The sequence below is a fragment of the Columba livia genome, chromosome 1 (genome assembly GCF_036013475.1).
Source record: "Columba livia isolate bColLiv1 breed racing homer chromosome 1, bColLiv1.pat.W.v2, whole genome shotgun sequence".
Taxonomy (NCBI): Eukaryota; Metazoa; Chordata; class Aves; order Columbiformes; family Columbidae; genus Columba; species Columba livia.
Genome location: NC_088602.1, coordinates 105,108,237 through 105,180,325, shown reverse-complemented (window position 1 = coordinate 105,180,325; position 72,089 = coordinate 105,108,237). Strand labels below are relative to the sequence as shown.

General features: G+C 40.3%; 1 long non-coding RNA gene across 1 annotated transcript; it reads right to left on the bottom strand.

Moving 5' to 3' along the window:
• Window positions 1–31,088: 31,088 nt before the first annotated feature.
• Window positions 31,089–47,479, bottom strand: LOC135580017 (uncharacterized). Its single transcript, XR_010474029.1, has 4 exons — window positions 46,979–47,479; window positions 44,692–44,744; window positions 38,060–38,195; window positions 31,089–32,245 (listed from the first exon to the last, which is right to left on the bottom strand). It is a non-coding gene; the product is annotated as an uncharacterized LOC135580017 (long non-coding RNA).
• Between the last annotated feature and the right edge of the window lie 24,610 nt (window positions 47,480–72,089).

Here is a 72,089-nt window from a genome sequence, read left to right as displayed (position 1 = left end):
GAAACTGACCAACCGTGTATAACATCCCATTCACGTGAATACTTCATATAAAGTGGGAGATCACGAGGATCTCGTCCCTTTTCCCTTTTCCATTCTGCTTATGGCCGACATTAGGAGAGGACCTTGCTAGTCGTCCCTGCGAACTGAGGCCTAGTGAGAGACTGAATCCAGCTCCGATTGGCTGCAGAGTCTAATCCAGGACTTTGGTTGCCGGCTCTGCAGTTGCTGAGACTTTCAAGATTGGTTTTGTATATTTTGTATTATTTTCTCTATTCTTATTAGTAGCATTAGTAAAACATCTTTAATTTTTTCCAACTCTCTTCACTCTGTCCTTCTTTTCCTCCCAATTGTCTCTCCTTATTGGAAAGGGGGGAGAGGGAGAGGGAAGTGGGGGGGGGGAGAGGGGGTTAACAATACATCTGCCAGGGTTTTATTGTCACCCCGCAATCTTAACCCTCGACACTAGTCTCTCACTTTTGCAGTGTACAAAGCTGAGTTTACTCGTTTTCTTTGTCTCCTCTTTCTCATATTTTTTTTCCCCCCATGTTTCTGAAATTATAAGTTGATGGCCAGAGATAGTCTTGCTTTGAACTTTTCGCAGTAAGCATTAAGAGTGACTGTAATCAGTAAGTAAGGAAAGGACAAGGGGACCTCTGCAAGCGTGACACTGCCACCTGAAGCAGAGGTTCATACATTATTATTCAGTGATGAACTGCAAAGAAAGTGTTTTTCTTCTGGGAGTCCAAATCAGAGATAACTGTAAAGTGAACATTAATTTTCAGTTAAGCTTGAAGAACTTTTTAAAAAAAAACGCATTTACACACACACAAAATGTGAAGCTCCTTAGTTGTAATTTTGAATTAATCATATGCATCTATATCATAAATTGCCATTCATCTACAAAATGGCATAAAAACCCTTAGGTAATTCTTTTTTGTACCTTTCTTAGGGCAAGAAAACACCACATTAACTTGCACGTTAACTTGTGCCTAGCACAATAACCTACTTTTTGACCAGCTCTGAGCTGTCCACAGTGATATTTAGATCTTCATGCTGAGTGTACCAGTTGCTTCTCCATGCCTGCATTAATCTATGTTATCTATGCTGAATTTAAACTGTTGCAACGATGCTCAGCTACTTTGCTCAGTCTGTACTTCTTCCCATCAGCTTGTCTCGAATAGTATAAACTGATGCTGCTGTTCCTCTTCACCCCTAAACCCCCAAAACCTAAGCTCATTTCACTAAATCCTAAACTAAATACATTCATTTATCTATAAAGGACAATCTAAATTCTGTTTTTTCTTTTTCTCCTGAGAAAGGAGTAAGAAGTATCTGATTAGGGTTAAAGATTTCCTATTATATCTTAGATGCTGCCTTTGAAAATCTATTTGAAACAGAGGGCATAAGCAGCAATTCTAGGAATCGAGACAAAGCAGAAGTCTATCAGCACTGGAAGCCACCATTTTGTTGCTGCTGCTGTTGTTTTTACACTACTTTATTGATATCCAGGACATCAAAACCCAACGGAAAGGTACAATTACTGTATTAGGGATGCTAGCTGATATTTTGATCTACCAGTAGAATTGTCTTTATTGTCACTAGTTATAAAATGGTAGTTAAGTATAGGAATGTGCTGCTGCTTGTAAGATTTTGTTTTTATTTTCGACACTTACTATGCAAACGGTATGACTGAATTGTAATCCCCAAAGCATACATAAATGCTAGAGAAATGCTGAGATTTAGAGTGATAAATTAGCAGCTTTTAAAGTTCTTAGATAAGACTGTGTCTTTCCTTTCATGCCGGCTGGTTCCTTGGCAATGTTTATATGTTTAATGGTATGGCTCTATTACATCTTTGGGTTAAATTAACATAAAATTCAGAAAAACAGAAGGACAAATGATTGAGTCTTTCTGCTTAGGAATCATCAGGCCTTCTGGGACAATACAGATGCATTAGCTAGTCCAGAAATTTGAGCCTGACAAGCCACACATGCTCTGAGAGATGCATGTCCTTAGATCTCTTGAAGGAAGTGAGTGTGTCAGGCAATTGTGTAGGTGCTGACTGAATTTTGCAGGCAGAAAAATGCTCATTTTGCCTTTTATTTTGCCTACTGGCTTTCCTCAGTGGAGCTACAGGGTGTTTTGAAAAGATGGACCCAATTTCAAAGCATTATATTTTGCAATAGCAACGTATTACAATTACACAAAAATTGGCATTTAGCAGTAATCATTTGAAACTCTATGTCCTGCCCTTTCAGGTGGTAAAAGTTTTGTTCCTGGGCAGCTTGTGGTTGCAGAGATAGAGTGATTTCAAATTGGGTCCATCTTTCTGAAACACCCTGTATACTGCTTTGAAATTGGGTCCATCTTTTTGAAACACCCTGTACTACTACCATTACAGATCTAACAGAAAATTCAGAACTCTTGGAAATTAATAGTTTCTGTCTTTATCTGCCCTATTTTCTTCTCCTTCATCTCTCTCTTTCCCTTCTGCTTCTGAACACCTGCACATTCTCTAAAATGTTATTACTATGAAGTACAAGGACAATAATATTTAGCTCTGGTCCGGTACCGTTAATGACATGTAACTGCCGATTCCCAGAGCAAGAGACATGGGAAAGCAGTCTCTGGGGCTGTGTTTTTAAATAGTTCCTTTGGAGATAAGGCTATGAAATTCTTGATAGAGCTGATTTTATTTTTCTGTCAGTCTTACTTACTCTTCAGACTAACTTACTCTTCAGAGAAAAAAAGTGTTACTGAGGTCCCTACAATCACACTATTTGTGGTTCAGGTGTTTAATCTACTTTGAACAAGATATTGATTCCTTAATCCAAACTATCCTACCATGCATACACTTAAAACTGTTGAAAAAAGTCAGTCACTGGATAAGATGCATGTGTGCACTTTTGGGATTTTGACTAGACCTGGTACCCCCAAAACCAGATCACCTCTTTTAATTTCTTGCAGAAAGAAACAGTTTTACATGCACCAGAACCATCTGGTGAATCAAATCACTGTTTAGTAAGTGATCCCAGGGACATCCTTCACCATGGCATTGCTGCCCAGGACCAGCACAGTGATATATAAGCACAGGCTCTCAGTCTCAAAGGGGAGCAGGACAGGAGAAATGGTGTCATGAAAGCTATGCACTTTACCTTCCATGAGGAGGAGAGGTTGTTTTCTATTCACATTTTGACACTGGGGTGTATGTAACTTGAGCAAGGACACAGGACCATAGCAGGAATTAACCTCTTCCTGATAGTCTAGGAAACTTATAGAATCATAGAATCATAGAATGCTAGGGATTGGAAGGGACCTCGAAAGATCATCTAGTCTAATCCCCCTGCCAGAGCAGGAACACCTAGATGAGGCTACACAGGAGTGTGTCCAGGTGGGTTTTGAATGTCTGCAGAGTGGGAGACTCCACAACGTCCCTGGGCAGCCTGTTCCAGTGTTCTGTCACCCCCAATAAGAAGAAGTTTCTTCTCAAGTTTAAGTGGAACCTCTTATGTTCCAGTTTAAACCCATTACACCTTGTCCTATCATTGTCACCGAGAAGAGCCTGGCTCCATCCTCGTAACACTCACCCTTTACATATCTGTAAACATTAATGAGGTCACCCCTCAGTCTCCTCTTCTCCAAACTAAAGAGACCCAGCTCCCTCAGCCTTTCCTCATAAGGGAGATGCTCCACTCCCTTAATTATCTTGGTTGCCCTACGCTGGACTCTCTCCAGCAGTTCCCTGTCCTTCTTGAACTGAGGAGCCCAGAACTGGACACAATATCCCAGGTGTTATGCAGGACCTGTGTTGCTCCCTTTCCTCTTCGTAATTGATGTGAGAAAAAAATGTCATCCAGGTGCTCAGGAGACAGCAGTGACACAGCACCAAACTGACTGTTGGTAATGAGTCCCAGCAGCCACAACACTCTAAGCAGTCCTGAGTGTCACTGCCAGTCTCTGGTTTCAAATTATTTCTTTTTCCTGAGGAAGAATGAAAGCATTGCAATGATCCTAAAAGCATTAGAAGCTGCCTGTGTCCCTACATCCTAATTATCACATAATTTCTATTTAGGCACCTATTTAAATGTAAATTTCAAGATATATTAAAGAAAGGTCATTACTATAGTTATGCTATTACAGTGACATAGATGTCAATAAAAACCAGCAACATAAGTCATGTGCCACTTACAGCTGTGTACCGCTTACAGCTCTATGTCACTTAAGTAGTAGTTTCAATAACCAAAAAAGAAATTGCATAGCAAAGTTTGCTTTATGACAAAATACAGTGTCTCTGTTTTTAATATTACAGTTTTTAGCTTCTCTACACTATAGATGTAATCTTCTTAGATGTACAAATTATTCTCCTTATTAACACTATATATAGTTCTGGAACCGCTCCTCTCTCGGTATATTTTGTTCCTTGCTGAACAATCAGTAGTTGTCTCCTAATTTGAGAGAATTCTCATGAATTGCTATTTTTAAGGAAAGCTTCTTTCTTTAGAAGGAATATATTTTAAACCCCAAATTGTCCCACTCTGTTGTCATTGTAATAATGTCATCAAGCATTCTGAGTCACTTCTTTGTGCCTTCTGCATGGTGCATTATAATTCACACTTCTTTTCTTGCCTGTAAGGGTCTTACTCACATGGCCTCTAAGCATCTCTCTGACCTGGCTATATTCCTTCCCAAATTTGAGATGTATTTCAAGGCAGATTTACAGGCTTGCTAAAAGCCAAAAGGAAAAGGAATGGACCACCGATCAGGATTTGTTGTGAAGCCTGAGGAGATCTGCTTTTTTCTTGCCCTGATTGGTTTATTCTGCTCCCAACACATAACATTTTCATACAAACGTAGAGGATCAGAGAAACAAGAACACTTCAGTAACCATTGACTGTGAGAAACAGTCATTTATTCATACAGGGCAAGGCCTTGCAGCACCATTTGCCCAATTACATATCTATAAAGAAAACTAGGAGATAGAGAGACATGCCTACATATTCGTCTAAGCTTTAAATGTGTGGTAAACATGTTATTGTTGCTAACAGACGTGCTGATAATATCTTGCCTCTGCTAAGTGTGCTGCTCTGGAACTATTTTAGGGTCTTATGTCTAGAATTTGCCCTACCCAAAAATCTGCCTCAAACTTGTCCTAAGTGATCCCAGGCACCATTTTGAAATCAAGCTATTCCTGAGAAGAAAACAAAACTTTTGGGCCTAGCGCAAATCTCACATTTTTTCACCTTCTGTCCTACTGACTTCAGCTGAACTGTTCCAATGAATACAATGTCAAGACAAACATAAAGCTCAAATTTTCCCCAGAATCTTGTCTTTTGGACTTGAGAGGAATTAATCCTCTACAGAAGAAAGTAGAAGGATATTGTGTTTGTTCTACTTTTGTCTTCCACTTTCTAGTCAATGCATTGCTTATGCCAGCTTCTAACTCTAAGAATGTTGATTCAAAGTAGAGCCTGAATCAGTGATAAAAGATTTCAGGCTTTATCATCCTCTACCAGATTAGCTAAAAGGAACCAGTTTCCTTCATATATTCTGCCTTCTAAATCCACCTCCTTCCCTTTGCTAGCCCCTCTTCTTTCTTTTCTCCTAAAACAGTCAGAGGCCCATCTGCCAAAATGGAGGTAGCAGCACCATTTTCACCAGGCTTGCTAACCTAATCAGGTTAGGATATTCAGGGATGGTGACCAAAGCCTGGAGAGAAGTCATCGTGCAAGGAGCAGTGAGGAAGCACGCAGGACATGACAGGGAAGCTCTCACACTTAGCTTGATGACAGCAAACAACAGAGAGCCCATCTGATATTTCTCTACATAAAGGCATGCAGCTCAGGGAACAAGCAGGAAAAATCAGACATCCATATGCAGTACGACTGGAAACTGTTAGGTGGGATCACACGGAAGTTTTCCCTGAGGTAAAGGTGGCCCAATACATCTGGCTGATCAAAGTCAGACTCCTCAGAGCACAGGAATGGTTCACCCTAATGGGCAGGACATCAAAGGTCTGGGGCAGAAGGCTAGCATGGCTGAGCCCAAGCATAAAAAAAAAAAAAGTGCTCAGAAAGTGGAAGAAGTACAGTCTACCTGGCAGGAGTATAGTGACCTTGGCCAGGCATGTAGGGGTGGAGTTAGGAGAGTTAAAACTCAATGGTCATTTAAACCAGCAAAGGATATGAAGGGCAACAAGAACGATTTCTATAAGTACATCAACAGTAAAAGTATGGCTAATGCGGCTTCAACACTCAGTGGGGCTGTGGACCCAAAGATCAAACACACAGAAAAGTCTGTGGCCTTTTCTGACCTGGTGTTTACCGGCATGGTTTGGTCTCTGGCCTCCCAGGTCCTTGTGCGTACTGGTTGAGTTTGGGAAAGTATTATCTATGTACGGCAAAACTGAGTCTTGGATCACTTAGAGCAACTTAATATACCCAGAACTGTGACACCAGACAGTATACATCCAAGGGGGGTTATGGTGGAGATGGAGCCTGAGTCTTCTGGACATGTGCAGGAAAAGAACAAGAAGCAACAGACACAACTTACAGCATTAGAAATTCTGATTAGATACTAGGAAAAAGTCTCTCTCATCCATAGTGAGGGTTGTCAAGCATGGGCTAGGTGCCCAAAGAAATTGTGGGATCTCCATCTTTGGAGATATTCAGAACTTGACTGGACACTGCCTGAGCAACCTGCTCTGAATTGTCTCTTTTGCGAGCTGAAGGTCCTCCCTTTGACCTTCAGCAGGCCTTTCCTGCCAAAATTTTTATATGGTTCTTAGTCTCCATTAGAACTGACTAGGAACTGAGGCTTTGTCTTTTACTCCCATACTGACTTTATCTATTCCCTCTTCTCCTTTTTCCTGAAGTGTTTGCATCTTCCCTGAGCCCAGTGTATTCAGAACAAGTAGTTATTCAGGAAGTCAGTCTGTCACATACAATTAGGAAAGACACATTTCTGTTATTTACATTTAAGGGCAATATGCATCTTCCTTCAAACACTCAAACATGCTTTTCAGGTGTCTTCAAAGCTAGGTAACCATTTTTAGGCTTGAATAATATACAAGAGATAAACAAATGAGTTCCAATTAACAGTGTCGTTAATAAATGTTGAATTCAGATATTACTTCAACATTGCTTCAGAATTCATTTTGTTGGGGATTGATTGCATACCATTTCAGAGATATTTTTGAGCTTGTTCCAAGTCGGTCAAGGGCTGTGTTTTCAGAGCAATATGGTGCTGATGCATGACTGAAATATCTCGCCCTTCATATCAAGAAAGAGTCAGTGGGTAAAAAACAGAAAAACAAACACCCCAAAATCTAATAGAAACTCTGTTCTTGTTGGAGGAAACCATGTCTGGTGCACTTTTGGAACAAATGAAGTTCTCCTTCCCAGCCCTGTAAACCTGACTCTCATCCCTCTCAGAGTCACAGATTTCTTCCATCCCAAACCCATGGACACAGTGGCTTTCCCCTTGATTTTTCAGCCACACCCATATTCATGGATCTTCTAGCTATCAAAACAGATTTTAAGTCCACCTAGTATCTGTGCCTGGATCCCAGGCCTCTCAATCAGTCACTAGCTCTGACCTTGTGTCTTTCAAAGCATTGATATCCTCCTGCTACACTGCAAATTAATCTTCAAATTTGGTACTTGGTACCCCTTGTCTCATATGGTTTCCACCAGTAGCTGCCTTTAGGCATCCAGGCTCTCCTGGATCCCAGACCTCTTGCCCCACTCTTTGGTGAGAATGACTTGAAGTTTACTGGAAGTTCATACTTGTAGTCTTAGAATAGATTATTAACTTCCACAGAAGATAGTTACAAATGAGACTTGATAGGGGATGGACTGTGGTAATCAAGAGCAAGGCTTGGTGTGACAAACATACTGACTAACCACCTACTTAAATGCTACCAGCCCCATTTATCTCTCTTTAGTCCCAAAATTCTCTTCTACTCCTGCACCACATATAATGTATTAAGTGATAATCCCTCTCTGTTTGCATGTTTTGCACAAGGGACAATGCTTCCTAGGACTGGCTGCTTGGTGCAGATGGAGTTTATGAGGAATTACACTGAGTATCCTTTATTTTGTATTTTATATTCTATTTCTATTTTATTTATATATTTACTAGTACTGTATTGGTATTTTGTTATTTTTTTAAATTGTGTTTATCTCAATTCAAGTTTCTCTCTTCCCTTTCAATTCTCTCCCTGATCTGGGGGATGGAGAGGGAGGAGTGAACAAGAAGCTATCATGGTTATATTGCTGGCTTGGGTTGAACCATGACACAAATGCCCCAAAAAGGCAGCAAAATACATGCAGGTAGCAACAAATTATCACTACCATTGAACCACAGAATCACAGAATGGTTTGGGTTGGAAGGGACCTCTGGAGATCATCTAGTCCAACCCACCTGCTAAAGCAGGTTCATCTAGAGTAGATCACACAGGTATATGTTCAGGTGGGTTTTGAATGTCTCCAGAGAAGGAGACTCCACAACCTCTCAGGACAGCCTGTTGCAACATCTACCAACCTCTTGCATTTTGTGTGACTTCAGTCCTCACACAATGATGTAGATTAAAGAAATAGTGTTAGTTTCACTTCTTAAATGAGATCAAGGGAGGTAAATCCTTTGGTAACCATTTGAACAGGTCAAAAGTGAATTAAATGTTTCCAGAAGCCTCAGCAGACTCAAACCAAACAGAGTATTTGTGTATTTATTTAATAAAAATATAATATTTTCTCAGCTATTAAACCTGACACCTGGTTACTCTCTAAACATTATATAGAACTCTTACAAGTTGCCTGTTTGACTTTTACAGTGATCCATAAGATCCATTAGTCTCCACACAGAGAGAAACAGTAGAAAGTGATATAATCTCAGCCGTTAAGCTCACATGAAATACAATTGTCTAGCAACAGTGGAACACTTTGTGAGACTAACTACTGATATTTCCACACCATTTTTCACTGGCTTTGCTAGATTTAGTGAAAAACATCACTTTGGGATATTTTCTGCTGTTCCTTCACCATATTAAAATTCAACTTAAAAAATGACTAGTATTCAAGGATATTTGAGGGAGAGCAGAAAGGAGAAAAAAGTATATGAAAACATAAAAAAACCCCAAGAAACGCTAGGAGAGCAAATATACGAAAGAATGGTGTGACTGGTCACTGTCAAACACAAGTTATTTGTTTTATAGAGCTAACTGGGTCCAGTACAGCTGTCCTTATGTTCCCATAAAAACACAGCAGGGCAGAGAACAGTAACTATAATAACATCACATGTTTATCCCCACAAGCAAAAGATATCCACAACTGCAAGACTCATTGGCTTTGTCCATAGCTCCTGTTGTGACTGTTCATAAAGACACCCTCAAGACCAAGTTCAGCTACTGTGCATGCTCTGTTATGGCTGTGGGCCGGGGTGCAGGTTGAAATGTATCCCAGTGTGCATGTTCCTACAATTGCCTGGTGGGTTAGCAAGCTGCCAGGGACAGATGCACAAGGCTGTCCACCAGCCACCCCAGGTGCTGAAGCCCTTGTGTGGATAGAGGCAGATGGAAGGTGGAGCGAGTGGTGCTGCTGGCTGCTCCTAGAACTGCCTTTATTAGGGAGGAAAGATAAAGGCTCACAATTATGGCAGCTACACGGTTGTAATAACAGTCTCCTGAGGAGCTGTGTGGGAGAGCAGGATACACATAGTTGTACAGAACTAGAAAATGTACATGGCTCACCCAGCAATAATTGCTTGCCTTGGCATTTCTACAAAAGAAAAAACTTTGCTAATAGTGGTTGGAAAAAAAAGAGAAGGTTTTAATTTTCTGTTTTCACTCTAGATCTGTGTCCCAAAAATACTGCTGTTCTGCAATGGGTTGTTTTCTTCCCAAGGCAGCCAGGACATATGACTCTAACCAGCCTTTACCCAACATACAGAGTACTTCTCTTTCTCCTGTGCTCCAGCAGTGTGGGAGGGGGGCACTGTCCTTCAGCTGGTTTACACCACAGCTGCAGTTCAAGTGTCTGGTCATTGAATTGGTCTTAAAAAAAATGTAGTAGAGAGGCATTTGTCCTGCTTACCTCCCTTTCACATTAGGATCCACTGCTGGCTCCCAAGTGAAGAGAGGATTGCCTGCAGCAGGGTCTCCGTCACTTTTACAGCAGTGTTTGCATACTCAAAAGCTCAAAAATAAAAAAGGCTCTCAAAAAAACGTTAGGGCAGTAAGTTCTTACAGCTTCTACTAGCAAACTCTTGTGTATCAGAGACCATGGGCAGAGGCACTAAAGTCACAGATGGGATAAACTTGAAAAATGAAAAATAAAAATAACAAGTGAATCCTTGGTGGCATACGCCAGCTACTTAACCAGACATGATTATCCGGTTAAAGATGAGTTCGTAGATCAGTTGGTCTGAGCTGGAAGGTAACTTAGGTGAAGGTGGTATTATATGCTTTCTCCATCCTCTGTTACTAAAGGTCTTTCTAGAAGGCTAGCAGGACTTGCTAGAGTTTTGATCTGCTTTCACATACCTTGTAAGCATGAATATGATCATATATCTCAGAGTATTTCTCCTTTTACTTGTATTTGTGTGTACAGTGTTTCTACATTAGAATACCATCACACTTGTTGTATCATTATCAAAGTTAGGCCTTGTAAATATCTTATAGTATTTGGTATCAACACAGCCTTACTTCACCAGTGTTTCATAAGAACATGGAATGGTAAAATATCATTCTTGCCTTATCTAGCCAAGTTTTAATTTCACATATTACTGTAGTACAAGTCATCATCCTGTTAGCAAAACTGTATGCTACCTTGTATGTCTACAGTCCTACAGTACCTTCTACATTCCAAACATACCTCTGAAACAGTAGTATTTCTTGGGCACTGAACTTCTTACTGCTTACCAAACTTTAAAATAAGCATGAACAGGAAAAATCCAAGACAGATGCTCCAGAACATCCCCAGTTACAGATGTCCCTTCCTTATAGGGCCCTGGGGCTACAACCAGCCTGCCCACTGACTCTGTATGATGAAAGAGCTCAACTCACTGTTTGCTTCCCCTGGGACTTTTCTGAGTTACAGCCAGTGCTTCTCTCAAAAGCAGTAGGGTTGGAGATGCACCAGATCTTACTATTTGGTGTTGAGTAATGAGTGAATGCAGCACTGATCACGTTGTGGTGGTTAAACTTGGCTGGGTGCCAGACGCACATCAATGCTCTCTTACTACCCCTCTGCAGCAGGACAGAGGAAGAAATTAAGATGAAAAATCTCGTGGGGAGATTGCTTATCACTTACTGTCATGGTCAAAACAGACTAAAATTGGAGAAGATTAATTTAATTTATTGCCAATTAAAAATAAAGTAAGATAGTGAGAAGCAAAGACATGAACGCCATTCTTCCCAGGCTTAACTTCACTCCTTCATTCCTCACTCTTCTACCTTCTCCCCTTGTGAGCAACACAGCTGGGATGGGGAACAGGGGTTGCAGTGATTCAATAATGCTTTATTTTTATCTGTCCTTTCTCCTCACACTATTCCCTTTTTCTGATGTATTCTCATGTAATATACTCCTTCATTAACTGTTCCAGTGTGGGAACTTCCCAGAGTCTGCAGTTTTTCAAGAATTGCTCCAGCATGGGTTGTTTTCATGGGTTACAGTCCTTAAGAATGGATTGCTCCATCATGGGCCCCTCATGGACTGTTGCAGAACCTTGCTGCCAAACTCTTGCCAAGTGATCCCAATACATGTCTGTCCTGTACACCTGGGAATGGTGAGGTGAGCTGTTCATGACACATGACACTAAGCAGAAACAGAATCCTCGGGAACATCGGTTAATCTGCTTATTAACATCAAGCCTAGTCTGGAGATGAAGAACAGAACTTTTGGAACATCAGCGAATAAGCGGCCTAACTAGTTGCCACACTGGAAATTTTGCTGGGCTGTTACTTGGGAGCATCATCAGCTCTAGAGAGACATATTGGGAAGCCAAGTGGACTGACCCCTGTCAAAGGAAACAGTCCCTACTGTGTCCCTGGAAACTTTCAGGCTGTACCCATCATGCTGCTGCTGGGAAAGCAGAGCAGGAGCTAGTGCAGGCTGAGTACCACTCAAATATCTAATGACCAGATGACCAGGTATGGTGCTGTTTTTTCTCTGCTCTGGACCCTGTGTTTATTCAGAGAGTTGTGGAGTTTGGACTCATCTCATCTTTCTTTCCTCCCATTAAAAACTCAGGCTTGTTATTTTTCATATTTTCTGATTTCTCTTTGTTCAAATGGAGCGATAAAAATATGTATTCATCTAATGTCTCTTATTTTGTTAAAGTTCTTCAATGAATTTCTTTCTTCTTGTGTTAATAGACCTCTTGTTGGTCTGGAGTCCTGTAAGGGTTTACCATCACCCTCTGTTCTGCATCCCAGATGTTCATCTTTGCCTTGTCTGTCTCCTTCTTCCCTGTCCTGTTGGTAACATCCTCTGGCTCTCACAGCCACTGGCAAAATTGTGCACAGTTGAACTGTGGAGTCTGAAGTTCATTCTTTCCAGAGTAAATGCAAAGCACACTTAAATGCATGCGAACACTAGTATACTCTGCTATAGCTGTTGTGGCTTTAGGGGCACAGATGTACCTCTGGGCTAGCTGCAAACTCTGGAATGTGCTGAAGGAGTTGTGTAGCTGGGAGAGGTCAGCACTAGTGAGCCAAGCAATTAGTGTGATGTAGTGTGGAATAACCTGGCCTCAGTCTCCCTAGGCTCCCCACATGGAAAGACACAAACTACACCAGAGTGTGATTCAGAGCAATCCGATCTTCCTGTGAATGTCCCTAGCAATTGTTTCTCCTTCCCCATTGACAGTAAATGTCATGAATAGCAGCCCCTTTCACAGAATCACAGAATGTTAGGGATTGGAAGGGACCTCAAAAGATCATCTAGTCCAATCCCCCTGACGGAGCATAACACCTAGATGACGTTACACAGGAAGGCGTCCAGGCAGGTCTTGAATGTCTCCAGAGAAGGAGACTCCACAACCCCCCTGGGTGGCCTGTTCCAGTGTTCTCTCACCCTCACTGAGAAGCTTCTTCTCATATTTAAGTGGAACCTCCTGTGTTCCAGTTTGTACCCATTACCCCTTGTCCTATCATTGGTTGTCACTGAGAAGAGGCTGGCTCCATCCTCGTAACACTCACCCTTTATATATCTGCAAACATTAATGAGGTCACCCCTCAGTCTCCTCTTCTGCAAACTAAAGAGACCCAGCTCCCTCAGCCTTTCCTCATAAGGGAGATGCTCCACTCCCTTCATCATCCTTGTTGCCCTGTGCTGGACTCTCTCCAGCAGTTCCCTGTCCTTCTTGAACTGAGGGGCCCAGAACTGGGCACAATGTTCCAGGTATGTTCTCACCAGGGCAGAGTAGAGGGGAAGGAGAACCTCTCTTGACCTACTAACCACCCCCCTTCTAATACACCCCAGGATGCTATTTCTTACTTTACCATTGCTTTATTAAGGAGTAGGAAGGTGGGAGTCAGATGAGGATACAGTAGAGATGGACAGTAGAATGAGGGTAGAGAAAAGAAGAACTGCAGATACCGTACCAATGTTGCTATGGAGGTATGCATCAGCTGCAGAAATTCACTATTAGCACAAAACTATAACAGCACAAAAATCTTGTAGACAGATTTTCTTTTTTTTTTCCTTCACATATCTTTACAAGCTGGTCATTTCTTGATCAGCAGAAAAGAGTAGCACAGAAGAAGCTACAGAAAAGCAAAAAATCTTTTTGTTAGCTGGATTGCATTTTTGCTGGAAGCTTTGTATATTCCTTTAGTGTCACTGAGCAATGGCTGCTGAGCTGACAGTGAAAGTATTTATTACTATCCTGTATATGTCACTGCCCTGCTGCCAGTGGCATGTGTACTCATCAGTCAAGCAGAACTACCCAGCATGTTTGATTTACTGTCACTGAATCAAGTCTATTTGTGGGTTTCCATAACATAAAACATTTTGCTAGAGATTAATTCCCTGATTTGCATGTTGCTCTTGGGAGCTATATCATTATTTTCCTTGAAGGATTCATTTCGAAGTCAAGGAAGAGGCAACTTGATTTTTACTCAGTATTCAAGGGGGGTCTTGCCCTTTGTTCACTGACCTTTATATTTACTCTTCCCGTTGTCAGTCTCAGAGGCATTACTCATATTTGTGTCTGCTAGCCGAAGATTAAGTATTTGCAACTCAATCTGGACAGTATGAATAGACTCTCAGAACACCTGGTGAACATAGCAGCAAATACCATACTTTTGATCTTGACATTGTTGCTGTTTCTCAAGATTGCTGCTATGAACCTGCCGGAAAATAAAACTGTATTTGTTCACAGATACCTGTTTAAATTTATATTCCAGGATGAATATCCACTTGGATAAATGCCCACCAGATTGGTCACTTGTAATTAAGGTATTGTATGGTACAAAGGTTGTTAACCTACTGTAATGTTGGTTAAAACATATGAAATTGAAAATATCTTGGACTGTGCTAACTCAAATTTTCCAGGCATAAGGAAAATATTTTTTTTTAAAAAAGGTTTATAATCTAATCCTCATAATAATAATCTAATCCACCTATTGCTATGTGGGATGGTTGCCAAAGCAATGATTTGTAACTTCTCAATTCACACAGGTAAACACTGGATTAAATTTGCTTTGGTAACCAACATTCTTGCTTGAGCTATCAAAATAATTTAACTGTGTTTTTTTTTTCATGATAAACGTTACAAGGGCTGCTGTTTTTTGTCTTGCTCACAACACTGTGAACCTGATATTCTTCACTGGTATTAGTTCTATCACAGCTGGGAGCTGATTAAAAGTTGGATTACAGCAGTACTGCATCAGTCAAGGGAACCCTCAACTTCAATGGAAATGAGATAATAGTCATGAAATGTGTCTCAGTGTGTGATTAATCTAGTCAGAACATAATTTTCTTTTAACATGTTCTCATGTTTTTCATGTTACGAGACTTTGACCCAACAAAATGAGCAGAATAAAATAAATACATTGGGGACCCCACTCAGTCCCACATATAAGGGTCCCAGAAGAGTCTAGCCTGGCTTCTAACTAGTGGTCCAGAGAACAAAGATTTTCTCTATGTCTTGTGTCATATCCATTAGTCTCATGCAGATGTATCAGATACCCCAGGACACCTGAAATGGATCTAGGAGCATGTGCTTGAGTGACTAAATCCCTGAGTTAAGTCCCTAGTCTATGTAGGGCACGGAGTCTGAAGAACTATACAGTTAACAGCTGTATCTGGTAAAATGGGAAGATATACTCTACAGAGATTTAGTTGCCTGGTACACAGATGTTGCTACTGGAAAGTAGGTATTGGACTGTGTGTTTAATGAAGGTAGAATCCCTTTACCAACATAGACTTTGCCTCATTTGCTTTGAGTTCAGAGCAGGTAAATGACCTAGAGCTTTCATACTAAAAGGTCTTATAAGATCTTGTTTAGTGGTGTGTTTTGAACACAGAGCTGTTAATAATTTTCATGTTTTCATCAGCAGGGTTAATTAAACACCCTGCGAGATTAGATGCAAACTCGTAGCTCATCTTTCTTTAAAATGGGAAGAGGCATGCTGAGGAGAGTTTAACTAAAATTCTTTTCGCTTAACATCCTTAAAACATTTTCTCTGGAAATATTCCCTATACCAGATGCATTTCAGATTGCATTTAAGATGTGTGCATAGCATCAAGTCATTAATCTTTTTCCCAGAGTTATACTTTAGTGTTTTTTGTTTGTTTGTTTGTTTGTTTGTTTGTTTGTTTCAGATTGGTGTTGGAAGATGCTTTCAGTATTTTTGACAAATGCACAAAGATCGCTAAAACCTTCCTCATCTTCCTGCTGTCCTCATTTATTTTCTTTAAAGACTGCAGCTGGAATGTTCCCCTTTTAAGACCTTGTCGACTGCTGAAATCAACTTGGATGTTAGCTGAGGCAAATTAACTTGGCTGTTAACTGAGGGAAATTCAGAAGCTGACAGGAATAAAATTTGTAATAGTAATAGATTGAAACATGGCAGTATAAATGCTACAGTTTCAGACAAAATACACTATATTGGTACATATGGACAGGGGATGGAAAGAAAAATGGAGATAATTTAATATTTTTTAAAGATCTGAAAATATAACTCATTAATGTATCACTAAAATATTCTAAAGATTTAGGGACAGAATTAATCAAAATATTGATAATTACCTATTAAAATACTATTTATCTAATGTAGATGCTGCATTTGTACAGAAACTGTATATTTAGGGCCATCCATTTTTCTGTTCTGACAAATTCTTGGCGGGGCTTCTGATGCAGTTTTGCAACAGATCACACTTTTCAATGCAGTGTGCCTCTCTAGCCTGAGATAAATTTTGTGTCTCATGACAGAACAGTGCATGCAATCCCTTTTGACCTCCCTCTCATATAAGTGACATTCAATGTAAAACAACCTTGTGTGAGCTTATGTTGCCAAGATAATCACATGCCTGAAATAGGTTTGGCTGTGTTAAACAGTTTTATGATAGAAGAAAAACTGCTGATGAAATTAAATTAACTTTCTAGAGTACAAAGGCAAAAAAGAGCAATGGAGTCCAGGAATATACTCTGGGAAAATGCTACTATCCTATATAAAATACAGAACACAGATGACAAAGTTTTCCATGTGGGCGAGAGCCAAACTTAATTAATCTAGTTAATCAGAAGGATGATGTTTAATGAGAGAGATGTAGATGGATGAAACACAGTCTGAAGCTACACCATTTGCTTGGTGCACCTGAGCGTACAGAAATTAAGCAGCCTAAAACTCCTCTGAGAACAATAGAGGGAGGTATAAGGAAGAATAAAGCAAGAAAAAAGAAATAATTTATTCTTCCTGTTCCAAATGGAGAGCAGGCAAGTAAGCCCTCAATGTTCCCTGAAGGAGAGAAAGAAAGAGTGCAAGTGTGAAAGAACAAACCCAGCTTGGGGGACAGGTAGAATGAAGCTGACTGAATTTTGATGTTAAAACCACAATACTGTTCAGACTGTCCCTGAACTGACATTTTCTTCATTACATTTGGTTTAAAGCACTGTGTGTTACACACGATGCATCCCAAACTTTATGGAGGACTGTAAATATTAACTGATATTAATATTTTGCCAAATCTTTAAATCCTCATGCTGCTTTGTGAGTACCTGATGCTGTCCAGGTGAATGAAGTCATGACACTACCATTGGAGTGGAGCTCAGCCCCATGGCTACTACAGTCACTGACAATCATCTCACCTTACCACCAGGAAAAAAAAAAAGCTCATGCCTAAAACAATAACAGAACTCCCAAACAATCAGTTTTAGGTTCTCACTCAGCATTGTGCAATTGAGTCCAGATTGTGTGGGAATGAGGTCAGGTGAGACACTGCAGCTTACTGGCCTATCATTACTTAGGTTAAGCCACCCCTCTCACCCCCTCCTGTCTGGAGGGGGACAATTCAGAACCAAGTAAATGTAGGTCTCCTGTAACTACACTGTTTTAAACAATAAATGGCTGCAGGACATTTGGAAAGAGTTGGTATCAGGCAGAATGGTACTTGAAAAGACAGTAAACCTTGAACCCTTCCCAGTACAACATAGGTCAAAGCTGCTAGTGAGACCAATGGCTAGAGAAGTTTCAAAATTTTGTTTTCAGAGATGGTGTAATGATCATGAATGTGATCAGAGAACCTGTTCCCCACACACCTTTTTAGGCCAAGTAGACAAATCAACATCTCATACTAGTGATGCTTCAGTAGCTCTAAGTTATTCCACAAACAAATACATGTAACTACATATTTTGCCTTTAGCTAGAAGAGGAACAATCAGCAAATAAGAAAAAAACCCAACATGTGCACAGAGACCTTACTATCCAGATCTAAGAAACGTAACTGCATAGGAATCTAGGAGCAGTCTTACTACCTGTGTTGAGTTTTGTGTTGGGAGAAAACCTGTTTTGCTTGCTTGTAACTTAGAAATTATTATGTGTTACTACTGTGTATAGGGTTTATGTGGCAAGGTTTTGGTAACAGGGTGGCTTCTGTGAGAAGATAGCAGAAGCTTCCCCCATATCAGACAAAACCAGTTCCAGCTGGCTCCAAGAGGGAACTGTCTCTGCAAGGTGATGGTGGTGGCACTTCCGTGATAATACGTTTAAGAAGGGGTAAAAACTGTTGTGCAACAGCAGCTGGGACAGAGGAGTGAGAACATATGAGAGAAACAGCCATGCAGTCACCAAGGTTCACAGTATCACAGTATCACAGTATGTTTGGGATTGGAAGGGACCTCAAAAGATCATCTAGTCCAATCCCCCTGCTGGAGCAGGAACGCCTAGGTGAGGTTGCACAGGAACAGGTCCAGGCAGGTTTTGAATGTCTCCAGAGAAGGAGACTCCACAACCCCCCTGGGCAGCCTGTTCCAGTGCTCTGTCACCCTCACTGAGAAGAAGTTTTTTCTCAAATTTAAGTGGAACCTCTTGTGTTCCAGCTTGATCCCATTACCCCTTGTCCTATCATTGTTTGCCACCGAGAAGAGCCTGGCTCCATCCTCATGGCACTCACCCTTTATATATTTATAAACATTAATAAGGTCCCCCCTTAGTCTCCTCTTCTCCAAACTAAAGAGACCCACCTCCCTCAGCCTTTCTTCATAAGGGAGGTGCTCCACTCCCTTAATCATCTTTGTTGCCCTGCGCTGGACCCTCTCCAGCAGTTCCCTGTCCTTCTTGAATTGAGGGGCCCAGAACTGGACACAATATTCCAGATGTGGTCTCACCAGGGTGGAGTAGAGGGGAAGGAGGACCTCTCTCGAGCTACTAACCACCCCCCTTGTAATCCACCCCAGGATGCCATTGGCCTTCCTGGCCACCAGGGCACAGTGCTGGCTCATGGTCATCCTGTTGTCCACCAGGACCCCCAGGTCCCTTTCCCCTACACTGCTCTCTAATATGTAATTTCCCAACCTATACTGGAACCTGGGGTTGTTCCTGCCCAGATGCAGGACTCTACACTTTCCCTTGTTAAATTTCATTAGGTTATTCCCCGCCCAACTCTCCAGCCTGTCCAAGTCCCGCTGGATGGCAGCACAGCCTGCTGGTGTGTCAGCCACTCCTCCCAGCTTAGTGTCATCAGCAAACTTGCTGATAGTACACTCAATTCCCTAGTCCAAATCGTTAATGAATATATTGAATAATATTGGCCCCGGTACTGACCCCTGAGGCACTCCACTAGATACTGGCCTCCAACTAGACTCCGCACCATTGACTACCACTCTCTGGTTTCTCTCCTTAAGCCAGTTTGCAACCCACCTGACTACTCTTTTGTCTAGACCACACCTCCTCAACTTAGCTGTGAGGATGCTGAGGGAGACTGTGTCAAAGGCTTTACTGAAGTCAAGGTAGACCACATCCACCGCTCTGTCATCATCTATCCACCTTGTTACATTCTCATAAAAGGCTATGAGGTTGGTCAAGCATGACTTACCCTTGGTAAAGCCATGCTGACTGCCCTTAATAACCCTCTTGATATGCCTTGAGATGGCACCAAGGACAAGCTGTTCCATTACTTTCCCAGGGACAGAGGTGAGGCTGACCGGTCTATAATTACCCGGGTCCTCCTTCTTGCCCTTTTTGAAGACTGGAGTGACATTTGCTTTCCTCCAATCCTCGGGCACCTCCCCCATTTCCCAAGACTTGGCAAAGATGATGGAGAGCAGTCCAGCAATGACTTCAGCCAGCTCCCTCAGCACCCGCGGATGCATCCCATCTGGACCCATGGATTTATGGATGTCCAGACTATTTAATTGCTCCCTAACACAGTCCTCATCGACTAAAGCAAACTCCTCCATTGACCTGGCTTCATCTGGGGTCTCAGGGGTACAGGGCTCCCCAGGACAGCCTCCGGCAGAGTAGACAGAGACAAAGAAGGTATTCAGTAATTCTGCCTTCTCTGTATCTTATTCTGCCTCCTCTGTATCTTCACCAGGTTGGTGAAGAAGGAGGGGGAGGAGATACTTGAGGTGCTGGAGTAGAGAGTCCCTTTCACTCTATGGTGAAGACTGCTGATGCAGGTTGTTTCCCTGCAACCCATGAAGGTCCATGGTGCCGCAGATTTCCACCTGCAGCCTGTGGGGGACCCCACGCTGGAGCTGGTGGGTGTGCCCTAAAGGAAGCTGTGACCTTGTTGGAGAGTCCATGCTGGAGCAGGCTCCTGGCAGGACCTGTAATGGGGGAATCACACTGGAGCAGTCCATTCCTGAAAAACTCTATCCCATGGAAAGGACCGATGCTGGAGCATTTTGTGAAGAACTGCAGCCTGTGGGAAGGAAGCACATTGTTGAAGTTAATGAAGGACTGTCTCCAGTGGGTAGGACTCCACACTAGAGCAGGGGAAGAGCATAAGGAGGAAGGAGTGGTAAAGTGTTTATAGAATCATAGAATGTCCTGAGTTGGAAGGCACCCACAAGGATCATTGAGTCCAACTCCAATCCCTGCACAGGACAACCCCACAGTTCACACCGTGTGACTGAGGGCATTTTCCAGTCTCTTCTTGAACACTGTCAGGCTTGGGGCTGTGACTACTTCTCTGGGGAGCCTGTTCCACTACTCCACTACCCTCTGGGTGAAGAACCTTTTCCTAATGTCCAACTTAAACCTCTCCTGACACATCTTCCTGACATTCTCTTGGGTTCTGTCACTGGTCATTAGAGAGAAGAGTTCATTGCCTACCCTTCCTCTTCCCCTTGTGACGAAACTGTAGACCCTGATGAGATCTCCCTTCAGTCTCCTCTTCTCCAGGCTGAATAAACCAAGTGACATTAGCCACTCCTCATATGGCTTTCCCTCTAAACCTTTCACCAACTTTGGCCCTCCTCTGGACACTCTCCAGTAGCTTTATACCCTTGTTATCCTGTGTAGCCCAGAACTGCACACAGTGCTCCAGGTGAGGCCGCACCAGTGCAGAGCAGAGCGGGACAATCACCTCCCTCGCCCGGCTGGCAATGCTGTGCTGGATGCACCCAGGACACGGGTGGCCCTCTTGGCTGCCAGGGTACACTCTTGGCTCACGTTCAACTTGCTGTTGACCAGAACTCCCAGATCCCTCTTTGTCGAGCTGCTTTCCAGGCTCCCGTCCCCCAGTCTGTATGTACAGCCAGGGTTGCCATGTCCCAGGTACAAAATCCATCACTTGCTCTTGTTGAACTTCATGTAGCTGGTGATTGTACAGTTCTCCATTTTGTCCAGATTCCTCTTCAGGGCCTCCCTTCCCTCGAGAGTGTCAACTGCTCCTCCTAATTTTGTGCCATCGGCAAACTTACTTAATATTCCCTCAAGTCCTGAGTCTAAGTCATTTATGAAGACATTGAAGAGTGCTGTCCCTAAGATGGATCCCTATGGAACCCTGCTACTGACTGGTCACCACACCAACGTAACACCATTTACTAGAACCCTTTGAGCCTGGCCTGTCAGCCAGTTGCTCACCTAGTGCACTGTGTGTTTACCCAGCTGTATGCTGGATATCTTGTCCAGGAGGATACTGTGAGAGACAGTATGAAAGGTTTTACTGAAATCCAATAAGATCACATCAACAGGCTTCCCTGTGGGTAACCTTGTCACAGAAAGAAATTAAGTTTGTGAAGCAGTATTTTCCCCTCATGAACCCATGCTGGATGGGACCAATGACTGTGTTGTCATTTAGATGTTTTTTGATTACTCCCAGAACAATCTCCTCTGTGTTTTTACCAGGAACAGAAGCGATCCAAATGATGACAGCCCCTATTCCCCACTCTCATGCACCACTCAGGAGGAGGAGATAGATAAACCAGGAGTGAAATTGAGCCTGGAAAGAAAGGAGAGGTGAGGGGATGGTGTTTTTATATTAGTTCTTATTTCTCATTATTGTGTTCTGATTTGATTAGTAATAAATGAAATTAATTTCCTTAAATCAAATCTGTTTTGCCTGTGATGGCAATTTATTAAATGACCTCCCTGTCCTTATCTCAACCCACAATCTTTTTGTTGGATTTTGTCCCCCCATCTTGTTAAGGAGGGGGAGTGATAGAGTGGCTTGGTTGGCACTTGGCAGGCAGCCAAAGCTAATCAACCACATACCTGTATATTAAACTTTTAACAGCAATTCCTGAGTCTGGTTCCATCTTTTATCTTGGTTACTGAAGAAAGAGAAAAGATCTTGTGACAATCTCTTTAGAGCTTATTAAATTCACATAGTACAGAAGAACAGAAGGAATTTCTAAAGCCTCTATGTGGTTTACAGTAAAGACTTCATATCTCTATAGAAACCTGAAGTGACCAACTCAGTGATGCCCTCTGTTAGGAACATACTGTAGAATATGGCCTGTGGCAAGCATTTCTGGAAATGAGTTGTTGTATATAAGTCAAAGTAGGACAAGAGTGTATCTCAAAACATAACATAAGCTTTATCAACTGTACAGTATGTTGTATGGTGGAAGTTCAATGAAACTCTTCTTAAAAGGTCCCTAGATTCACCCCTCAAAGATTTGTGTGTTGACCTCTGTTGTTCTCATCATAATGACAGTAGTTTCTTTATCTTTGACTCATCATTATCTTATGGTGCTTCATATTTTCATCTCAGTTTGAGTCATCAAACTATCTCATACAATGAGAGCAGATATATGCCAGAGGGAACTGAACTCCTCCAAAGTGACAATGTGTCTATGATCTCTTATTATAGCCCAGATGTCAACAATAAATACAGCACAAAGATATTCCAAAGAAGAAAAAGGAACTTGCAAGGTTCTCCTTTTATAGAAGTCTCACAAAAGCATGCCTCTGCAAGCCAAGCAACAGATGATTTATTGGCAGGCTGACAAGTTGACAAACTGTCAATGAGTCTTGGTAGAAGCTATTCTTCTGTGGTGTGCATTGTCTTGTTCATCTGTGTTTGCTCATAGGCCCAGTACAGACTGTTATATTAACTATTACATATCATACACAAAGAACTTGGAGGAAGAAAAATCTTACAGCAATGTGAATCTTCTGCATGTGGAATTTCAAAACTTTTCTAATGTCACAGCTTGTAAATGTTTCCAAATCAGTCCTTAATACTGCTGAATAGTCAGTCTCAGGAACAGTTCTTTAATATGCATTAACGAAGCTATGGTCTTATGGGACTTCTATGTAGGAACTGTTGTTCAGATCAGGAGTGTGTTTTTGAAATGAATTTCCAAGCAGTGCCTACTTTACCGTGCTTTGGTTCACTCTGTGCAGTGGACTCCTTCAGGATGACGCAGAAGAGGAACATGCCTCTTGGGAGAAATCTGATGAGCTTCAGACAATTTGGGCTTACAGATCATGGGTTTGTATGTGACCTAATCTGAAGTCAACCTCAGAACTTGGATAGCCTGTCTCAGCATCAACTATTTCACTCTACAAATCTGCTCCTATTGACCTAAACTACTTGCAATCATTGTCAGGGTGCAGTGAGAGACATCTGTGGGATGAGAACAGGATGGAAAGTGACAAGGGGGTTCAGGGCAAGGACCTCTTCCTGCAGCCCCATCCTGCTGTGCCCACAGGCAGGCAGAAGAGCCGGGTTGGGGACAGTGACTGGGCTCATCAGACAAATATAAGATGACAAGTGAGGTCCAGGATTAGTCTGGGAAGTCTAGTCAGCACATCAGGAGAGCAGAGAGATGGCTGGGGATGTGCACACATGCAGTGTAGCTCAGGTCAGTCCTGACAGGTCCCAGGCTGAGCTGAAGTGGTGTCCCAGGCCCATGGGCAGGGGTGGGGTGAAGCCCCACGTGAGGCTAGGCAGGGACAGTCAGACACACCTGTTGGTGCCTTCAGGGCCTGACAAATGTAGGTATACGCTTAGCTACTTTTCTGCACCAAATTCTAATAAAAAACCTCAAAAAGTTTAAGGTAATGATTTGTGATTGAATGTATTTGGAATTTCTTTGACCAAAAGGTCCCAGATTTGTTCTGGAAGGTGGATGTTGTCATTTATTGTGACAAATCAGTTTTCAAAACAGATTCCATTTTCATGCACATTTTTGAAGAGTCTGAACATGTCCTGTCATACTGGTGTCATTTAGAGAAAGCCATTCAGTTTTCCTTGTCATAAACAAATCACACCACTTTTAATAAGAATAGTAATAGACAAATTTGCATATTGTGCATTATTTTTTCTTAAGAAACTCTGTTCTCTGGGCCAGACCTCCAAATGGTGACCCTTTCTGGCTCCTGATATCAAGAGAAACACAGACATCTGCCAAGGAAAGAAACTGAACTCCTGTTCAGGGTTGATAGTTACGATTTATGCTACAGTATATGGTCCAGACCTGTTCATTAACTGTCAGGTACACTACTGCTCTGGAGTGGTGAGCACCCAGATTTAGTGCACAACATGTAAACCTGACCCAGTCATTGCATGCATGAAATTAATTCTGCCTTAAAGTAACCACCTACAACCTGTGTAGAAGTCTGCACTGCACATGTCTAATGGTAGATGAGACAATCCCATCACTTGTGATTTTGCTCTTGATTAGTGATTTCACTTTGGGAGTGCAATGGTAGGACAGCAGTGGCTGGCTGCTAGGATCTTCAAAGGATCATGCAAACCTGAGAAGCTAATTCTCATTAGAGCCACTGTAATTCATGTACTTATCTCTCTCTGTTTTCTTTGAATATTCCAGACACTTTTCTTACCAGCCCCACACTGTTACACATGACCCAGGATGCACACTGCGCTAGGTAGAGAGCTGGGCTCCTAGACACTGAAGCTTATTTTTTAGATAAATGTTGGCCAAGTGTGTTTTGATAGCTAACTGATACAAACGAAGTCCAAAAAAAACCTATAGGATCTTTAAACCATTGGTATTGTTACGCTTTTTTTTTTTTTTTTTCTTTTTTAATCCAAGACATAGCAAAGGACTTTGAAAGGACAAATGGAAAGGATGTTGTGTGTCTTTTTTACAGTGTTCAAACTCTTCCCTGGAAACAGTGTCACATCTATAATACTTCAAAGAGATGCTGGGGAGAGGCATATGGAGTCTCCTCTCTCTCAAGTCTTTGAAGAGGTGAGAACTGTTTTCAAAAGAGAGAAATCTGATGTTGCAAAAATATTTTAGGGGCCAGATTCTGATCTTAGTTTCATTACTGTGCATAGGTGGGTAGGTATTCACGGAGGCAACAGAGTATCTCTATAGTTACTCCATGGTAACTAAGATCAGATTGTATGTAAATTAACTTTCAAGCAGGCTATGGAAAACTTCAAAGCCAATTTCAAAAGCAGCCAGTTTTTCTCTACTGACATGAGCTTTCCATCCAGTAACCAACAGAGAAAAAGCAGATCTCACGGCTGGGGTAAAATTTAGGGTGACAGTGTCAGTGCACACCCAATGATCAGGATTGTTGGTACCTTAAAGCTCTGTAATGCATGCTGTTCATTTTAAGCTAATTAAACTGAATAAAAAGCATTAATGCATTTGAAAATATCTATTTGTGTTACTGTTAATTTATTTCCTAGAACCGGATGTTGCTTAGCGATTCAAGACTGTAAATCTGTTGGACTAACATGGAATTGTCAAAATATTCAGTGTCATTGTAAGCATGTTTGTACAACAGATACTGAGCAATATCACAGTGTGGTTGTGTGCATTTCTTTTAGCTTTGGCTAATCCATTTCATAAGAGATCGATGACCTGTCTTGTGCTTTAGGGACAATTTTCAAATGAGTTCTGACACAAAATATCACAGGTGGAAATACAGAGTTCCAGAAGGGTCTGGTAAGGCTAAAATAAAAGAGAGAGGAAGGGGGGTACCCACACAGCTTTCATTAGGGTCTGTGCTAACCTAACCTAGGAGCCTTGAGTCACAGCCACTGGAGAGAAAACGAGAGTCTGTAGGATGACTCAGGACTCCTGTGTAGCAGTAGGAAGGTCTTACATACATCTATGAAGAGGTCTATTTCTCTCCATAGATATAACTTTGGGGAACAGAGGCTACTAACTGAGGAACCTAAGACGTATTATTTGTTTAGACCCTTCAAAAATGCTACTAATTTCCACTTTATACCTGCAGGTCTGCAGCTGAAAATGTATTAGTTTTGATGCTTTTGTCACAAATTAGCAACCTAAACACAAATTAATTCGAGGCAGAGAATGATTTTGACTTCAAAGCCAAAACTGATTTACTTGTGAAAAGCCATCTCATTCATTTGTTGCTGGTCCTCCCTGCCCTTTAGAGTGAGTGAGTGGCTGGTGGGTGCTTAGTTTCTGACTGGGATCAATCCACTACCCTGGTCTAAACTGGACTGGAGAGGCAGAGGTAAAGATCGGTGTAAAGCTCTCTTCTTCATGAGAATGCCATAAAACAGAAACTTTGGAATGAAAATTGCTATCCACTCCACAATGGAACAATTTTAAATGTTATGTCACTTGAGTCACATGGCACTGTCTGCAGCTATGTCACCCCTGAATTCACAGAATCACAGAATCGACTGGGTTGGAAAAGACCTCAGAGATCATCGAGTCCAACCCTTGGTCCAACTCCAGTCCGTTTACTAGATCATGGCACTAAGTGCCACGTCCAATCTCAGTTTAAAAACCTCCAGGGACAGCGAGTCCACCACCTCTCTGGGCAGGCCATTCCAATGCCTGACCACTCTCTCTGTAAAGAATTTCTTTCTAATATCCAGCCTAAATTTCCCCTGGTAGAGTTTAAGCCCATGCCCCCTTGTCCTATTGCTAACTGCCTGGGAGAAGAGACCAATCCCCACCTGGCTCTAACTTCCCTTCAGGTAGTTACAGAGAGTGATGAGGTCACCTCTAAGCCTCCTCTTCTCTAGACTAAACAACCCCAGCTCCCTCAGCCTCTCCTCATAGGTCTTATGTTCAAGTCCCTTCACCAGTCGTGTTGCTCTTCTCTGGACCCGCTCCAGCACTTCAATGTCTTTCCTGAACTGAGGGGCCCAGAACTGAACACAATACTCCAGGTGTGGCCTCACCAATGCAGAGTACAGGGGAAGGATCACTTCCCTTGTCCTGCTGACCACGCTATTTTTGATACAGGACAGGATACCATTGGCCTTCTTGGCCACCTGGGCACACCAATGGCTCATGTTGAGCTTCCTGTCAATTAGTAACCCCAGGTCACTTTCTGTCTGACTGCTCTCCAGCCACTCTGTGCCCAGACTGTAGTGCTGCAGGGGGTTGTTGTGACCAAAGTGCAGCACCCGGCACTTGGCCTTATTGAACTTCATCCCACTGGAATCAGCCCATTTTTCCAGTCTATCCAGATCCCTCTGCAGAGCCCTCCTGCCTTCCAGCAGGTCGACACTCCCTCCCAACTTGGTGTCATCAGCAAATTTGCTGATGATGGTCTCAATCCCCTCATCTAAATCGTCAATAAAGATGTTGAACAGGACTGGACCCAACACTGACCCCTGGGGAACACCACTAGTGACTGGCCACCAGATAGATGCAGCCCCATTCACCAGCACTCTCTGGGCCCGGCCCTCCAGCCAGTTCTTAACCCAGCGTAGAGTACACTTGTCCAAGCCATGGGCTACCAGCTTTTGCAAGAGTATATTATGGGAGACAGTGTCAAAGGCCTTGCTAAAGTCCAGATAGACCGCATCCACAGCTTTCCCCTCATCCACCAGCTGGGTCACCTGATCATAAAAGGAGATCAGGTTGGTCAGACAGGACCTGCCCCTCCTAAACCCATGCTGGCTGGGTCTGATCCCTTGTCCATCCTGAAGGTGCTGTGTGATTCCATTCAGGATGATCTGCTCCATAACCCTGTCAGGCACCGAGGTCAGGCTGACAGGCCTGTAGTTGCCAGGGTCAGCTCTGCAGCCCTTTTTGTGGACTGGGGTAACATTGGCCAGTTTCCAACCATATGGGACCTCCCCAGTGAGCCAGGACTGTTGGAAGATGATGGAGAGCGGCTTGGCAAGTTCTTCTGCTAGCTCCCTCATCACCCTAGGATGGATCCCATCTGGTCCCATAGACTTGTGAAGATCCAGATGGCTCAGTAAATCACCACCTATTTCCTCCTGGAATACAAGGGGCCTATTTGGCTTCCTATCTCTGTCAACCACCTCCAGAGATGAGTTGTCCTGAGGGCCACCTGTCTTACTGGTAAAAACTGAGGCAAAGTAGGTATTAAGTACCTCAGCTTTCTCCTCATCTTTGTTAACTATATTTCCCTCAGAGTCCAACAGAGAATGGAGGTTTTCCTTGCCCCTCCTTTTGTTATTAACATATTTGAAGAAGGACTTTTTATTATCCCTGACAGAATTGGCCAAATTAACTTCAAATTGCACTTTTGTTTCCCTGATTTTTTTTCTGCATGATCTAGCTATTTCCATAAATTCTTCATAAGTAGCCAGCCCTCTTTTCCACAGTAGGTAAAGTTTCTTTTTATTTCTGATTTCATTCAGAATCTCCCTGTTTAGCCAAGCCGGTTGTCTTCCCCGCCGGCTAGCCTTTCGGCACACTGGTATAGCCTGTTCCTGTGCACTCAAAACCACCTGCTTGAAGCATGTCCAACCCTCCTGGGCCCCCTTGTTTTTAAGCTTTGTTTCCCAGGGTATGCTCTGAACTAGACTTCTGAATAGGCAAAATTCTGCCCTCCGGAAGTCCAGTGTAGAGGTTTTGTTAATGGTTTTCCCTGCATCTCTGAGTATTGAAAATTCTATTATTTCATGGTCGCTATGCCCCAGGTGGCCTCCAACCACTACATCTCCCACCAGCCCTTCTCTGTTTGTAAACAGTAGGTCTAGCGGTGTCTTGCCCCTGGTAGGCTCATTTACCAGCTGATGAAGGAAATTGTCCTCTATACACTCTAGGAACTTCCTAGACTGCCTCTTCTGTGCAGTATTGAGCTCCCAGCAGATATCCGGCAGGTTAAAGTCACCCACAAGAACAAGGGCTGTCGATTTTGAGACATCTGCCAGCTGCTTGTAGAATAATTCATCTCCTTCATCGTCCTGGTTGGGCGGTCTATAACAGACACCCACGAGGATGTCAGCCTTGTTGAACTTCCCTCTGATTCTGGTCCACAGGCACTCAACCTTGTCACTGCTGACCTCAAGTTTAACAGAGTCGAGTGACTATCTAACATATAAAGCCACCCATCCACCTCTCCTACCCTGCCTATCTTTTCTGAAGAGCTTGTAGCCACACATAGCAGCACTCCAGTCATATGAGTCATCCCACCATGTTTCTGTGATGGCAACTATGTCATAGCTTTCCTGCTACACGATGGCTTCCAGCTCCTCTTGTTTGTTGCCCATACGGTGTGCATTAGTGTACATGCACTTCAAGTCGGCTGCTGATTTCCCTCTTAATTCGGGCTTTCCATCCTTAGGCTGATCTTTGGAGAGCCCAGTTTCAATCCCTTCCCCCTTCAAACCTAGTTTAAAGCCCTCCTGATCAGCCCTGCCAACTTATGGGCTATAGTCCTCTTGCTCTCCCTAGAAGGATGAAGCCCATCTGATTTGAGGAGACTAGGTACCATGGAGTTTGCCCCATGGTCAAAAAACCCAAAATTTTGACGGTGACACCAATCCTTAAGCCACTTGTTGATGAGATGGGCTTTTCTACTCCTCTCTTTATTTAGCTCCTCATCCATCCCAGCTAGCACAGGAACTGAGGCAAATATCACTTGTGCTCCCATCCCATGAACTGACCAACCCAGTGCTTTAAAGTCTTTTTTAACTATCTTGGTACTACTTCTGTTGATGTCCTCGCTGCCAGCTTGGACTACCAACAGGGGATAGTAGTCTGAAGGCTGAATTAGCTCCAGAAGTCTTCTATTAATGTCCCTCACCCTGGCCCCAGGAAGGCAGCAGACCTCCCTGTGGGATGGATCTGGGTGACATATAGGGCCCTCTGTTCCCCTCAGAAGGGAGTTGCTGACTACTACCACTCTTTTTTTTTTTTTCTTCTTACAGCTGCAGTTGTAATTCTTTTTGTAGATGAGGCCCATCCAGAGGGCTCTCCAGGTGGATCTTCTTGGCTGTCCTCTGCCTGATTTTCAGGGTCCAGGGCCTCATATCTTTTTTTTAAGCGCACCAAGGGTGGTGATGCGGTTGGAGAGAGGGTTCTTTTACCTCTCTGATCAGGGACCTGTTTCCATTCCCCCCCATCAGTTAGGTCTGCTCTGTCTGCCTTATGGCAGGAGGGACAAGACTTTGCCATCTCCTGTTGCACACCCATAGGAGTCAAAAGAGTTTGACCCCACCAGTCAATTTCTTCTTCACTCTCCCTAATGCTCCTTAGCCTCTCCACCTCTTCCTTAAGCTCTGCCACTTGGCACAGCAAGTCATTGACCTGGTCACATCGTACACAGGTGCCTCCCATACCATTCTCTGGTACTAATGCCAGGCACAGACACTCTGCGCAGCCAGAAGCCTGGGTGGCTGCATCCTTCTTGGCAGGTAGTGTCTGTGTAGACACACTCTTTGTACTAATGGCAGCAACAGATTTCCTTTTTCTAGAAACCATTACTACCCTTAGTTAAATTGGGGACAAGAAAACAAAATGAAACCCCGGACAAACTCACCTACAAGAGCTAGTTGTGTCCAGTCTACTCGCCCTGCCACACCCCAGTCTGTGTCACCAGCAACAAGTGAGAGGTCTAACAGCGAGGAGTGACAGAACCTCTGAACCCTACTGCACGAGCAGCCCCAGTCGCTGCTGCAGCACCGTGTGGGTGGTGCTCACCTGCCTCACAAGCACGTTCACCTCCCAGCGCCTGGTGGGCTCCCGGAGGCTTTTCCAAAGCAAGAGGGAGGGGGTGTGACCCTCGTCACCGTGGTAACGGCCGCGCCACGTCAGCCGGCTCCGCAAGGGCTGCCGGGGACTCCCGGGTAGTGGGATCGAAAACGGGATCAGAAACCCCTCTCTTCCCCCATGATCTGCGAGTACTATGAAGAACTTGAAAGATAGCTATAAAACCTTATGAAAGAATGTTACATATCTCACTTTTAATTATTGGTATGATACTTTTTATACAACTATATGAGAAAATATTGAGAGGAATGGATAGTGTACTTGTCCAGCAGCATGCAGTTTAGTTCCATGTACTAACGTTTGTTGGCTTTTAAAAATTGTCACTGGAAGGTGCTTTTTGGGAAAGTTTCCAGCTTGGAACCTCTAAAAATCTGCTGATTTGAGGTGGAACAAAAGTCTTTGGAGTAGATAAAAAACTCTGAACTCTAGACTTTGAGGAAAATACTGGCACCCATGCTGTTCCTTCATAGGAGGAGTCTGTGTCTGGGGTAACAACTCAAGCTTTTGAACAAAGAGATTCAACCTATACAATATCCTAGAGATATTCCTGCAGGTGCAAAAAAGAGATTTTTCCCTGTGTAAAAATATTGCAGTTGTAAATGTCTTCAAGAGTATGGTCTATTTGAAGGCAAAAACATACTGAGGGAATAATAGCAGCAGCCTTCTGCACAAAGTGCTTGTATTCACCTGCCATTCTTTTATTGCTGACATAACAGAAGATAACTGAGTTCAGTGCGATTTGGAGAGGGATGAACTGGCAGAAAGGTATCTTGCTTGATGGAGCCAAGAGTACTATGTGCATTTCGACCAAATGCTTTACATGCCACAACAAAGCAGATGACAAGCTGATCTGGCTTGCCTTCAATTATTTGTCGTATATTTGTTGCAAGACCTGTGCCCATCAGTAGAAATAATTTAAGATTATTTATAATCCTGTAGACATTAATCTGGTTTCTTTTGATTATATCTAACATCAAAGTGAAGCAAGTTGAAGCAAGTGGTGTGTGCTGGAATGAGAAAGCAGTGATGGATTCCAGCATTTTTATGCAGTCCTGAATGTACAAAAGCTGCTGCTGAACAAAGTATAAAGCAAACATCAGGTGGCAATATATTTTTTTCAGTGAAATTCCAAGCAGTGTGCAAGTCCACAACTGCTATTTATTTTTTCCAGGGAGCAAGCCCTGCTCCTTGGACAACATTGCTGACTTACCCGTATGTCCTTTTTGGGCTGCCGGTGCCTGCTTTCTGTGCACACTGCAGTGCATAAGAAGGACTCAATAACTTGTTTTTTATCTATTTTATCTATCTCTCAATACAGCTTTTCTGCCCTCCACATTCAAGACTGCAGGCCCATTTTGCATGAGTCAAAATTTCTGGTTGATGTTTTCCATGATTTAGTCTTCCCGTTCTGCAAAGAGATTGAAGAGATTGAATAGTTTCTCACAACAATTCTGAATGAACAGCAACTGTTAGATCTGCTGTCATCAGTGGGGTTCTGCATAAGCACCCCAAATAATGACAGCTACAGGAGGGGAGGAAGAAAGGAAGAAGTTGGACTAGATTCAGATAATTGTCCAAGCAATATCTTGTTAGGTTGTATAGTAATTTAAGAAGAGCAGTTATCCAGACTATTTGCCCTAGTAAATACTCTGTATTAGTCGGCAGATGGCATTCATTGTACATTAGCTATTCCACCAATATTACCACAAGTACTTCAAAACACAAAGCATATGGTTTCTTCAAAGAGACACATTATTTCCTCATTTGCAGTTTGCTAATTGTGAATTATTTAGTGATAAACAAAGAATGTGATTTTTCATCCTCATTTACTTTAAGTAACATATTTAATAGGGTCTACTCTTGCACAAAATGCAAATAAGACCCATGGTGGCAAAAGGATTTTCAGGGTATGCAAGCTAGTAGAAGGTTGTGTTTTTGGTAGGAAATGACACTCCTGCTGAAACATTTTGGATAAGACTAATTGAGAGGTTCCAACAAAGCGCCAAAAAGGGAAAATATCTCTTTTCTTCCCTCATAATGAGTTTGGAAAGCCAAAAGCTCACTTAAAATGGCTTTGAAAGACATTTTGCATTTTCATTATTAATGCAGGGCTAAACTGGAACAGTGATGACATACCCCAACTTCCAGTAATCTGTACAGACTGCCCTTTCATTGTCTCTGGGGAGGAGTCTGGCCCTTCCATGCAATCCTGATGCACACACTGTTCTTTGGCATGCCTTGCACCTATACACATACCCATCTGTCTAGATGGCATAATGCCTGCTCATGAGGTGTCATATCAGTTTCAATAGGGCATAAGTGCCAATTAAAGATTGCTCTGCACCTAGAGTGTAGAATGTGAAAAGTGTCATTTTCCTTTTCAAGAGGAATGTCCTAGTGGAAAATAAAGATAAAATAAAGGAGATTTGGAGATACAAGAGGCAATATTTGCATAACAGGATATTTGCAAAAGGGTCATCCATTTTCACTTCCAATCATTCATTAATGAATGGATTTATGATATATTATAGTGTTTTTTTTTTTCAGAGATGTCTGTGAATACAGAAATAATTTTACAGATGATAATCTAATATAGTAATACAAGCCATTATGTGCACACACACACACAGACAAATATGTATGTATATATATTTGTATATATGTCTACACAAGCAATTTATTTCTCTTTTCCTAACCTCTACTATTTCATTATGCAAATTCCAATTTTAATCAGTCATAAGAAACATGAGCTTGTTCATGATACAATATCTGCAGACAGTACATGTTTTCAACCCATTTGCCAAATTCTTCACTCATGGAAATGGTTAAACTCAAACAAGCATTACCAGGAATTTATTTATTTAAAGTAGGAGAATACATATTCTGACAGCTTTCCCTGATCCTCATTTTTCTTCTTCTAATTGTTATTTATGAGCTTTCTTAGACAGAATTATACGTGCACCTGCTTAACAGAGGATAAACTCAGCTACTTTTTCGTTGAATGGATCCCGTGTGGAAGTCTGAAGCACAATAGGATTTAGTTATCACATGCTGTAATCCACTACTAGGCAGCTCAGTTTAACAATGAAGAGACAAGGAACTGTTCTAAATAGTAGTACGCTATTAAACATGCCAATAACCTATATCCACAGAGATGCCATTAAAACATCTAGATGCCAAATACCCTGGGTTCTGGCATGATGCTCTTGGTAAGCACAGGAGCCAGCTGGCTGTGCATTTAGGAGTCAAGCTTGACCAGTTTGGATGGTACGCAGGTGGATAGTTTACTTTCATAACATTTTTTCCTCACTGCAAAAAGACAGTGCAGCTCTCCTATTGCACAGGAGAGCTCCTTCCTGCCCACCTTTCTGTGCCCTGGAAATGGAGGAAAGAGGTAAAGGTGCTCATGTGAGCACAGAGGGGCACACATGACAATTGCTATGGTAATGATTTTCTCACAGGGAAAACTTTTTTTCTGCTTAACTTAATATTTGGCATCTGGGCAGAAGTGTCACCAAATCATCTCCTGCTGTTTAAGAAAGTGGCAGTTCTTTAAGAGATAGCTTAGTCAATAGCTGCATGCTTGTCCTGTGTTTCCAGATAATTTTAATAATGCCCATAATAAGCTTTTAATTCATAATATCAGAAATTGTTTCAAACACTGAGGAAAATGCAGACGTATTTCAACAGGTGTATGTCTAAAAGGGGACTTCTTAATATGTGGGAAGGAATCTCAGAGCTTTTATGATGACCTGTGCTGTTTTTCCGAATTGAAATGGGAAACATTATAGCTGTGTATACATGACATCTAGGATATAGGTGCCACATGGTACTGGCATATCCACAGCTTTTCTCCAGGTGAGGAGATATGGTATATTACAGGCCACTGACTCAAATGTATTTCAGACCTGTTCAGTGAGCCATGATATCTCAGTGTGATCACCAGTTGTTGATGAACCCATCATAAACAGTAATTACAGCAGTGGTTATGGTGACCAGCAGGAAAATAGGGGAAAGCATGCCCTCCAGGAGTAAAACCACTGTGGGTTTATTTATGTAGGACTCCTTGTTCTGGCCTGAGCCTGAAGATCCAGGCTAGTCCCATTTTTATTGTCATTTTAAATTTGAAATTATTATCTCTGTAGGTTGATTCCTCCCACAAAGGGCATAAGGTTGGATGTCTCTTTATGGTCTATAATTACTGGGGATAGGAAATGGAGCAAATAAAGCCAAAAGCATAAATGACTGTCGATTGAGACTGGGGAAATTTTTGTCTCCCAAATCAGTTTTAGGCTCTGCAGGTTCCAAGAACATAAGTTATGACAGAAAGAGAAAAGAGCCATCTGGTCCAATTTGTCTGCATATTTGTGCTGTTCTGAATCCCAACTCTTGGTTTATTCTCCAAATTTCTTATTTTCCTTTACTTCCACAGATACCATTTGATATTTATCACTGTACAATTAATTGCGTTCGTAATTTTCCTAGGTGATTTTGAAATTGTACATGTGACCTCAGTGCTACCTTTTCCTCTGCTATGTTTCGCTTCTTGTTCCTATGTTTTCAGTTAACATTTTGCAAAGCTTTCAGCATATTACTGGTGCAAACTACTTTAATACACATTATTGCTCAGTCTGTTCTAAGCTTTTGCAAGCTTCTGTGACATGATCTTTCAGCCAGATCTATTTTCTGTAGCTATAACTCAAAGGTCTTTGTTGGAACAGTGCATTTTATTTGGTTACATTCCTTTTATTCCAGCTGGTTGTTATTATGTTACAGACATCAGTAGTGTGACCTATATTCAGAAAGACCACTACTGAAATGGAACTATGAATATCTCAATAATACTAGATAACAATATGTTTACAACAACATCATCTTCACACCACTCACATTCCTCTCATTAACTTGACACAAAATACATTATTTCAGAAGCTCCAGATGCAAGCTTGGCTCTGAGACTATGATAGAAATGTCTGAACTTCTGAATTTTTGAATTTCTGAAGCAGCCAGATTCCATGAAGACATCCTTGAAGGCAATCAGCCTGCAAACAGCTGCATGTAATGGAAACATTCCCATTATTACAAGGTAAAGTGATGGATGTTTCATATCTTTTAAAATTAATGTTGCCAACATGGTGTTCGGGTGCTATGTATGACAGATCTCACAGGGCTGAATTTCTGAGACAGGTGCCTGCCTGTGGTAATGCTTTGCCTCTATCCCTTCTTTGCAGGTTCTCATCTTAAAAGGTAACCTGAAGTTCGGGTGCTTGCGGGGAAGTCAAGTACCATGAATAGCAGTGGTGTCATTCTGATGACTAGGCTGGAAGCTTAGCCTCCATTAGAAAAGCAATCCTAACTCTGTTTAGATGCGATTGATTTTCGAAATGCACCAGAAAGAGTGACTGTTTTTCTTACTTTCGTAAGGTGTTGAGCAAAAGACTTTGATGATATATGAAAAAACACATTTAGCCAGTGGATGACTAAGGAGCAGGAGCTAGCAAGAATCAGGAACATTTCAGATTTATCTGAATTGAATTTAAATGGGTAGCTTTCTTCCATAACTTTATGTTTCCTAAAGTTTTGGAGAACAAGGAATTAATTAGAAGGTGGATGAAACTCTGATCAGTTTAGTAGGTAAGATGTTATGTGGAGAGATAGAATACCAGGTTTCATTCCAACTCCACCGGCAACTGAGTCATTAAATGTGTAAGTATTCAAACCAGATGAGCAATCTTTTCCTACTCCCACCTCACTCAGGGTTTTTCTTGTCTGGATTGTTGGTGTCATCAAAATATGCCATACTCATATCCTCTTTTTTTCTTCTCTTTATTTATTAATATCACATCTTGCTTCTTGGCTTACAGTTTCTAAATTGTCACAGAATAATAAAAGACCTTAATAATATATTTGGGCATTATATCATTGAACTATGTCTAGTCAACCGCATCCTGTGACTATTTGGTTATAGCTAAGGCATCAACAAATACCTCTAAAACACTCTTGCCTTTCATTTATCTCTCCTACCTCAGCAGTCTTTACAGTGTTATGTGTCCTCAGAATTAATTGCACTGCATTGCTGAAAATTTAAGATGCCTAAAGGAGTGTGACTGACTGAATGTAACTGGTCTTCTTGTGAGTGTCAGTCATTAAACTGCCAGTAGAGGATCAGAAGAGACTATGGCTCACATGTCTCTACCCTGGCTGAGCTGGTACCAAGATTTTTGTGAGACCCAACTTCAAATGCATTTTTAGAGCTCTTAGAAAAGCTACAGTGTCCTGGGCCCTGAAAACTTTTGTGACATCCAGAGGTGTTAGCAATACCAAGATATGACCTACTTTCTCTGCCTGGGGCAGAAAGCCTTTTGAATGTACTGTTGGGTTCTATAACCCAGATCAACCCCTAATATGACCCTTATGCCTGAGTGAGTGTAGAGAATTGGAGCCGTCACATAACTCTGCTTTTTCAGCTACAGTGATACAGCAGCTTGACCTCTTATTGCAGTCCTAAAAACTAATGCACAAAATTTTTCCTCTGGTTTTCTACCCTATGGGGTACAGCTCCTGTGTTTGGCTTTATTACTACCAGCATTGCTCTACTCCTAACTGCCCACATCAGAGTTGTCCAAAGGCTGACATTTCTGCCTGTCACAAAGCTATTTGTATCTATTTCTCAAATCTTGCTTGAGAAGGCTTTAGCTTTTTTATTTCTTTAATCTCTACTTCAAATATTTATGAGAATTGTGATTTTTTTGTCCTGTCTTCTCTTTGAACTGACAGCTGCTAGCTGTAGTGTTTCTTTACTCTTCTTCCTCTGACACCCTACTGCTCCTAACTCTATTTCTACCTACACACTGTGTATCCTTCTCTAACCACAGCTTCTGCTCATGTAAATCCCTCCCAATAACTCACTTTTTCCGGGAGGTATGTGCTATTTTAAGAACTGTGCAGTGTCACTTTATGGATTCCTCTCATGCTTGTGACATACCTTTACAGTTTTAACTTTCACTGGGAAAACACAATGTCTGCATTGCAGATGGAGCGGTGAGGTGTTGTAAAGAATGGAGCTGCTACAGACTCTGAATTTTATACCATATGTGTAATATAGGCATCTGAGTGAGTCACCCCAGTGTCTCTTTGTAGACACTGGAGAAATACACATTTAGAGAGCATAATCCACCCAGCCTATTTTAGAATTTTATGTTTAGGATGAGGAAAACAATACCTTGTAATTCTTATTCCTGTTCATTGGTAGTGACTGGAACCTCAGATGACTCTCTCAGGTGTAGGTATTGGAAGCTGGTTTCCAGTGCAGTCCATGTTCACAGCAAAGAAGTCAGCCCAGCTGCCAGAAATAACACCTGAAGAAGCAGGTACAGTGGGCAATTTAAACTGAGACCTTGATAAAAACATGAGAACTCTTCAGAGAGGTGAAAACTAGGAGGGCTATTGCCAGAAATTATCTTGTAGCACTGTAGTAATTTTGAGTAGACTCAGAATAAAAAAAAAAAAAAAAAAGTTTAAGAAATTCACTGGGAATGCTTGTTCCACCTGTTGTGTGATTTCCAAGTTAGAAACACTATCAGTTACGGTGGGAACCTGAATAATATGGAAATGGATGGAAAGACTTTATTAGACTTAGTATTAGCTTTTGAAGACCAAAGCAGTTCATTGTGGAGTCCTTTAGACTGCAGAGGAGAGATCTGATTCTGGGTGAATGGTTATGTACACCACAACTGGGAACTATAAATATACATTGTTCACAGCTAATCAGTTCAGAGAGATGTGAGTGTTACAAAGGCTTGATTCAACTAACACAGTCTGTTGACTTTTAAAGGATTTAGCAAGGACTGTGATTAAGCTTACAAATACATGCCAATCCAATGCTTTCTCTGTCTCAGAATAAAAAAGGCAAAGGTGAACTTTGTTAATGGATAAGGACAAATATTTAAAATCAAGATCTACCATGCCTGTTGAGATGTGTACACAAGAAATAGGAGCATTAGAGTTAGTTGCTGCCATATCCAGATGACATTTTAAATTACTCTGAGTACAGATATACTCTTTGTTTTGCAACACAGTTTATATACTTCTGTTGCTGTATAGAAATATAATAGAAGATGCATATCCATCACTTTCAGTTAGAATACTAGCAAATAATCATGATAATAGTTCTGGAGTAATTTTAACTCTCTGTATCTAAGAGTTCTGCAGTCATAAACGAAAGTCTAAGATTATACTGGAACTTGCTATGTTCCTATGTCATGTGAAAGATTTTTAGCCACTTGTGCTTTAAACCGATGACATCAAGGATGTGATATGTCTGTTTGTCTCAGAGTGACAGAATGACATAGGAGTTTCATAGCTAAGGCAGTACTTTTTTTCTTTTTTTTTTTTTCTTTGTTTTCCAGAATCTTTGGATCAAAATATTGTTGGGATTGTGGGAGCCATGTTGGGTAAGAGGAGACAAAGCTGTAGGCCTGTAAAGAGTGGAGAAGCTTGATGGCCTTTTAGAAGTGACTCTATGGAACCTCCCTTCCAGAAGAAGATGAAATGCCTAGTCCCACCTAAGGAGATGGTAGATGGAACAGGAAGAGGAGGGCAGAAGCACATTTCTGTGAGGTGAGTACTATCCTAGTCTTTACTGCAGACTCAGGAGTAATGGGAAATTGACCCTGTGGTTTCTGGAAGAGGCCAAAGGGTATTTACTTTGGAGAAAGTCAGTTTATGAGGTTAATTGCTCCTGAAAGCTCAGCATAGTTGTATAACCCTATTTCAAATACACATTCATCCTAAAATTCATGATGCGTAATATTTTATCAGGTATCTTAAAGATACAGCTGATGATATAGTTCTACACTAATCAGATTTTCACATTCATCCTTAGTTATGTCAATGAAACCAGAAGTTCTCAGATCTCTATTCCTGTTTGCAAAATTAATCAGTCTCTTTTCTAATTATTCTTTTATAATTTGCTGGCAACAGGCTGGGGAGTAAATGTTTAGAGGATTTTTAGATATGCTTGAGAAATCTTTTCATTTTACACGTGAAAGGCCTTAAGTACAGAGTCATGAGGTTTTTCTGATGAGCTAAGACACAATGCTATTTTAAGGACAAAGATAAATTTGTCCTCAAAACTACAACTTCCTCAATGGCTGTAGAGACGGGCTTTATTATTGATCAGACATTAAGTGTACTTTGGTACCTAACAATGTTCCTGATCTTTCTTAAAGTAATCTATTTGCTAATGTAAGTGTTCTCATAATGATAATTAATGCCTGAGAAATACGTCAGCGAAACTTAATTTGTTTACTCTGTGCAATTTGTTTGTTAATGAACTGTGTATGAGAGCATAATCTCAGATATACATTTTCATTTCAGATTTATTTGTTGAAATGTATTGTTAAGTTGACAGGGTTTGCTGCTTTTTTATTAACTTGTTATATAAATTTGTTATTCACCATTTAAAAAATAAGTTGCTATACTTCATCACAAAAAGCACTTTTTCTGACTGTTCTTTGAATTTTTGAGTGCCATGAGCTCAGGATCTCCATGAGGACAATTCAGGAAAGAAATATGAGGTAAACAGGGAACTGCTGGGTAAGCTCAAGCGGAAGAGGAGAATTACAGATCATGGAAGGAGGGGCTGGCCACTTGGGAAGAATATAAGGCTGTTGTCAGAGGACGTAGGGAGGCAACTAGGAAAGCTAAGGTCTCCTTAGAATTAAACCTTGCAAGAGGGGTCAAGGACAACAGAAAGAGCTTCTTCAAACACATGGCAGATAAAACTAACACCAGTTGCGATGTAGGCCTACTGATGAATGGGATGGGAAGATACGGAGAAGGCAGAGTTACGGAATGCCTTTTTTGTCTCTGTTTACTCTGCCGGAGGCTGTCCTGAGGAGCCCCGTACCCTTGAGGCCCCAGAGGAAGCCAGGACAATGGAGGAGTTTGACTTGGTTGAGGAGGACTGGGTTAGGGAGCAATTAAGCAATCTGGAGATCCATAAATCCATGGGTCCAGATGGGATGCACCCATGGGTGCTGAGGGAGCTGGCTGAGGTAATTGCTGGACCACTCTCCAGCATCTTTGCCAAGTCTTGGGAAACATGAGAGGTGCCTGAGGACTGGAGGAAAGCAAATGTCACTCCAGTCTTCAAAAAGGGCAAGAAGGAGGACCCGTGTAACTATAGATGGATCAGCCTCACCTCCATCCCTGGAAAGGTGATAGAACAACTTATCCTTGGTGCCGTCTCAAGGCATATCAAGGATAAGATGGTCATTAGGGGCAGCCAACATGGCTTCACCAAGGGGAAGTCGTGCCTGACCAATCTCATAGCCTTTTATGAAGACATAACGAGGTGGATAGATGATGGCAGAGCAGTCGATGTGGTCTATCTTGATCTCAGTAAAGCATTTGACACAGTCTCCCACAGCATCCTCACAGCTAAACTGAGGGAGTGTGGTCTGGATGACTGAGTAGTGAGGTGGACTGTGAACTGACTGAAGGAAAGAAGCCAGAGAGTTGTGGTCAATGAGGCAGAGTCTAGTTGGAGGCCTGTATCTAGTGGCATCACTCAAGGATCAGTCCTGGGACCAATATTATTCAATACATTCATCAATGACTTGGATGAGGGACACCCAACCCTTTTTCTGCAAATGTACATTCCAGATGATAACTCACCTGTCTCTTTCAGTTCTTGGGTTAGTCCTTTGAGGTGCAGGACTTGGCATTTCCCATGGTTGAGCTTGAGAACTTTCCTGTCAATGCGTTTCTCCAGACTGCCAGGGTCTAACTCTGCTGTTGGTTTCTTATCAGCCACACTTTCCCAGTTTGATATCATCCATAAACTCTCTTGAGATGCATTGCATCTCATCATTCAGGTCATTCATAAAAATGTAAACCAATGTTGGCCTCTGTATGGTTCCCCCTCATGAGTATTATTGGAAATGGGCCACTACTTGACCACTGTACCACTGATTACAGCATTTTCACCTTGGCAATCTGCATAGTTTTCTAAGTATCTGAATAATTTTCTACTCATCTTTATTTCACCAGTTTGGCAACAGGACCCTATGGGAATCTGTACTGAAAGGCCTGCTAAATGTAAGGTAGATGACCTCTGCAGTGGTCCTCTTATTCACAAAGCCAGTCATTTCTTTGTAGAAAGCAGTGACATAATGCATAGATGGAAAATCCGTGCTGCCTGTTTTCAGGCATGGCCTTATCTGTGTCTTTTTTCTTTTGATTTCTGGCCCCATTCTTTCTGTAGTCTTAATTGTGTTGGTGACGTATGTATAGAAGCCCCTGTTGTTGCCCTTCACATTCCTTGCTAGTTTCAGCACCAGCTGAGCTACAGCTTCCCTAAATCCAACCTTGTAGGCTAAAGCAACCTCTCTATATTCCTGATAGGAATCCTATCCTTGTTCCGTGCCCATGAATACTTCTTTTTTCTTTTGCATTTGATCTTGGTACCTTGTTCATCCATGCTGGCCTTTGAGCACTCTTTAACTTTCTGCACATCAGAATGGATCACCCTTGTGGTTTGAGGAGGTTGCCCTTGATCATCAGCTGTTCCGCACAACTGTGTCCTTCAGAGTTGCCTCCCGTGGGATCCTGTCAGACAGGTATCTCAATGACCTTGAAACACTAACATCTCTGGACTTCAAGATATTAAGGTACCTACATTGATTTAAGTGAAAGTTAGAATATTCCTGCACAAACAGCTGCATGTAGCCCTAAAATGCTTTGCATTTAGACAGTATATTATTGTAATATGTACTTGGCTTAAAACTGAATGTCAGCAAAAATGCATGTCCAGGGAAAAGAACCAAATTCACAGACCTGAAAGTGAGCACAAATTATCATGATGCACGGGTAGGAAGGAATAAACCAATCCAGATTCAGTCTGGAGAAGTGGAAACAGGAGATACTGGCAAAATCTGTCTCTACTTACCATTGGCAAGTGTATCTACAAGATGAGTGATAGGAACATCTCAAATTACCTGCCAGTTTTTTATGACTGTACAAAGTCAGTCCTCATAGCTATTAATGGAAAGCAAAACATATTAGTTTAGATCATTGGTACATTTGGACAACTACACAACTTTAAAGATCTAAAATGAAAAAGTCTAATATGGACTTTCTTCCTCTTCCCAAATTCAGCTTTTCTAGAACAGAAACAAAACCAGATGTATTATTTTTCTGTTCTTTGTCCCAAACTGCTGAGTGCTTCCAGACAGGAAGATTCAAAAACCTTTGTTTTCTTTGTTCTCTGGAAAAGCAGGTGACTGCTTTACTATTGCCAGGCAAAAGATTGAACCAGAGAGTCAAATGAGTAGTAATGAGCTACTTGGCTATCTGTATTGCCAGCATTTCCAATTTGGAAGCCAAGAGATCTGTGAAGGCAATGGAAAGAGATGGAGAACAAGTTTATATTTACTGTGTGAACAGTCTGAGATTTATGATGTCTTTACTACTATTTATAGTTTAATTTTCATGAGTTAAGAGGAAAAATCATGCTAGGTAATTGAACTATCCTCAAATAACAATCTTATTAAGTGAAGTTCTGCCACCTGATGCACATGCAGCTCACCACTGACCCATACTTCACCTCAGATCTCTCATGCATTTTTCTTTGATCTTTTGTAATCTTTATGGGTAGGATAACTAATATTTTCATTAGATAACAATTTTCATTCTTTCTCTTGTCAGGGTCATTGAACTATCACTACTGAAATGTATTTATCTTTTATTTTTTTTTTTTTTTCAAATAATCTTAGTGACATTAACTTTCAATTCACCTAGACCTTTGTTCTGTGCAGTTTTGTATATTCCTAATTGAGTGGCTTAATATATTACTTGCTCAGAATAATAGTATAAAGTTTTAGCCATGCAAATTTTTTGCTGAGAAATCAGATTGTAAGACCTTTTTTGGTCAGCTTTTAACATCTACTGAGAAGGCAGTAGAGACATTAAGTCTTTAATTATCTGATTTTATTATGTATTGTTAATCTACCTTTCTTTCTGAATTGATGGCTTTGTATGTGCCCTTCTGATCTCTGCTGTTGAAAAAGACACAGTTTATATATTTTCTCATTTTAATTGTATATCTAATGTATTTTATACAGCTTTATACTGAGCTTTGTCTCCAATAAATAGGTACTTGAGGAATATTTTTTATAATACTTTAATTTATTAATTCAGGAGAAGTCTGGAAGTTTACATTGGATGACATAAGTTAACATTATATAATGTATTCTGAAATACTTACACATAAGAATCTTCTTACTCTATTAATAGATGTCCTTAAAATCTATGTGTCTGAAAAACAAGTAAGTCAGGACAGTGCCCAGAAAGATATTGACTTTTTCTAGGGAATGTTAAGATTTTGGAAGTGTTCAAAACAATTTCTGTGCCTAGAAAAAGATAAGCAGGATGTACATCAAGAGAGCGGGGGAAAGTATTATTCTAACTTGTACTAATAGTCTAATACTGGTTAATTCCCAAACCATCAAATGATAATCACAGCAAGAACAACACAGCATTTAAATGAGAGAGGTTAGTGAGATAGCTGTGATTTTGTGCCTTATTTCATTTATTTCTTTATTTTGTTAATGAATCATAATTAATTTAGTCAGTTGGGTAAATATATTGTTGAATTCCACAATGACTTATATAGAAAGCACAATAATGGATGATAAATCACACCTAGTCATTATGTTGATGTTGAAGAGTGAAAATAATTACCTTCATTGACATTATTGCATGGTATACACACAGGTGTGCAGAAAATGGGTTTTAAAAGTGCCTGAATGCTCTGGTCATTAGTTTGTAAAGAATACCATAAAACCTCACCTTTGCAACAGGAAATCCCGCTGTAGTCTTCCAAAAGGTGAATACCCAAAGACCTACATTTACAAAGTAATAAATGCTTAAACAAAACGTTTACTATCTATTTCACCTCCATTACCACATGTCTAATGCGCTGCATTTTAATGGATGTGCCCTCCCATCTGTAGCATGCAGAAAAGACAGGATTTTATCCCAGAGCCAGCAGAGGAACCTCAGGCTCTGCAGCCCATCAAGGCCGCCTGGCCCCTCAGCAGCATGACAGTCTCCGTGGCTGAAAGCAGAGCTGAGAGAGGCAGTTCTGTTCTCACTCATGTGTCTCCTCGCTCTCGTGCTGCGACCTCTGTGTCTGTAGCATGAGGGCGAATAGCCTGAGAAGATGTACATTTTTGACAGAGAAGAGAATGCAGATAAGCATTACAAGGTGCACAAAAGTGACTGCATTTCTCTTTTTCTCTGTCTCTTTTATACAACATTTTTTTTAATGTGAAAAAACACACAATTACTTTTCCTTTCCTTTTTCTAGTGTCATTCAGATTTTGTGTGCTCCTTTCTATAACAGCTCCCCAAGGTTAATACTCCAATTATAAATGGGAATTAAAGAGATCAAATGTAGACTGAGCATCTTACAGATATTGCCTGATCATTCTCCCTGTGTACTGAAATTCCTCACCTCTGTTCCCTGAATTTTCTTTTCTTAGAGTTGCAAAGACTGGGCAGAGGAGGGAAATGTTATTCTACCTATACAATGACAATGAATTGGGGGATTACTCCCACTAACAAAGACAGCTAAAAAAAGTTACTTTTTATTATGTTGACGGACCAAAGACAGAAAAAATATGCTGCCACTGCTGCTGCTGCGGCGTGTATAATTGATTGGAAAGGACGCTCGAAGGTGTAGAGGACAGGCACCCATGGATTGAGAAGGCTGTTGGGAGGCTAAATGCTGCACAGGTTCTCCTTTCAAAGAAACCAAGATACATCCACATATCGTATCTGGTAATGTTTTAATAAACTTATGACTACTTTCGTTTGAGAAACCCACCAAACTTATAGTTAACAGAATGATGCAGTGGGGATACTTTATTTTATTGGCACAGGCTAGCTCAGTTTTTTTCTAATAACAGTTTTAGCATGGTGGAGGTTGAGCACTTCTGATCCACAGACAGGTCTTCAAAAAACTGAAGATCTTGGTGCCATTGCATGAATGTCTAAATTTAGTGGTCTGATGACCTAACTTCTTGTAAATGACTGTGTAAGCAAGATGTATGTAATTCTGAAGTTTATATTAGTCCAGTTTTGAAATTTGGATCAAATTTCTACTTCCCTAACATAATATGTTTTCTTATAAGGTTTTATTTTTCCTAAGACTGATACCTTAGCTTGTTTTCTTTCCAAGAAGATAAGGAAAAAGCAAAACAAAACAATCAGCTGAAAAAAAAAAGCTTTGTTTTATTGTCTTTAAGTTTAACATTTCATTCTCTGGTGTAAAAAGTAGACTGTAGCTATCTATAGAGACCGCTTTGACGACAAACATCTGATTTACAGGTCTTGAGGAAAACTTGGTGAAAGATTTCTTGTGGGAGAAAATGATACATTATAGTCCTAAATTCTGCTTTTCTCTGCAATTCAAGCTTTATTTTTCTGTTGACTTTATATGTGCATTGTGTGTTTCTCATTAGAGAAGAAGCACAGAAAATGTCTGCAGTGAAAAAATCTGCCATATTTCAGAGGTGTTTGTATAACTTGGTTTTAAAAAAAATATATATTTTAATTTATTTCTCTAAGCAGCCCTGAAATGCCCTGAAGCAGGCAGGAAAGCAATGATTGTGACCAGATCTGATTTTCTCCTGACTTGCTGTGCCCTGTGCACACGTACTACAGCTCTGTTTTAATATGATTCTTTGTTAAGAATTTGAGAGAGTGGACCTAGTTTCTTGCATTACAATCAAAGTTAATAAATGTGGGGAAACAGGATCTAAACGGTTTGGACCTTTTTTTTTTTAATTATTTTTTTTTATTATTATTATTTTATTCTATTTCATGCACTTCAGCTTTTTTTCCTCTTTGAATTATTGATTTCCTAGTCTCAGATTCTATGTGGTGGGAAATAACTTAAACATTCATGATATTCACAGAGGAAATACTGAAAACTTTTGTTATCCATGTGAGTCTTTCCTGAAATTCTTAGTCATCAGTATGAATTAGTCACCAGAGATGACAGAATAGAATGCTCTTCTAGGAAGATCTGAAAAAGAATAAGGCATTGTTTAAAGGTGAAAAATAAGAGCACCTTGTTCAAATGAAAGGCAGAAAATTCTCAAATATTCCTCTAATAAGCTGTCTCTCATCCATCTTTCTTCTCTGACTTCTCTTCAGCTCATTTTCCCCAGCTGTTCAGGATTCTGATAGGTCAAAGCCATAGCAGACAAGCTCCATGAAGCCCAGGAACTGGCTTCATCCTGTTGTTGGTTCAGTTGTTGGCCCAGCGCCACAGGCTTCAGTTCACATTAAACAACCTGCCTTAATCCTCAGGGTGCTTGGTTTCAGCTTTTATGTAATATCTTGTGTAACTAGCTGTACTAGTCTGCGTTAGTCAGGCTGAAGCTGGCATTGATAAGTTTTCCATGCCACACATCACAAATGCCCTCACCTTTTAGCTTGCTATTATTTTCTCAATCTGCTTCTTTACCTTTTCCATTTTTCATCCCTCCTATTTCCTTCTGTATGCCCTCTACTCCTAAACTCCATTACACTCTAAATATTTGACTACCAGAGTGAGAAAGAACATTATTTTCTCTCTTTCTTCCTTCTTTCCTTTCTTGCTTCCTTTCTTTCTGGTACAGCTGAATGGTTAGTTTTCAAAAGCAAATTGAAAATTAAAATCAAGGAAATGTCATCCTTCCTCTGGGTCACAAAGACATGCAATGTGTGACATTCTTATTGTGGCTTAAATGACATTACAGTATTGACTTAACTGCTTTGCTGATGGGGCTCTATGTTTCCTTACATTAGCTACAGCTTCATTTACTTTCTGAGCTTTTTATCTTTAGATTACTTTTCCATTGTATTGAGAATTAAAATTTGCAAAATGCTACTGCTTGCTGGCATTCACTGATTTCAGTTTGAGTTTTGGGAAGAACCATCTGTAAGGAAAGGAAAAGGAAGAGATTTTGGTTGAGAGTCAAAACTCTTGAGTTAAATTCATTAATGTTGTTTTGTCTGTATGATCTTTGGCATATCTCCATGTATACATTGTCTAAAGGAGAAATACAGTGAGGATTGCAGGAATTTGCTGGTTTAGAATTGATAAACCATAGAGTTTCGTACAAGTAACATATAGGTAATGAGTTAAGAGGAAAAAAAAAGATAACAAAACAGAACAAAACAAATGAAAAAAATGTTAGGAAAGGAAGATAACAGCAGGTAAATCATTGTGTGAACATATACCTACAATACAGCAAGCTGCTCGACATTTTACTCCATGCAAGGGAGCTTCCCAATTTATGACAGAAGACACTGTTTTCTTAACTGTGTTTTCTTTTAAAACAACCCCTGAGTTGTCTCTGGTGTCAGACAACATTACTCTAATAGCTGGAGTAATATCTCAGGGAATAAACTCAGGAGGTTCTGCTGCCCTGATTTAGAAATCTCCACATGAAAGTGGGAAGGCATTGCTCACTAATAGACATTTTCTCTGAAGCCATTATGAATTCATGCAAATAAGGTGTTTGCCTATAACCTGCGAAACAGACTAATACTTTGAGAGTTTGTTACAAGCCCTCCCACACAAAGGAAAACAAAGCTCCCACAGTTCATCTGCTTAGCCCTAAATTAAATCAGAACAGCCCTGTCTCACTGTCTTGATGTAGAATTTTCCTAACACTGTTATTAGAAGAGTGCTTTCCTTTCTCAGTATGTATGCCACAGGTTGCATTTCATAATGAGACTCTCCTTGCTGCCAGAAGTTGTTTGCATTTATAGTTAAATTCCTCTAGTTACTTCTCCAGAGGGAGCAAAAAAATTTTATCTTTTCCCTTAAAATTTCTTTTTTCCTATGTCTGCCTTCCTTCTCTCTCTCTTAAAATTTCTTTTTTCTTTTTGCCTGCCTGCTCTCCCAACACAGATTGGTAATTTACTGAGGATATATTGTTGTGGTTTCTCAGACTGTAATATCATGTCATTTCCTTTGTCAGTTTAAGTAGTATTTCCTGTACTTGATTGACTAATGAATAACTCCCTCATTTAATGAGGGATAAGAGTCTCTCCCCAACTCCCATGTTCCTCAACCCATTTTGGAGGCTCAATATACACCTTTCAACACGAAAGGTCTTCATCCACTGAACTGTACCTTTTTTGTCACTTTGCAGATAGCCCTAATATTTGATGCAAACACTCAAAAAAAGACTGACGGCCTGACAGTTACGTGATGCTGGACACCAGGTTATCAGATGTTTTAAGGTAAATACAAGTTTGGGATGACTGACAGGTGTAATCTTTTCTTCCAGGCATATCATAAAATAAAAATTAGAGAGTTCTGTATAATGCAGAAAAAAATCCTTTTGAATTTATTCAAAATTCTTAGACTTTATTTATATTCTAACTGGATTTGCTGAAGTTTCATCATCCTAAGCTCACTCAAATAGGATGCATAATCAGACCCAACAATTCTTCTTCGTATAGTCACACATTATTCTTAGATGGACAGCTAAATTTTCCTTAATGATTCAACGTAAGCCAGCATTTACACTGAAGTACAAAAGGAATGGATTAAAAAAAACCCACCACAACCGTTTGAAAATGTGTTAAATCCTATAACTGCCTAGCGAACAGAGTAGAGATTTCCACTCATTTAGAATTAAAACAGTTGAAAAATTTCTAAATAACTGTGGATAAATACTCTAAAACGTACATTAACTCTGAGTTCCATCTCCTGCAGGAAGTGTAGAGAATGAGATCCCAGCTGAAGTAAACAGAAATTCAGCACTTGGGGGTTTTCCAGGACGTGTTTGTAAACCCACAATGAAGAAATAATTTTAAGATGGTGTCCCATCCCACCAAGTGAGATTAGAGATAGTTAACTCTGAATGTGCTGCACATCTGGTCCCACCATGGTAGCAGAGAGATGACAATCACCCAAGAGGTCTAATTCATTTGTGAATAGTGACTTGACAAAAGTTTGTAACTGTATCCTAAAACTTAGCAAGACTTAGCAGAACCCACAACAATGTTACTCATATATACCCAGAAATAAGGCTAGGAAGAGAGAAAGAGAGAGAGAGGAAAAGAAAAGAAGTAGATTAAGATATCAGAAGGAAAGTAAGATATCACTCCACAGGTTGATCGATTCTGTGTCATCCTCTGGAGTGGGGTGGATTCATTCAAGACTTTGGTAACTCTGTGTAGCACACACACCTGAGTCCCAAGTGAGATGGTTTTATAACCTAGCCCATTGGCATGTGAGGTCCATTGGCTGTTGGTTTGTGGTTTATTCTAGTGATTGGCTGCCCCTCAGGGTGGTCCATCTTTGATCATCCCAATTAGGCCAGGAGGTCTGACAGCGACACTGTTGATTGTCTATATCTAAAAAATGTATGCCTTCATTTCACAGGACCTTGAAAAAGAAAAGACAGGCTGTCTACCTAAACAGCCACCTATCTTTTCTGTCCAAAGTAGTAAAAAACAAATGTTTAAGGCATAACATACACTGTTAATGAGGCTTTTGTTTGGCAAAGGACAGGACACAAGACTGTCACAGGACTTCAAGACTGTCACAGATGGAAAAAGATGAAGTGATGTTTTGAGGAAATCTGAAATAAAAAGCCATTCCTCTAACTTGATTTATATTTTGAAGAGATCTTTTTAGAAACTTTACTCGTTTAAACACAAATATGAATTAATATTCTAGCAACCAAATCAACTGCATAGTGGTCAAAATATTAGGAATGAAGGCAAGCACAACTATCAAACCACTTACTAAGTTTATAATGGACTGAGTCATTCTGCCTGTAAAATTTTGGAGAAAATAATCTCAGCTAAATGAAAACTAGGTCTTATGTAAGAATGTATATAATCACTTGGACTTTTCTTCAAGATGAATATATGAGGAAAGCAGTACAGGCATAGGTACTTTTGCTTTTTTTGCTGATGAAAGAGTTTTGAAGAAAAGAGCTGTCTTATGCATATATAACTTAAGAATTACTACTATGGTTTTATGGAAAACATTCAGTTTGGAGATAGGATAATGGCACATAGGTGAAAAAAATCTGTGTTTACATGAACATATTTACAGTCCTAAGATGGGTTCATAGTAATAATATGCAGTTTCACTCAGTTGTCAGGTGTGTGATTGCAGAGTTTTTCCTTCACAGATTATTCTGTTTTTCATGTTGTACTGAAAGATGAATAACATTGCTTTGTGCTTGTGATGAAAAGTTGACCTACTTTTTAAGCCTACTCTGTGTTATAGTCACATATGTAGAAAGAACTCAATTGTAACCTTTTATAATTAAGAATCATGCTTATGCACAAGATCCAGATTGCCTACAGGACTTAAAAATCAATTAATCTCTTATTAGTTGCACTATACTGATTAAATCTATTAAACAGAAAACAAAATAAACTGCTGAACTGAGCTTTGTGAAATAAACCCAACCTGAGCTAATAATTAATCCTTTGTCTCTGATTTAGTTATGCGTGATCCTATAAACCATTCTCTAAGGTGGAAGTGGAGAAAAAGTTTTATTTAATCTTACCTGATGGTGTAATTGGGATAATAAAATATCTGCAGTAGTGTAAAGCTGGCTAACTTAAACTATACCTAAGTATGTTACACTTCTAAAATTTATTTGTGTGTATATACATGTAATATATCACAAGAATGCTAAGTTTTTGATTTGAAAACGTATCAAACTTATATGGAAGTATAACTAAAAAATGTGATGCTGGGTTTGATCTTCTAAGTTATAAACCCCAATTATATTCTGTAGAGACACCTTGCTACATAGTCGCTTCCAAGAACTTACGAAACATGGACTTAAAATTGTTTAAATTTGCTGCTCTGTCAGGTTTTGCTCATACAAAGTTATCAGACATGATTAGAAAGAGAGATATTTATGTGATCACCTTTGGCACAATAGGTTCTCAAACAAACATGTACACTTTCAATCCAGTTACCAGCTTACTACCTCACTGCTCCAGCGGTAGTAAAACTTGTAATTTCAGGTGACATTTAAGTCTCATGTTTATACAACCATTTCTTCATGAGCCAAAATAACATATTTTTTGTTCAAATATGTTTGCCTGGAATGACGATTCTCTTCTTGATACATTTATGAAAAACACATCCCCTTGAAACAACTAATCTGACTGAAAATGCTGAGCCTTCCTGCTCTGGGACTGCTTTTCACTAAGAACACTTTTCTCTTCATTTGTTAGTTTCAGTACATTTTTCCTGTTGTCACCATTTACTGCGGGGCAACAATAAACCATGGCAAGCCCCTGCCCTCGCCAATAAGGAAATGAAATAGGAGGAAAAGGGAGAGAGACTTGCAAGTTGGAAAAAGTTAAAAATACTTTACTAATGCTAGTAATGAATGGAGAAAATAATACAAAATATACAAAACCAATATTGACTTTCCCGGGGCAGCACAGCACTGCCCACGGCGGAGCTGGCACTGCTCTGACAGCTGCAGGGCAGGCACCTGGAACTCCTGGGCTGGACTCTGCAGCAAACTGGAACTGGATTCAGGGATGCAGGATCTGGAAGCAGGCCTTGGATCTCAAGGATGACAGACAGGGTCCTCTTCAGATGCTGGCCATTGTCAAAGAGAGCGAGACCCTCGTGATCTCCCCCTTTTATAGGATGTATGACATATATGGGGTGGAATACTTAGTAGGTCAATTTTAGTCACCTGTTCTGTTTGCCCCTCCTTGCAAATATGCTCCTCTCACTTATGGGATGTGCAAAATTTATCAATAACCTTGGCTACCATAGCATTAAGTCTAAACCTGGGTCCCTTCTGCATATAATTGCTACTGCTATCAGCTCCGGAACAAGCAGTGTCTGAAAAAACATGCAGCCAAATTCAGAAAATATATATGTACCTAGTTACTTTGAAGAATTTAGCGGAAAGGAAAATTCACTAAAAGAGAAACTGGTCTTGTTTTTAACAAAACCAGGACACCTGTGCATCTGTGACCAGAATTGTATCATAGTTATTTTGTTCAATACCTGCATTAATTACCTACTCTCATTATTTCTTTCTTCATTTATGATGTTTCCTAATGGAAAAACCTTCCTGTTTATGATTTAGGACCACAGTCACCATTTACTAATTTGCTTTGTTGTGGAAGCTCAATGATCTACCAAGCTCTCTATAGTCTTTCAGCCTCCTCATATTATTGCAAAGGCTTTGAAATGTTTAAATGCACAATCTTGCACTTTCCCATTAAGTTTCATCCTTCTTCCTCTTATGTATGTCCTAAAATCAACAGTCTGTCAGTATAGTATCTTGATTTTTCCTTGTGTTGACATTAATTTTCAGTTTCATGCCACCAGAAAATGTCCTATGCACAGTCCTAAGTATTACTTCAAGGCTGTGAATAAAACATAAAGTAAGAATAGTTCCGTTAGCACTCCTGAAAGAAAATTATATGTCCTTTTTGAGTAGGATATTTTCCTGCTCACTTCTGTTGGTTTTGTGAGTCCCTTACTCAGCATTTCCTTTAGGAATTTCCATCATTTGCAGATTTTTGAAGAACTTTCTACAAAACACACCATCAAATGCTTCACTGAAAATACAGTGCATATTTATCACATTTCTTTTACTTAGAAAAATAACTTTTCTCATAACCCTACCTTTTCTCTTTTAAGAACATGTATTATAATGAGATGGTAATTACGTGACCTCAGAATGGCAGTGGTTCAGAAATCTGCCTCTTTCTTTGCAGAGTAGACAGTATACGAACAATAAAGAAACAACTTAGTTTTAACGTAATTATGAAAAAAAAGCCCTGCATACAGCACATCTTCTGTGAGTTTATGGACATTTAAAAACCTTGTGTGCCTACATTCATTTACCAGACTGCATGATGGTAAAACTCAGTTCAGAGTATAGTTCCAAATACAGACTGCCAACTGCTTCTACATTAGCCCTAGCAGCACTACTCATATGATTTGATCAAGGCTGAATCAGGTATTTGATGTCTATTGTCTCACTTTTTTTCACTGCAAGTTGTTAGAACAGTATAGTGATGAAACAGATTCATAAAACAGCTTGAGAATATGTCTAATTTCTACTATAAGAGCTATTGTATTCAAGTAATTGACTCCGTGGTATTTCTGCTATGGTTGCCATGTGCCGTTACATACTGCACTTTTTTTTATATTTACATGCTGAAATGATCCAGGTCATTATTATATGGGCAGAATTAACCCAAACATTTCCAAATTTGCACTGAGACTATTGTCTTAATTTAAATGTTTGTAGGTAGGCAGATATATAGTTCAGTGGTATACTTTCAGGCCTAAAGAAAAGACAATACCTAAGAATTAATAGCACTTGTTCAAATAATTAAAACCTTCTTATAATGCATATCGTCCCTTGTTATTAAAGCTTGTGTTGTTGGTGTCTGAATTTGGAATTTCTTATTATTATTTTGAAAAGAGTGACAAAACATACCTAAGAAATGTATCTAAGAATTATTTTATGGAGTTACTTAGGTTTTTCATCCTTATAGTTTGGCATTCAGAATGGTGGAATACAAACAATGCAATACGAGAGAAGGCCAGGGTGCTATCCCATCATGCTAGATGCAGCATGTCTCTTGTTCCAGTCAAATAGAGAACAAACATTTAAATATGGAATAGGGTTGACAAAAATTATCATCTTACCTCCCTGCCAGATACTGAAAAGAATAACGTCTCAAGCGTTGTGGCAAAACAAGTTACTCCAGCTGCAGGAGATGAGACATTGTCAGAGACTGAAAAGAATCACACCTCAAACATTGTGGCCTAGTAGCAGGAGATGGGATACTCAGGGTAAAGTGAATTGCTATTTACATACCAAGAACAAGCTAAGGAGCCACAGACAAAGGCGGGTTGACTGACAATAGGAGGTAGGGGGCATGCCAGAAGGCACATAGCTCCATCTTCTCCCCCAGCATGGCACAAAGGGAAGAACTGAGACCCTTCAGGATGGTCTAAAACTTTTCTACCTTTTTGCAATTACACCTCCACAAAAGACAAAAGAAAAAATTATGGAAGCAGGCAACCCAGAGGGCTATAAAAAGGCGGGAACCGGACCAGACACCTGAGAATGCTGCACTGTAGACTACAAACCCCGGCAGACTTCATGCAGGACACCGGAGGCCACACATCCCTGGACCCAGACTGCAAATCCCATCACTGATGCTGTGGAGCCATGAGGGTGGTGGTATCCCTTCCTTCCTCCCTTCCTCCCTTCCTTCCTTCCTGCCTTCCTTCCTACCTTCCTTCCTGCCTTCCTGTCTCACTCCCTCCCTCCCTCCCTCCCTCCCTCCCTCCCCTCCCCTTTTCTTTCCTGTATCCTTGTTTCTTTTCTTCTCCTTCTGTGAGTAGTGTAACTCCTTTATGTAAATCCTTTTAGGCTTCAGTAACGTAAATCTTCCTGCCACTGAATCATCTGTTAATTGGGTCAAGCTGCAAAATAAAAGGTGTTGCTTTTCTTGTTTATGGACCTTAAGTGTTGTGTGTACTGTTTTCCAACCAAGGGGACCCACAAACCTTAGTCACCTCTCCCCCTACTCATACCTCTGAGTGGAACATGACATTCCCCTAAAGGATAACTATCCAGTTGTGGGTGAAGGGTTTTGTATGTCCAGAAATCTTTCCTACTGCACGACATTAATACGTTCTGCGCATCTACCCTCTTCATTTTCTTGCTTTAGGATGGCTTTTATTTACATGTCCATCTAAGCGTGTGTGCATAAAGAGAAATAAATGTTCATATACAGTGGGTGATATTCTTACCTCTTTGAAGTTGTTACTAATATACTTTTACTTAAATATTGTCATAGTGCCACATGTAGTTTGTGTTGCAGTTGCATTGTGAAATCAGTCACTTCACTAAAAGATTAAAATTTTCTGTCACTGTAAAATGACTTTTTAAGACAGTCACTTTGTGGAATGATGCAAATATTTAGGCATTTAGTGAAATGACTGGAATAACAAGCGCTTTGTTACCTGATTGGACTGCTCCATTCAGTCATTGCATGAAATGCCTAAATATTTTGAGTATTTCATAAAAGTGTTCACATTAGTGAAATCTAGTGTATTACAAAATGTCTCATGTATGATGTTCTGCTGCAATACTGCTAAAGAAAGTTAAATATTCCATCAAAAAGGGTACTCTCAGAAGCTTCTTGCAATCAGGATATTAGTTAACAAGTGCAACTGTTGCACAAGAAACCTTTTATCACTTTGTTTATCAGTTCTTTTCAGCTCTATTAGACTTAGGATGCTGCTTCTTTTAAGAGATTTTCTTCAATTTTTTTGTCTTCTATGGCAATTTATTTTAGTCTTTTTATCAAGCAATTAAGGAAAATCTTCAGTCCTTCTGGTGGGAGTCTCATCAGCTCGAATGAACTTCAGGCCTCCATGACACACATAAACCATGAGTACGTTACTCTAAATATCTCTATCAATATTTTAACTTTAGAAATACATTGATGTGAAAATATGTGTGTGGCAGAATGCAACCCCCCCTCTCTCCCCCTCCCTCCTTCAGTATGGAAGGAGTGGGCACATCTCCCTCTTTCTCTGCTACTTGAGGCTAACAGCTTCTCTTGTTTGGCCCCAGAGCACCCTGGCCAGGGTCATTAGGGGAAGGGAGTGCCGAGGCACACTGAGCCACGCCCAGTGTGGGGGATGTTTGGAGGCTTCAGGGGCACCCACAGACAGTGTAGGGGTGCAGAGAAGCTCCCAGAATGCTTACAATCAGATCTGATCAGCCAGTATAAAAACGGGATTCTCGTCGAGACTCTGCCCATTGTGCAGGTCTCTCGGAGCACGAGCAAGATGCTGCCGCCGAGAGCCCCCCTCCCCGGGATGGGGACTCCGCTTGCCTTGCCGCCACAGGTGTAAGTAGAACTTCTCGCAGGACTGCGAGTATATTTATACTTTTTGTGCACATGTGCACGTATAACTTTCCGTGCACATTTGTGCACACATGCCAATAGAAGGGGCATGCAATATGAACTCTAACAAGATTTTCTTAGGCTTTAGATGGTAAGATCATTCCTTTATCAGTAATGTTTTACAGGTCCAAGAAAGTTAAGATAGAGTTTACACATTCAGCTACGGTCACAAAATTATTCTTTTAGCTCTCTGTCATCAGTACTTTGGGAGAATTTGTCTTTTGTGAACTACTAACTGCAGCTGAATTTAAGATAGAAAATTAAATATTTCAGCTATTTGTCTTTAAAACACTGCTAAGTAATGAAGCAATTGCTATTATCCCAGGTGAATAATGCTGTATCATGTAACACCTCTGATGTAATTTCTGTGTGCTACATACTGTATAAGAAAACATGAAAGTATGTCAAATGTCTCTGAGCAATGTGTGACTCTCCACCTATAACATACGAGCTCTATAGGTACTCCTTTATCTTATCCATCTTGGGTTAGAAGATTAATGATGTATAGTGTGTTTATAATCCCTGAAAAAGGCTTCCTAAAAGCTGTGCTACATTTTTCTGGCCGTTTCTAAAATCTGGCAAACTATTCCACAGATCTTTACATTTATGACTGTAAGATTGCTTTGCAGCAATATTGGTTCTTACTAGCAAAGTAAATTAACAAGAGTGGCTTCTAAAGGTCTTGCAGAGATCCTTTCAGTATACTATCAGAATTGTATGACTATTAATTTTATCTAACTTACTTTGCAAGTAACTGGATTTCACAGAATTTTCCTTTTGTGATTCAGATCACTATGAAAATTAGAATGATTCCAACTAATTACTGTTTCTTTTAACAAGATAGTTTAAAGAATGGCTTCTTTGGGCAGTTTTAGATTGATACTACTTTTCTCCTTCAGTTCATTTGCAATCCATTTCGAATTAGATTTCAGATTATGTCTCCAGCTGTATGTATTGTAGGAGAGAGGTCACTGACACTGAAGGGTGGAAGTTGGATTTTTTGTTTTCTAGAAGCGAGACTCATGACAACCAGTGTTACTGTTTAAAAAGCAAGCATAAGTGCATTAGGTCATTGATGGACTTTAGGAAAAGGCAATAAACTGTTCTTAGCACAGTGCTTTTTCTTCTAAAGTGAAAGCACATTAATTGAATAGGCTTGTGTTCTCGCAGGAGCATAAAAGAAAGTCTCCTTCATTGGACACACTCTGCTGCATTTTTGGTGTCTTTCCAAACATTTTAAAAGTATTTCTGTTTTTATTTTTTGCAAAATTTTTTTCTATTTCAGTGTTAAAAATCACTTTTAGAAACACATTTTGAAAGAAAAAGTTCTGTTTCCTGCGTCTACAAGGAAACAAATCGCAAAAGATCTGAACACAGCCCTATTTTAAAGCAACACTGTAGCTTTTCTCATTTTGATTGAAATTCCTTAAAGTTTGTCCTCTTCTGTATGATGATGAAGCTGGAAAAGGTAACAATCCAAATTCATGGGGACTCCTAATAAGGTTGCTTCAGCCTGATTTTCCACAAAGAAGCAGCAGCCTTAGTGTTTGTCCTTCGTTTATCCTGAGCTACCATTATAGCTCTCAGTTAAGAGTTTTTAAATTATTAGTGTAAATTATTAGTGTAAACAGCTTATGCTGACTACATTTTTTGAGGATTTAGGATTGTGATTAAACTTGTAATTTGTATCTTAGTAGAACAAGAGGAACTAACTTTTTTGTTACATGCTTATCGAATGGAGTTTAGTTTCCTTGTCATTGTCTTTTATACAGTTTTATTTTCTCATCAAAGCTTGTTCTTTATCTCATTCTATTTTCTTGCCAAATACAAACAGTTAAAAGAATATAAATGAGTAAGTTATGCTCTTTTTCTCTGTAGCAAGCTCTACTAGCTGAATTTACCAGTGATGAAAATGCTATAATTTAAGATACTTCTTCCTGAGAATGAGTCTAGACCATGTATAAAATAGAGAAAAATATGAATATTAATTAACCACTTAGTCAAGAAGAATTATAGGGAAGCTTTTTACAATTTCTTCAAATCAGATTGCAATGTGCGAGTAAGAAATTATTGACTGGAACAGTATAAAACCAGAACCCAAAACATGTAAAAACACTGTATGAATGCAACGTCTTTCTATACAGCTGCCAGGCTAAACATCTTAACCTGACATATAGGTGTTATTTTTGTTACCAATTGTGGAAGAAAATATGAAGTTGCCTTCATGAACAGAGCCCACTCTCCTTATTTGCAGTAATTTGTACCACTTTCTAAATAGGAAGTTAAAAGAGCAGTTGAGGGTAAAACACTGAAGCAGCACTAGGTCTGAGGCTTTCTACTAGACAGCAATAATGGATCAGAGCCAGGTAAATTTTTTGTCTGGATTATTTCAGACAAAATTTCGCACATGCAGGTTCTTGAGAAAAGACTTTGCAAATATGGATAGAAGAGATTGGGAAATGCATTTCACGTATTTTGTTATTTATTTACCTTTTCTTCCAATTTTTACTTTTAGTCTCAAATATTTTCTTGTCTAGGTGATTAATGAGGTAACACCAAGAACCTTGAGTCAAAGTCAGGTTTTCTATTGGATATCATCTAGTCTAGATTGTTCTTGTTTTTTTTTCCCTGACCAATTTCTATGAGTGATTGCAATTTTAATGAGGTGACATCTGAAGTTTTCTCTGATTTTTACTGTAATTCATTATTAAAAACTGCATGCCTGATAGATAAAATAAATAAATAAAATACATTAATGTTGCATCCAGCCTACTCACAAAACATGAATTTGTGTCTTCTTCACATCTATCGTTTGCCTTCTGCAGCCAAGCAAGACATGAAAAATTTGAGATTCTGACACTCCTGATCTGCCAGTACCAAGTTGAAAGACAGCAAAGATTTTGGAGAGTCACTATAATATTGATACTATAAAAATTTCCACTGAAATTCACAGATAGCAATATTATGCAATGCATTAAATTTCTTTCTAATGTGTTAACATAGTCCTATACATAATGATGTGTCATAACACAGAGGAGGGAACAATTAATTAATTACTGCAAAAAGGATTTTAAGCAATAGGTATAATCACAGATAGGAGAAAGAACAGCTACAGGCAACTCATCACCCGTTGCACTGACAGAAGTTATACCAATTTCCTCAAGCACAGAAACTGGTGAGAGCTTTTCCTCTGATTGCTTCTTCTACAGAGATTCCTTCCATTTGTAAGACAATTGAAGAAAAAAAAGATATGGAGTTTACTATCATCTAACCAATGGATCTTCTAATACACCCATGTGGCTCTGAGACTTGTGCTCAAATACAGATATACATACTGCTCTGATTGCTTTCTAGTCATCTTCATTCTTGTGCAAGTAGAATCCTGTAATATTTCCCTCCTTGTATCTTGAATTATAATCTATTTACCTTCCCAGAAACTCAGCACATCTCTTTGAATAAGTCCAGTAAACATGTACTTTGGGCTTATGGTCAGTGTTAAAGCAGACACCTCAAATTATCTTCAGAACTCAGTGTTAGGAATGCATAAGGCATTATGTCCCCACCTCATCCAGTTTACGTGAACAAGCAAACTGTACATATCTTTATCTTACTAAAATGTGCCACATCTGAAACATTAGGAAGATCTTAAGGTTTCAGATGACTGAGGCCTGTGTTTCAATCACAGTGTTCCTTGAAAGATGCTTGGTCTTTTTGCTGCCAGCTGAACTACTGGTGTTGTCTCTCTGGACTTCTGTAAGGCCTTTGACACAGTGTGCCCCAACATTCTTCTCTCTAACTTGTAGAGATATGGATTTGAAGAATGGACGATTTGGTGGATAAGGAAGTGACTGGATGGTTGCATCCAGACAGTAGTGGTCAAAGGCTCTATATCTGGATGGAGATCTGTGACAAGTGCTGTCTCTTGGGGTCTGTATTGGGACAAGTAGTGCTTAATATCTTCATCAATGACATAGACAGTGGAATTGAGTGAGCCCTCAGAAAAATTGCAGGTGACGCCAAGCTGAGTGGTACAGTTAACACCGTGAGGAACGGAACGCTGTCCAGAGGCACCTGGACAAGTTAGAGAAGTGGGTGCATGTGAACCTTATGAGGTTAAACAAGGCCAAGTGCAAGGTCCTTCACCTGGGTCAGGACAACCTCCAGTATCAATACAGGCTGGGGGACGAAGGCATTGAGAGCAGCCCTGCTGAGAAGGACTTGGGGGTACTGGTGCATGAAAAGCTGGACATGAGCTGGCAATGTGTACTCACAGCCCAGGAAGCCAACCATATCCTGGGCTGCATCAGAAGAAGTGTGGCCAGCAGGTCACACGAGGTGATTTAGCCCCTCTACTCTGCTCTGGTGAGACCCCACCTAGAGTACTGTGTCCATCTCTGGATCCCTACTACAGGAAAGACACAGACTTGTTGGAGTGGGTCCAGAGGAGTGCCACAAAAATGATTAGAGTGCTGGAACACCTATTCTATGAGGACAGGCTGAGAGAGTTTGGGTTGTTCAGCCTGGAGAAGATTAAGCTCCAGGGAGAACTTTTTATGGCTTTCCAATATTTACAGGGGACTTAAAAAAATGTGGAAAAACCTTTTAATAGGGCCTGCAGTGCTAGGACATAGGGAAATTATAAAACTAAAAGAGGGGAGATTCATACTAGATATAGGGAAGAGCTCTTTCACAATGAAGGTGGTGTAACACTCAAACGGGTTGCCCAGAGAGGTGGTAGATGTCACATCCATGGAAACATTCAAGGTGAGGCTTGATGGAGCACTGAGCAACCTGATCTGGTGGAAGATGTGTTTGGTCACCTCATGGGGTTTGGTCTAGATGATCTTTAAAGGTCCTTTCCAACTTAAACCATTCTGTGATTCTATGACTGATTTCATGAATCTATTATTCTAGGAACTCACTTAAAAGTGAGATTCCTTTCATATTTTCATTTTCCAGAATGGAAAATACAGACATGTGGCTTGAAAGTACCTACTTTGCAGCTAAATAACAGCATTATTTTTGTCTATATTGGAAATTACTTATCAAAAGACATTGTGTTGCATTTCTGCTGTCTCCTGAAGCAGCTTTGCTGTTGGAATACATCAACATATACCTATAGCAGTCATTTCAAGAATCCAGTCTCACTGTGCAGCAACAGTTTTAACATGGAGGGCATAAGCAGTACTCAAATTATTCCATTTATTTCACTACTGCATACCTGCCTTCTCTCTCACATTTTCCCGACAACAATGATGCAGAAAAGCTGAATAAAATGCTAGTGGGAAAAATTCAATTTAATTAACTGTCTGTTAGAACTGTGAGATGAGGTGGAATATAATTAAAATTTCAAATTGTGATTCTGATCTAAATCTATGGCTAATAAATAATTTTGAGCAAATAACCCAAATATAGTCAATTCCTTTGGCTTTTAGCTCATAGTATACACTATATTTTATTTTCACTCCAGACTTAGAGCCACTGTAATGACTCTGGAAGATTTCTTCATACTTGTCACTACTATATGGCAATTTCACACTTTCCTGACTCTCTAAGACATGTAATACTTGGAACCGTTAATTGACCAAATCATCAGAAAGAGGGAGAGAAAAAGGGGAACATGAAGTATAATTCTGTCCATGAGTTTGACTTGGAAATGTAGAAATGGTCATTACACAACAGATATTTAGAGGCAATAAAGCTTACGCTCTTTTCCATTTCAGTGAACTCTTTTAAACTTTCAAATGGACTGCCTAGATTAAGCAGTATACAAGCATTTTGTTGAAGATTACACATTCACTAGGGAAGCTGGTTGGGCCAGACACTGACTTTAATTTGAAGATAAGCCTTTCTTCCCTCATCCAAACGCTTGGTTAAGAAAAGTCAGACACGGCTGTGAAGTACGTTGCCTGTAAAAATCCCAGACCTTTTCCTGGATTTGCCAAGCATTGGCTTCCATCTTTGTTTCTGTTGCTGGTGAAAGCTGAAGATGCCCAGTCTTAGGCAGATATATATGCTAGATCACAGAAACAAGATCTTAATGATGCATATATTAAAAAAAAAAAAAAGACAGAATTTACTGTCTGAAATATGAAACAGGTTACAAAAATAAAAATTCAAATTCTTAGCTGGTGTCGCCTGATGGTCAACCCAGATACTTTATGGTGTATGGTGCTAAGTTAATGGCAATTATTTGCTCTACCTTGTAGTATTATGATTGACCCAGTGCATTCTTTGATTAATTTTTTATGTTTGCAAAAGTCACCAAGAGTCAGGAAAATCTGTTAGTAAAATCTGTCAGGAAAATCAGTCCTGTTAGTAGACAGACTGTTAAAACTTTTGGTGGATTTACTTCATATCACAACCTCCAGTTTCCTCCACTCCAGTTCAAGGGAGTGGAGAAAATACATATCTTAAATCTGACTTTCTTTCCAGAATACCAGAAGATCCCCTTCACAGAGAGAAGTGAATCCTTTCCAGTGAAGTTTATGGAAAACAAGGGAATCATGCAGCAAAAGGGACACTTTGCTTAAACAGACAGCTTATGGCTATTTCTATTGAATTTGACAGTTCTTTGTCTTATTACTACTGTAAAACAGAAAAATGGCTATTTTTCACTCAATTTAAAAGAAAACATAAATCCTAATTGTTGTCCTTTTCGCAATAATTGTCCTCTTCCTCACTTGATGGAGATAATAAAAAAGAAGAGACCAACACTGAGATCAACTTCTTCCTAGCAACAAAGTTGAAAATGAGAGTTATTTTTCAATTTACATGTAGCATCAGAACTTTAGGTGAATGAAGATGGGAAGAAAGAAAACAAATAGAACAGCCAGCCAAAATCAACTGCCAGTTCTTCTCTTAAAACATGTCTTTGAATCCTTCTTCTGATTTTTGCTGAATTGTTAGGAACTGCACAGGGCTACAAATGCACAGGGCATGAGTGGTCTCATTAACAACAGTGTTTACAGAAAAAGAGCTCCTTTTATATTGTTTTATGGGTGATCCACAGTATGTTTCATTTTAAAAATATCTGAAACTACCTAGGATTTGGAGAAAAAAGAGAAAGTGGAAGATTAATATCACAGATCTAATTTGAATAAAACTTGCATTTTACCTTTGGCTCCTGAGATGACTTACAGTGATTTGCATTCTTCCCTGCCCTTCCTGCCCAAAAGTGTAAAACAATACATCAAAACTTAAAAATATGTCTCCTATTACTTTAAATGACACTTAATACCACCTTCTCTTGTCGTAACAAATGAGGCTTATACTTCAATGGCGGCTACATGGTAATTTTTCCTGGAACAGTGGAATTATGATGGGTTATTTTTAACTTTGGTTTCAGCTCTTTGAATTTAATTCTTGATTGTATTGATGGGAAAACTAGACAAAACAACTGTTTTAAGACAAAACTAGCCAATGGAGCTGATAAAACTCTCTTACAGGCCCTGTAAAAGTTATAAAAGCCTCAGTTCGGGCATGTTTTGAACCAGCTCAGGTTCATTTTAAGGAAAATAGGTGAGAGCTGAGGTTAGGCATCATATGATAAGACTGACTTGGAAAGTTTCTAAAGTTTTTAATTTAATTGGAGGTAAGGAAGGTAAGGGAGTAGAGTTGAGCTTAAAATCAGTTCTATACCTCACCCTTTTTCTGGAAAATCCTAGTCACAAAAATATGTTTAATCTAATAGCATCGTTGGCACCTTTATATATCTAGTGGTAGTGTGGGAGATGCACAAGGTGAAAGAGTCTAAAAAGGAGAAGCAAAAGATGAAAGAATATACATAAAGAAAAGAAACAGAATCAGAATAAACTGGAAAATGAACAGAGGAAGGATAATACGAAGATAGGAATACAGGTAGCATGGATTCTATTATCTCCACCCTTTAACCTGTATGAAACTAATTTCATACCTAAACGTACTTGTCAGAGTTTATGATAAAATCATTTAAAATTGTAAAGCAATCGTTCTTCATTCAATCTCTTTTACAGAGATCGGTTATTTGAAAACACAATGAGGACCTGTAATTGTGCAGATAATGAAAGTATCTGATCTTTTTTTCTTCTTTGTCTATTTTGGAATTGTTAACCTTTTGTACTTTCCACTGCATCACAGACTCACTTTTCTTAAAAAATCTCTTCAGAAAATCTAAACCCTTTCAGAGGGGAATAATCCTCTGTTTCCCTCCTGGAGAATCCTGGAATGGTGTGGTGTTAAACCTGACTGTGTCTCTTTCCTCTTACTGTGATAGAAACATTATAATACAAGCAATGAATGAGAAAAACAACATATCAGAAAGAGAATCAGAAGAAAAGAAGGAAACATTGTGTATGCTGGGGTCAAAACACTTAGACAGTTCTGCCCTTCAGGGTTGGGTTAAGAAGTAAAATGCATCCATGTGTTGCTAGCCATTTAAAACAGCCCATCTGAAGCTTAAATATAATCAGGCAAATAAAATTGTTTATAGTTAATTATTCTGTTTTTATTGGCTTCTCTGGCTGGAGATTAACAAGAGAAAAACATTTCTGAGTTGGCTTAATATAATTACTTGATGGAGCAGGGTTTCAGGGTCTAAAGATTAGAAGATTAACACAAGTAATTTTACTCTCCTAATTAGTTTTGGGTTACAGTCTATCTCTAACAGAGAGAAACTGAAGTGGTTTTGCTTCATATTTAGATCAGCTTGATGTGAATTTGAGTAGCTTTTATGAAAAGGATGGCTATCAGATTTAAATGCATCTATGATCTTGCATAGCTGTCAATCCTTTTAGCATCTCTTTAATTTACAGTCTACATCTTCTCTTATGTCAACATGCCATCCCCACCAGGTAAGAGTTCTATAGGGTTAACTAATAATACACAAAAGGATTTTTTGAAATAATACTGCAGTGCATGAAAATCCAGCACTGTGTCAGTAGATTATATATTCACCGTGCACCAGTGCATAATTCATAATTGTATTTGACAACCCAATGAAAGTAAATGTCTTAAATTGGCAGTCAGGAACACATCTGTGTTTCTGGGTAAAATAAATAAGAATCAAAGTAGACAACACATTTCAATGTTAACATCCATCAAAAAGGGTATTTTTTCCTAGAATAATTGAAATATTGAATTACTACAGGCAGCTACTCAATTTCTGAATACTTTTTTGGGGAACTATGCAACCATCACCAGTTCTATGATATACTCTAAGCACTGTAAACAATAAACAGACAAATAAGTCTGACACCTTATTGCATTTTAGGTTTTGTAAATGTCCTCACAGGCTCACATGCAGCAGATTCAACACTTCTGTTTGCTTTGGGGCAATTACTTAGAATTGCTATGCCTAAAACCTTAATAAAATCATTACACTAAGTGGAGAAAAGAAAATAAATCTCTACAGTCAAGCAGGGGAGTGTGGATGAGTGACAGACTGAGAAAGAGAAAATAATAAATGTCATTTTCTAGAGGATTAGGACAGGCCAATAAAGAAATAATTGCTCTTAGGAGTTCTTTTAGGGCCAAGGGTAGAGAAAATGTTATGGGCAAACCCTATATACAAAACTGATATGACTGAATGTGGCAGTTGCACTCCTCCACCCTCTGAGAACTGCTGTGGCAGTTGTACATCCCCAATGGGGCAGTTAATGGCTCTTTTGTGAGATCCCTGAGTCAGCTGGCCAGGGTCGTTAGGAGAGGAGGGGGGGCACAGAGAAGCCGAGAAGCTTCTGGAATACCCACAGCCAGATCTTATCAGACTAGAAAACGGGGTTCCTGCTGAGGATTCTCTTTGTTTGGTCCTCTCAGAGCAGTGGGTCTATGCCAGAGCCCTTCCCTTAGACTGGGATGCTGTCTAAGGAAACTTCCTAGGACTGGGAGCGCCTCACCTCCTTGTCTGGGTGAGTGATACTTTAAGTCCTTGCCGGATCAGGCAAGTGTAAGACCTTGCCGAGCAGGCAAGTGTAGCATCCTGGAGCCAGAGGGCTTTGGCTTTGTTTCTTGTGAGTGCATGCATGCACGCTGTGGATCGTCATTATTCTCACTTGCTGCACCCAAATAATTTCCTCAACTGATATCCAAACCTTTATCTTATGTTATTGGAGTGCTAACTAGTTGTATAAACCCTGTTTTGGTTGGTTCATTGGCTGTACTTTTCCAGCCAGAATAAAGTCTGTTTTGGACCTTGTTGTCCACCTAAAACTGACTTTGGGGTCCCTCCATGACACTGGAAAAGTTGCAAATATATCATTAGGAAAACTACCCATTCCACTTATTCTGATAAAACAAATAAACAGTTTGTGCTATATAGCCAGTAGGAGAGTATTAGGCATTCTAGGATATGATTCATGCCGAGTTGATGTAGACACCAAGAAAAGGTCAGATGAATTCCAACCTATAAATATGTATTTCTTAATTCATTAAAGCACTTATTTTCTGCCAAACATCCAAAGCTTTCCACTTACATTGCTCACTGCTCTCTTTTTCAAACATGGAAGTCAAAGGAATTTATTAACCAGAACCATATTTGGGATCTTAGAGCAAAATGAAGAAGCCTTTCTTAAGGTTTTGCAACATAGGACTCAAAAAATAATTTTATTTGTAGAATCACATATTCCCATAATGACTGAGGAAGGAAGGTACCTCTGGAGATCCTCTGGTCCAATGGGTTCATGAGAGCGGGTTGCTTAGGGCCATGCCCAGTTAATTTTTAAATATTTCCAAGAACTGAGACCCTACCACCTTTCTGGGCAACCTCTTCCAGTGTTTGATCATCCTCACACTAAGAAAATTCTTTCTTACCTTTACATAGAATTTGCTGTGTTGCAGTTTGTGCCCTCAGCCTCTTGTCCTGTCACAGAGCGCCACTGAGAAGTGCCTAACTGCCTTTTTTACTTCCCTTCTGTCAGGGTTTTATACACATGGATAAGATCCCCCCGAGACTACTCTTCTCCAAGCTGAGCAGTCCCAGCTCTCTGAGCCTCTCACCATATGACAGATCCAGTTTGTTGATGATCTTTATGGCCCTGCACTGGACGTCCTCTAGTGTGTCCATGCCTGTCTCATTATCAGGAGTTCAGAACTGGACCCATCATTCCAGATGTGTCTCACCAGTGCTGAGCAGAGGGCAAGGACCATCTACCTTGGCCTGCTGGCAACACTGCCTAAGGAGTCCTTTTCTGTCAAACTTCTTTTCAGCTGGTTAGTCCCCAGATTATACTGGTGCCTGGGTTTATTTTTTCCAAGGGGGCAGGACTTGACATTTCCCTTTCTTAAGCTTCATAATGTTCTTGTCATCCCATTTCTCCAGCTTGTTGAGGTCCTTCTAGTTGACTGTGCAGTCACCTGGTGTATCAGCTGCTCCTCCTTGTTTTATTTTGTCAATCCTCCTCACTTTCCATGTATCTAGCCTGCACTTAATCCGTTTGTCTGTGAGAATGGTATGGAAGACAGTGTCTAAAGCATCAAAGTCAACACAAACAGCATCCACTGCTCTCTCTTCATCTGTCAGTCATCCAGTTGTAGAGAGCTGTCCAGCTGGTCAAGTATGTTTTCCCCTTCATAAATCCATGCTGACTGTTCCAAATCACCTTATTGTCCTTCATGTATTTGGTAAGGCTTTACAGAAGGATTTTCTCCACCTGATTCTTAGGGACTGAAGTATGGTTGACCAGCCTCTATTCTCCCAAGTATTCCTTTTGTCTTCTTGAAAATAGGAATGTAATTTGCTGTCTTTCAGTTCCCACAAATCTCCCACAATCACCATGACATTTCAAAGGTAATTGAGAGTGACCTTGTATTGACACTGGCCAGCTCCCTCTGCAGTTTTGAGTGCATCCCATCAGGTCCAACAGACTTGTGTCTGTCTATTCTGTTCAAATGTTCCCTAAACTTATTCTGCCCTACTGAGGGCAAATCTTTACCTTCGGTTTCTGTGACAACCTTGAAACATACCCCCCATCCTTAGCAGAACAAAAGACCTTGTTATGCCTTGAACGTCTGTTTTTTGTTACTGTCCTGGTTTTGTTAAAAACAAGACCAGTTCTCTTTTAGTGATTTTTCTTTCAGCTAAGTTCTTCTAGGTGGCTGCACTTCTCTGAATTTTAGCCTGCATATTTTTCCTAGGATGCTGTACTCGGTGCTGATAAGAAGACCAATGGAATGCTGAAGAAGCTCATGTTTTCATTTATTACTATGGTAGCCAAGAAAGCCTGATAAGTTTTCCCACATTCCATTGTGAGAGGGGTGTGTTTGGGGAGGGGTGGATGGAACAGGTGACTAGAACTGACCAACTGAGGATCAACTGAGTATCCCATCACCATAATCGTCATACCCCCTATATAAGAGGATGATCATGAGGGTCACTCTCTCTTCAATCATGGCCGGCATCCAGAGAGGACCCTGTCTATCTGCCTGAGATCTACAGGCCTCAGGCCCTGTAATCCCTGCAACCAGGTTGCGGTTTGCTGTGATGTCCCAACCACGACTTCCAGGGGCCTGAGCTGCACCTGCTGGAGCCGCCAGCTCTGCACACCCAGCTCTGCCGCTGCTGGAGTGATGCCAGCTCCACATCGAGCACTTGAGATTGGTTTTGTATATTTTGTATATATTATCTGTTTATTAGTAGCATGAGTAAAACCCTTTAAAACTCTCCAACTTGAAGTGTAAGTCCCTTTTCCTTCTCCCTTATCTTTCCTATCATCTTTCTGATCTAAAGGAAAGGTGTGGTGGGAAGTGAGGGAGTAACAGGAAGCGTCTGCCACGGTTTATTGCCACCTTGCCTTAAACTGTGACAGTTACTTTGGGAGGAAAAGATACACGACACCTCATCTTATCTTTCCCAAAGTTTTGTGGTCATGGATGTAGACATGTTGTAAGATAAGGGCAATTAACAGTGTTGCCGTAAAAGGTCTCGTGGCCTGATTGGGATGATAGAGATGAACCATCTGTCCGACAACCAACTACCAGAAGAAACCATAAACTGACAGCTACCCCTGACGGGTAGACAACTCACTTCTGGTCAGTATCATGAACTTTCCCCTAGTTTGAAGACCCCAGACCCATTTCCAGAAGAGTCTTTCTAATTAGCATGAAGAGCGAGCAGAAGGAGGAGACGGACCGCCCTCTCCTATCTTGCATGTAGATGAACTAGGTTATAAAACAACCTCACGTATGATACAGCTTGGCAGTATGTAAATCTTCAACGCATCCCCCACTCCAGAGGTTGTTGTGGGACTGATGCACCTGTGGAGTGGTGATATCTTTCTCTCTCTCTCTCTCACTTTCTCTTTCTTATATCTTAGTTTTCCTTCTTGCTCTCTCTCTCTGTCTTTCTTTTCCTTGAACATATAAAAGTAAGTTCTGCTGCTAAAGTCTTGTTAAGTTTTGCATTACAGTTACTAATAGTTGCCAATCCACTGTTTTTAGCAGGGCTTTTGCCATCAATTTATTCTAAGTTTTGTGTTATTATAACATACTTTTGCCAGGTCACTAATCGCTGTAATTTGTATATCACCATCTGCTTTTAGTAAATTCATAGTTGGACCCCCGGAATGATTGTCTGTCATTCACTTCACATTTCCGCGCAGAATTACCCGCAGTCAGCTCACACCTGATCTCATCTGTTGAGTCAGGGCACGTGTTGCGTTCAAAGTTAACTCATCCCTCATCCCATCTTTTGGGACGGGACAGTCTCGGAGGCCTGGGACTGCTGAAAGCCAAAGGCAAAGAAGATATTCAGTCTTTTCTGTGCCTTTTGTCACCCGGTCTCCTGAGCCATTCAGCAGCAGACCCACATTTTCCCTGGCATGTCTTTTTCTGCTGATGTTGTTCTTGTTGATCTCCACATCCCTCACCTGATTCAACTCCACATAGGTTTGGCCTTCTTAACTGTGTTCCTGAACGCTCTGACAATGCCTCTATTCTTCTCCTGGATCACCTGTCTCAACTTTTGCCTCTCGCACACTTACCCTTTACGTCTGAGTGTTGCCAGTTCTTTGTTCGTACATGCAGGACTCTTGCCACCTTTGCTTGACTTCCTGCACACTGGAATGGAACCTTCTTGGAAAATGTCACATTTCTGTGTCAATTTTGGAGTTCAGCATACCAACATTTTGCTCTACTTTGGTGGCTCAACCCTTAGACTTACTGAGCCTACTTTGTTTGTGACCTTAATTTTACTAGTCCATTGTTCCATCCCTAATTAGCTAAATAAAATTGTAATACTTTAGCTTGGTAATTAGCCTTCGTAAATGAATATTTGCTTGCTCATCTATTTTAATACGATCAATGAAGGCTATGCAGATTTGGTTTGCTGTAACAAATTATAATATTGTTCAAGAACTATGAGGGCATGGCTAACCTCAAAGATATAATTTCTAAACCACTCAGATAATTTCCAAATGAGTATTTGTATCTTTTTTGACTATTACGCTTAGGCCAGGCTATGTGAGTTAAGAAGATTTCCCTTGACTTCGCTGACATGCAACAATAATAACTCAGGCCAACACTTGCCACAGAACTGTAATGAAGGTAATCTATGAGATGGCAGAGCACCCTGCTGTCTGTTCTTTCTGTACATCAGGAAGAATCACCTCTGCTTCTGTATGGCAAAGGGGATCACACTCACCACTGAGACTTGGCAGAATATCACTGTGGTTGTAAACCATTTTTCTTCACTAAGGCATTGAGACTTCTTGGAAAGTATGAGTGAGAAAACTATGGAATGTACACATTTGTATTGGTCAGACTAAGTTTGTCAGGCACTCTTGAACTAATTTTTAATCTTCTAGTGTATCATATAGCAATAAACTAATTATTTGGAAAGTGAGATTAGAAAGTGTAACAAAGAACTCCTGGCCATCACATAGTCCTTAACATCGTGGCTTGTGTAAGCATACACCTAAATATCTTGATGGAAAGCTTGTCATGGTGGCTGCTGTTCACAAAGCATTATCAGTGGCATTTTCGAAATTATTTAGCAATCTCAGAAATTGTACCAGTATACTATGCTTTGGGAAATTCTTTCCCACATACTATAGTGCAGCTGATCAGGATACATTATCTACATTTTTGTCAAGATGCCAGAAAATAAATAAGTACCACAGTCCTGGCTTAATAAAATAATAAATGCTCAGAATATATTCTGAGGGCAGATAAATGGAGAAAAAAAATAAGGTAAGAAATCACCTTCATTTATAAGCATGTCACTACTCCTTTCATGAAGTAATAAAATACCTTAA